Raw genomic sequence first — 72,089 nt, 5'->3', positions numbered from 1 at the left:
ACACTTTGATGTTCTTTGTGATCTTTCTGTGATCATTTCTTAACTTTTACTATTAGATTACTTGAATACCATAATTTGTTCTTGCTTTTGATTATATTATTGTGCTAAGTGGATATGATCGTTCCTAAACTGGATCTGTTAGGTGGTGGATCACTCCCGAGTAACCCAAATAGGGTACCCCCTCGGTGGATTTTGGGCGGGATGTGACAGGTTTGGTTTCAGAATTATCAGCAAGAGAGGTGGCTAGGAGGTGCAATTTAGAGATGGGTTTGGGATGACCCCTTTTGGATTGGGTTTGCACATGGTAAGGTTGAGGTTGAGTTGGTTGGTATTGTGCAAGTGGGTTATGGGCTAGGGTTTTTGGGGCGGTGAGAGGTTGAGATAGAATTTCAGAAATTTCAAAGTTTGAATTTGAATTTGAATTTGAAAAGAGATTATCAACTATAACTATGGTGGGGGTGGAGTGAGAGCAGAAGGGTGGTTGGGAGGTTGAGTTGCAAAGGAAACTGGGTTTCATAAAGAACTATGTGTCTAGAGATGTAGGATCGGCCAAGAGTTGGAACATAACATACATACCCTTTTTGTGAGTTGTTGTATTCAAGAAAAATTCATTGCCTGAAGCAATATTGTAACTTGTTTTTGTTATAAAGCCGTAACAAAGGAAAACATGCACATCCGAAGATTATGAGAAATGAAAGATCTGGATCTTTGTGATATAACACCTGAAATAGAGATTTATTCCCAAGTATCGGTGTTGGCATTCTGTTAATTAAGAAGACGGCCATTTCAAAGGCGGTTGGCCAAAAAATAAGGGGGACTAAAGCACGAGCCATAAGAATGAGGTTTGTTTCTACTAAATATCTATGCTTCCATTCCGCTCTCCCATTCTGTTCAGAAGTGTGGGGGGGGGGGGGCATGAGTACTGATGAGATATACCACTCTCTTTTTTTAAAAAAAAATTATCAAAATATTCATATTCCTTGGCACCATCAGATTGTAAAACTTGAATCTTGGAATTAAAGACTTTGGATACATAATAATAGAACTGTTTGAATACTGAAATTGCATTAAAACGATGTACAAGTGGAAAGAGCCATGTAAATCTATTGTAATTATCCAAGAAAGAAATATAATAATTATAACCTTGTGTAGATGATGATGGAGAGGGCCCCAAAATATCAAAGAGCAATAACTTGAATGGAGATACATCCCTTGAATTATTCAACTTAAAAGGTAATTCATGTGATTTTCCCATCTGGCATGGGACACACAAAAATAGTGAAGTAGATGAAGGTTGGTGCAGGCCAGAATTGCGAAAGTGAGAGTCCAAAGTTCTCTTCGATGGATGCCCTAATTGGTCATGCCACACTTCTTGAGACACATGTTCGTTGAGATGAATGGAGGGAGATGCGGATGGTGGATGGAAGCGACAAAGGTTAGCTTCAATTGATCCTTGAAGTAGAACAATCCCCATTTTGAGATCCTTCACAAAGCAAGAACTTGGATGAAATCCACATAAACATCATTATCACATGTAAATTTCCTCACTAAGAGCAAATTTTTAGTAATAGAAGGAACATGTAGCACTTGAGGCAGAATTACCTCTGTAGCCCTCGGCACCCTATTCCTTCCTAAACCTAACCACAACATTTTAATGTTCTACCCAACCCTAATTTTAAAACTGAATTTAACTTTGACTTAATTGATGGTTTATGGTAAACAAGGTGGCTAATGCAACTTGTTGTTGACATGAAATTGGGTTGAACTAGACCAATTTCCCAAATTCATGTTCAACCTTTAAAGTGTCTAGCTCAACCCAATTTCATGTCAACAACAAGTTGCATTAGCCACCTTGTTTACCATAAATCATCAATTAAGTCAAAGTTAAAAGTCAGTTTTAAAACTAGGGTTGGGTAGAACTAGATTAGATTGTGCCAAGGCTTCAACCATGATCTAGCCCGACTTTGACCTAGGGTTTGCATTTATACCCTAACTCATGCTTATGGTTGAAAAAACCAACCCTATTTGGGTTCAAGGTGGACCAAGTAGATTTCGGTCTTGAGAGCAAAATCAGGAGCAGAGCCAGGATTCAACACTGGGGAGCATAATGACATTTCTATCCATTGCCTTTACCCTTAAATTTTTTTCCAATATGGGAGAGGGCCAAGTGTTGATATTTCATGCTGGATGAGGGCTGAAAGATCAAAACATTCACCAAAAAACTAGGGTTGTAAACAAATCAGATTAGGCTTGGATACACCAGTATCTAAATCCAAATCCGATTAGTAAAACCGTTGTCCATATCCTAATCCAAATCTAGTGGAAATTTAAAGAATGCATCCGAATTCGAATCCAAAATTTTGCCGGATAGCTGATAATAATCCAATCCTATTATTGATTGGTGATTGTAATTTTTTTATTTTTTATTTTTGATTACCAATTACCTGTTTTTTAATCCAACTATTAGCCTTTTTTAAGTGAAAAGAATGTTTAATACTTTACTCTAACTGGATAATTTTCGATTTCTGATTATCCGGTTTCCGAATATGATATTCATCCATTTTTAGATAAAAAAATGTTGAATACTTTACTATATCCGAATAAATTTTTATCTGGATATTATTTGATCTGATAAGCAATTATCCGAATCTGAATTTGGTTGCTTATCGGACAAATACAAATATATTTCGATAAGAACAATTTCAGGATATGGATATCCTTAAATGAATACGAATGCAAATTTGGAGGCGGATTTCGGTTATCCATTTATGGATTAAAAAAATAAAAAATAAAAACCCAAATTTGGCTGCTTATAAAAAATTTTAAAAAAAAAGGGGGAGTCACCCAAGTGAAGCTCTACCTTTAAGCGAAATTTATACCCCTAGGCCTAAACCTTGCTCTTTAGCTCCTTTACATGGATTTATATCATTTGTCATTAATGGGGCATCCTTAGACCTCCTTTGCACGTGACCTAAACCCCTTAAATGACATTATTCGGACTTTTCACTGACTATAGGCCAGCTTCTACATCTGTTATAATACATTTGTTCCTTCTTTGGACCTTCCTAGTTTTGCCTCACAGTGATCTGACAGTATCGATCATGATATGTCTTTTTCCAGGAAACAACAATCTTGTGATTACTTATTTAACCATTGTTATACTCTCAACCATTGCATGAACATGATCAATACTATAGGGTTTTTTTTTTTTTTTTTTTTTTTTGGTTTTGTTTGGAGTTGACGAGTTGATATTATGGGGGTGGGGGATATTACTAACATATATGTGCCGCCGGATGGGTGCAAACCCAAGACCTTCCTATGGGAGTTTGGGTTGTTAACCGCTCAACTTAGGGCTGCAACTGGGCTGGACTAGGCCAGGCTTTCACAATCTCAAGCCCAACCCTATATGTTCTAATCTGAGCCCATTCCCACCCTAACCCTAGTTCAAGGCCAAGGATTATTGTCCCTGGCCCTAAGCCCTACAGGGCCAAGCTAAACCCATTCTTGCCCTAATTGGCCTTAATTGGGTCAGGTCGGGATGGGTTGGCCCTAATTGGCCCTGACCTTGACCCTAACCTTGACCCTGATTGGCCCTAATTGGCCTTGTCCCTAGCCCTGATTGGCCTTGTCCCTAGTCCTAATTGGCCCTGACCCTGATTAGCCTTGTCCCTGGCCCCGATTGATCCTATCTTGGCCCTAACCTTAATTGGTCCTATCCTTGGACCTAAAATATCAAATGTAAATTCATTAAAATAATAATAAAATAAATAATAATAATAATAAAAATAAAAGTATCTGATGAGCACATTTATGTGTGAAATCTTAGGGCATCAAGCATGCATTTTATACACTTAGAGTGGAGTTACCTTGGGTTTTATGTAGTGTTTGCAGATTTTAAGACTTTTCAAGATTTAAGCAAATATTTGGAGTTTTAGGCTTGAATCATGCTATTTTACACATCAAGAAGTCCATTCAAATTCTCAAATGCGAAAATGGGCCTGATCTGGAGCATGATGGGCTAGAGATGTGTGATTATTGGCCAACTCCGAAATATTTAAGAGATAAAGAAGGCAAATTTGATCTATGGCTGCGATTTTAAATCAAATCTATAGAGATATTATTGAGAGAGTCCAAATGGAAAAGAGTCCTTGCATACCTCAATATCTTATCTCCTATCTTGGATTTAATTAAAGAAAGAAAATGAGGAAAAAGAATTGTATTCAGAAAGAAAAAGAGGAAAAATCCCGTTTTTGAATGCCTCTGTCCAGTTTCGATAAAACCCTTCATCGAACGGTCATCCGATGTCCGATCGTGCTGATTTTTGGAGGAGAGCTTCATGACTACTTAAACCTCAAATCCAACGGTGGAATTAGGCATCTGATCTCTCTAAATCAGCGCGATTAGTACGTCAAAACCCTAATTGGCTAAGTCAGATAGAAACCCTGAGTTTTATTCAAATTCAGCCATGCTTCATATCTCATGTAAACTCTATAAAAGGAGAGAATACTCCATCAAAGAAAAACGTGTTCTAGAGCTTAGTAGAAGCATTCTTTCTTCTCTCTTCAGTTTATTTAGGCTTTCTCTTGTTTTCTTTGCTTGCATTTGTGAGATTTAAATTTCTAGATTCAATGTTTAGGTTTAATTTTTTTATGTCATGCAATTCAAATTTAAGTTTCAAGTTTTTAGATTCGTTTTTCTCTAGGTCTAGCAATTGCAGATTTAGATCATTCTAGATCTAGATCTGATTGTTAGGGTTGGTTAAGATTCGAATCATTTGTTCAATTCGCAAGTAAGTAACATTCTTTATTAATCTTCTCTCCTCCCTCCATTCCCGCTTCTATCTACCCCTACATATTCTTAATTTAGGATTTACTTTCAGCATTATTTATTGTTCTCCCTTCCACTGGATCCTTGATCGAAAATGCCTACAGTCGTGCCTCTCTTTGGTTAATGCTTCATTTTCCTTTTATTGCTTTGTTTATTGCTTTGTTATTTACTTTCTGTTATTTACTTTCTGCCTATTCATTCATCATCTCGGACCACATAACCGGAGCAAGCCTACAGGTGTGCCTCTACTTCTGGTGATGGGTGGTGTTGCATCTACATTTTAGCTATGAACTAAATTTTACTGCTTTTAACATACTAATTGGTTTTACTTTTTTTTCCTTTTTATTTTTATTGTTTGCATTTTTTTTCCTATCTTTTATTTATGCATTGATTGTGTTTAATTTATTTTTCGTTTCAATTCGATTGCATTAGATTTATAGATTAGGATCGTTTAGTTTAGTTAATTAGTTAACAAAAATTGAATCATTCCACTCTCGCATTATTATTAAGAAGTTGAATTCTAAGTGGTATATCTCCTTGACATCGACCCGTTAGCTACACGATATCGTGCGCTTAGCGGTTACTTTTAAAATTTCAAAAATAGTATCATAAGTAAACTAAAAATAAAATTCATAGAAATATAAGATGATTCAAGCTCATAAAAAATGATAAAATAGTCAATAAGTTGATAGTGTTGCTTTAAACATAAATAAATTCATACTCCATAATTCTATATTGATATCTGAAAGTCTCTCATTGCTTTAATGATGGAAATTGAAAACCTCTCCCATTACTTTGGTGATGGAAATTGAAAACCCCTCCCATTGATATCCTTATTCAAAAAAATATTAAAATCATATTCAAAACTTTGTTAACAAGTAAATCAACGATAATTTAGTATTGATATTTTTTTCGTAGTTAAAGAAAATTATATTTTAGTTACAAAAATAGCTATCTATCCTTAATAAGTTTTTTTTTTCCTAAAATATCACATTGGAGGCAAAATAAAGATGTCAATATTCATGATGAGAAGTTGGGGTGTATAATTGTTAGATATTAATTCTCTATATATTAGCTTTTATTATTTATGATATATTATCTCGCCTTAGTCCAAAAAAAAAAATCCATGATTTTTTGGAACTATAAATGACTTAGTTCGAAAAATAAAAATTATCTTAAAAATAATATAAAAAGTGAACTCATAGTCTAATATGATCAAAATGACTTAAGGTCAAAGTCGAGACTTATAGTTATATCAATGTTAATGTGAAGATTAGGGTAAAAATCTAATACAAGATCAGGGTCAAATTAACATTAAAACTAGAGCCAAAATTAGGGTCAAGAATCGGGCCAAAATCGGTGAATGCAGATTGGTAATAAAGATATAATTTATTTTTATTAAGTTTTTACAAAAAATGATCATAATTTTAAAATTTGACACGTGTCAAATATTCACCCATGTGGATTATAATTAATTCCTCACGGCCAAAATCATGAGCTTAGATCAAGGCCAAGATTTGGGCCAGAATCAGGGTCAGAATCAGGGCAAAATATGGGCCAAAATCAGGGCCAAGATCAGAGCCAAGATCAGAGTCGAGATGAGGGTCGAAATCAGGGTCAAAATTAGGGCCAAAATTAGGGCTAGAATCAGAGCCAAGATTAAGGCCAAAATCAAGGATGGGCCGGGATGGGCTGGGCAGGCCAGAGAGTAATCCCAAGCTCGCCCTTGACCCTAGTTTAGGGCCAGAATATTTTGGCCCTAACCCGCCTTTAGGGCTAAAATCTTTAGCCCAAGCCCTATTTGAGCTCAGGGCGAGCTTAGGGCGGGTCAAGGCCGCCAAGGCCAAACTTGCACCCCTAGCTCAACTATCCAACCATTGGCGAATATAGTCTTTTTCATTCACACAATCACACTTCAACAACTTTGGCGATGCTTTTTAACCTAATGCTAAAGGGTACCACATCAGCCCCCACTGAAAATCTGAATGCATGAAACGATTCAATGCATGACATCAAATGTATGACTTTTTAATGGAAAATAATCACATAAGTTAAAATATTAAATGTGGTTACATTTACATTAAAATAAGTAATGTCACTGTTTGTTTCTATCCCTCAATTTTTTTTTTCTATTTATGAATGTGTTTGGATTAGTAATTTTCAGTTCTGCACCCACATGACCTTGAGCTCTCTGTGTAGAGAGACAAGCAGAGAAAGAAAGAGAGTGAGCGGGAGAGGGAGGGCAGGCAATGGAGAAGCAAAAGCAAGCTCACACAGGCCATGTGTTAGTGCTTCCATACCCAAGCCAAGGCCACATAAACCCAGCCCTCCAGTTCTCCAAACGTTTAGTCTCAAAAAGTCTGAAAGCCACACTTGCAGTAACCATTTTCATCTCCAAATCCATGAAATTCAAAACCAGTTCAGTTGGTATTGAAACCATATCAGATGGCTTTGATGATGGTGGAGTTAAAGAAGCTGAGAGCATACAAACCTATCTCTCATGTCTAAGAGAAAGGGGTTTACAAACCTTAACTGAGCTCTTAAAGAAACAGACTGAATCGGGTCGTCCTTTCAGTTGCCTTGTTTATGATCCATTCTTGCCATGGGCTTTAGATGTAGCCAAAGATTTTGGTTTGGTTACGGCAGCATTCTTCACTCAGTCTTGTGCTGTTGACAGCATATACTACCATTTGCAAAAGGGACTTCTCACCTTCCCACCACCAGGCTTGAGTGGTACTGTTTCAGTTCCTGGGCTACCACCACTTGAACCACTAGACCTGCCATCTTTTGTTTATGTAGTAGGATCTTATCCTGCTTACATGGAGCTAGTTTTGAATCAATTCTCCAACATAGATAAAGCAGATTGGGTTCTTGTGAATTCCTTCGACAGTTTGGAGGTTGAGGTGAGCATAGAAATTTTTATACTTGTTTCGTTTTACTTGAACTGATTTGCCTCCGAGCAGGAGTTCTTGATGATCCAAGTATAGACTTAGTTTTTGCTGTTAATTAACTGTCATACCTTTGGATTGTCAAAGCCCTTTCTTTGATGTCCATTCATCTCATCCCTCCTCTTACTTTGGCTGTTCTGTCCTCCCTGCTTTTTTGTGTATCCTTCATTATACATTTTTTTTCCTCTTAAGTTATGGTTTCCTAACTTATTTTGTTGCTTATAAGTTTGATCTATTCTTGAACAAGAGGTCTTCTTTTATGTTTAGGTGGTTGAAAGCATTGCGAAAATATTGCGGTGGCGGACAATTGGACCAACTTTACCATCCATGTACCTGGAGAAGGGGATGGAAGATGACAAAGACTATGATCTAGATCTCTTCAATCCTTGTACTGATTTGTGTATGAACTGGTTAAATAATAGGCAAGATGGAACGGTTGTCTATGTGTCGTTTGGGAGCATGGGTGAGATTGGAGTTGAGCAAATGGAAGAACTAGCTTTGGGTCTAAGGAAGAGCAACTGCTACGTCTTGTGGGTAGTGAAGCCATCAGAAAGAGGCAAGCTCAGTTGCGAGTTTATAGATGAAGCATCAAAGAAGTGCTTGGTGATTTCATGGTGCCCTCAATTACGTGTGCTAGCTCACAAGGCAGTAGGATGCTTTATTACACATTGTGGATGGAATTCTACTCTAGAAGGATTAAGCTTAGGAGTTCCAATGGTTGCACTACCACAGTGGTCAGATCAACCTCTGAATGCCAAGTATATTGAGGATATCTGGGGAGTAGGGATTAGAGCTCGAGCAGATGACAAAGGGATTGTAAGAAAAGAAGAGATAGAGTCCTGCATTAGGGAAGTTATGGAGGGATCAAGAGGGGAAGTGATTAAAAAGTATGCCCTAAAATGGAAGAATTTGGCTAAAGAAGCAATGGACAAAGGTGGAAGTTCATCCAATAATATTGATGAGTTTATAGCTCTATTAGTCTCCACCTAATTAATATGTTTTACATTTGTTTTGCCAGAAGCCATATGAGCTAAACTGGTTAATAGGATTTTTTATATTTTATCTTCTCCGCATAGACCATTGACTTCTCTTTACTCAGGAATTGTTCTCATGTTCTTTACTAGCATATGAGTAAGAAACCACAATGTTCAGCTATATAAATATCATAGTTATCACTTACACACAAGGAGGGGCTTTGCTTGGGTGCAGACCTGCAGCCAACGGCTGGATGGGCAGCCGTACACCCATCCAACATCTGAGCTATTGAATTAAATGGACATCATCCAGAACCATCTCAGAACTAGCTACTCATGGTTCTTGCAATACCCAAGATAAAAGCATCTGTTTGTTCCCCCACAAGCGCATATTTCTTTGGCTTATTTGCAAATAGAAAAGCTTGCTAGGACGCCACCAAGAAAAATGTATGTTCTCACACTCCATAATTCCAAGAAGACGTTCATATCAATGCCCCTCAAAAATTTTCTGGTCCTTCCTACTGTTTCTTCACATGGGTAGATCTAATGCTCAATGGAAGAGCATGTTCATATGGCCCTCAGAAAAACTTCTGGTTCTTCCTTCTACTCTTGCTTCATATGGGTGGATCTAATGCTCAATCAAAAGAGCATTTTCATATGGACCCTAGAAAATTTTCCACCCTTGCTTCATATGGGTGAATCTAATACACAAGAGAAGAGCATCTTCATATCTTTGCCCCGAGTAAATTTTCTAGTTCTTCCATCTAGTCTTGCTTCATTTGGCCCGGTGGATCTAATGCTCAATGGCAAAGCATGTTCGATCATAACTTTGCCTCGTGAAATTTTTGTGTTTGCTTGTACTCTTGCTTCATATGGGTGGATCTAATGCTCAACGGATGAACTTGGCTTTCAAATTAGTAATGTAAATTCAGTAATTTCTATAATCTGAGCCATGACAGGTGAAATTCAATTCGTCACAAGGATAAGCTTACCCTCATGGGAGTGTTGGGGGCAGATCTAAAGTTTTCATAGGATGTGGGATCTAACTCTCCGACGCCAAAGATGAAATTTTTGCATCCTTAACAAAATCTAAAACAGTCACGTCAAAAATAGTAGGCCGCCCGGGGCCCCCCCCGCGCGCTCCCTGTTCTCTTCTTTTTCTTCATCACTTTGCCGCGTGGCACTTTTTGCCTCTCCTTGTTTGTCTCCCTGCTTCCTTTTTTGGGTTTTCTTTGTTGTTTCCCTTTCTTTGTTTCTTTTTTGTTTTTGTCTTCTGTGTTTGGTTGCCGCGTTTTTCTTTTTTTCTGGTTTGTTTGCCCTTGTTGTTTCTTCTTCCTTTTCTCCCGTGCCTTTTGTTTGTTTTTGTGTTTGTTTGTGTTTTTTGCTTTGTGTTTCTCTTTGTTGTTTCTTCTTCTTTTTTTTTCTTTTTTTTTTGTTTTTTGTTTTTGGGTTTTGTCTGGTGTTTTGTCCTAAATTGATTTTTCTAGTCGGGGGGGCGTTGTTTTTTGGACTAAATGCATGCCCCTCGGGTCCGTTCCCTAGTAACATGCTTTTCATTTCTCTGGAACGATATTGAATCCTACCTGGCTGCGTGGGTCATGTGAAATTCTTACATTGCACCAATAACTAGAAAATCTATTTTATTGAAATTTTATTAATTTGAAATGCATCATGACTTGGAACGCAAGCAAGTTTCTACCCTACAAAGAAAACTTGCTACGCAAGTAAGCCTTCAGCAATGACATAATCTGTTTTATTCTTTTATGTGATAGCAGTTAATATTATTGTTTTTAACCTATTAAGAAAATAATGGTTAGAAGAGATTTTCGTGGCAGACAAGCAAGCTTTTTTTTTTTCGGTATAAAGCCAAAACTAAGCTTCAGGCAGTGAAATTCGAGCTGAGCCGCACTCCCTTTTGCGGAGACTCATTTTGCATGAGGAAGTTTCACCTACAAAACTAACTGTATATAAGAAGCTATGTACACAACTTATTGCATAGTGAAAAGCATCTAAAACTCTCCTTTGGATGTCGGTTGTATTCAATCAAACCACGTAATCGTTAGACTCTTTCCTACACGCATCTCTCTCTCGTCTCAAACGTCTCTCTCTATTCTCAAGGTTTCTAGCATAATCAAATGATATTATTTCTTATGAAAATGTTAAGCAATATGATTTCCATACAGTACAAAAAATGAAAACTCAATAACATTCGGTCTCTGCAATTTGTCTTCAATCTTTAGGAAGCGTTTGGTTCTGCAATTCCCTGGAATTAGATTCCACAAGGACTAATATTCCGCAATTCTGTGGAATCGGGTTCAGAATCATGTTTCTAGGGAATCATGAGTCTGTGGAATTAGATTCTGTAGAATCATATTCCTAAAAAAAATCGTGTTTGGTTACCCTAATTCTGGTAAGTGAATCTGTCAGAATCAGCATTTGATTACCCTGATTCTGAAAGTGAATCTTCCTGAAATCCTATTTGGTTACCCTGATTATGAAAGTGAATCTGCTTTGTTATTTTATTTGATTAACTAAAGAACATAACAATAATTTACAAAATTCAATACATCAACCATGAAATTATTGAGACACATTTATTGGTCAAGATTAAGTATCACTAATTAAACATGAAATTATTAGAACCCAGTTATAGGTTCCAACTTCCAACTCAGTACAGCTGTTAATGAGTTCATCCTAAGCTTTTTGAACCCATGGTTGTTAGTAAGTTTTGGTGAAAGTGATGTCACTAGGGTTTTAAGGTATTTGATCCTCTAGCATTAAAATGGTTTTTTTCTTAGGTTTTAATTATCAATCACTTATAAATAATCTGTAATAATTCTTATTCTGGGTAAGCTTCTTGAAGGGCTTGTAGAGCTTTCAGAGGAAGAGAAGGGAAATCAACCACATCACTCAATTTGGGACAATCACAGATGTAAGAAGCTCACACACCCATGAAGAGGTTAGCTTTATCTGGGCGGTAAACAATCTATACCAAATATCTGAATGTTCAATAATTTCAAGTTTTCAATTTAAAATTGAACATGATTAAGAGAGTGAAGGTATCCATCTATCCAGGAGTGCTATCTTTCTAAACCAATACAGTTCTCCTTAAAATCATTGAGGAAGCAATATTTAGAAATAGCTTACAATTTGTCAACATAATCCACAAACTTAAGCAAGTAATTCAATCCAATCCATCAATCTCATTAACTTATAATAACTTAATCGATCAACTTAATCAAGTAATTCCTTCCAACTTGCACTAACAACTTATCTGATTGTGTGTGTGAGCATTGCTAAAAGGGGGAAAAAATCATTTAAGACAATTATAAGCGAGAGAGATTAACTCCTCCAACCAGACATAAGTTACACCATTACTAAGGCACAAAGAAACAACCCAGATTGATGCCAATAATGAAACTCATTCTAGAATTTGATGACCATATATCCCTGAATTCTTCAATGAAGGTTTAAGCCTTGGGTAGTTTCGAGGGTGTAGAGCTTGTTTTTTCAATTCAATGTAGCTCTTGTGGGAACACAAATAAGAAAAAGATCAGGGAAATAGAGGTGATTCTTGGGGATAGCAGACATACTTGCCATGTTGACTTCATTGTAAATACCAATGTTCAACATATCAAAAAGAAATCCTAAATTGATTTTGGTATTGAAGCTTGAAATGTTTCTTTGGGTTTTGAGGGTTTCTATAAGTCTTCATACTTTTAACTGACAATTAATGATCAATGATCCTTAGAATTGTTCTATGGAAGAATTTCACAATTTCACTAACTACTCAAATAAGAGAATGAACCAATAGAGAAAGAAAGAAACACATTGTGATTCAGCAATGATCAATGTATTCAACACTGGTATAAAAATAGGTAAGCCGGTTTTAAGAGAAAGAATAGGCATGAAAAGCCTAACATTTAGATAAACAACAATATGTTAGAATACACAGAAATTGTAAAAATGTACATATTTGAAAGCATCACTGAACACAGAATTGTTTACAGATGAGAGACACTATTTATATCTATTTAAACTAGATCACACATTCATAAATTGCATGCATACTCCCATCAACAGTAGGCTAACATCAGTGTAGTATGTATAGACGAGAGGAAGAGGGAGGTAGCAGATGAAGCAGAAAACAAACATAAGCAAATGGATGTTACCATCATTCTAGGAGCAGTTTATAAGCAAGAAAGGACTAGGAGAAAAACAATTTTTAACTATTTACAACTCACCCTGACGAAGGAAAGTATCTATATTCCTACGCTTAATCAATGATTCCATAAAATAAAAATGGTGGGTGTGACTTAACAGTGAGAGGTTGAGCTTGGTTCTAGGTGCGGGGATGGGTATCCGTCCAAACTCGAATTAGACAGTTACCAAATCTGCAAGAAAAAAATGAAGCGATTTAGAGGAAAGAGTAAGAGAAGTAGAGTAGTGATAAACCCTACCTCAAAATAACACATCCATGAAATTAGGGTTTCCATCATCTTAAGAGAAGAGAACAAGTTAACTTCAGAATCAAAGAGAGAGAGAGAGACAAAGCAGCAAAAAAAAAAAAAAAAAAAAAAAGCTTCGTTTCTTCTCAAAAGGATTACCGCCGTTCGTTAATCCACAACATACGAACTCTTGGGAAGATTAGGAAATGAAAAATCCAAAACCAAACGGGAAAGTACCTAAAAACAAAGAGGCTACAATACCTTTTGGGAAGAGTTGCAGAGATTCTAGCAGAGGCTTTGAAGAAGATGAAGATTTGCAGTCGCACGCAGGAAGAAGATTCGAATCTTCCCTCACAAGTTGAGGTTCACAGTCAAGGAGAGATGAAGACATCCATCTTTAGTTGCATTTCCATTGATGAAGTCAATCACCTAGATCAATCGAAGCTTGGTGACGATGGAGAGCTTGGTGATTGCAGAGAGGCAGGTTCGAACAAGCAGAGACAGCTCACGATTTTTGTGATTCTGTAGAATCATCGTTATTCATACGATGGGTTCCTTTTGGTGATTCTAAATGGAAACCACCTCTTGAGGTGGTTTCCAATGGATTCCGAATTTTAGGCTAAAACGTGGATTCCAGCCGATTCATGATTCCCTTGGAATCGGACTCAATTTTTAACCAAACACGTTTTTTTTGTTGGACTCAGGATTCCCTAGAATCTAATTCCAGGGAATTGTGGAACCAAATGCCTCCTAAAGATTGAAGACAAATTGCAGAGACTGAAGGTTATTGAGTTTTCATTTTTTGTACTGTATGGAAATCATACCATTTAACATTTCCATAAGAAATAATATCATTTGATTATGCTAGAAACCTTGAGAATAGAGAGAGACGTTTGAGAGGAGAGAGAGAGAGTGCGTGTGGGAGAGAGTCTAACGATTACGTGGTTTGGTTGAATGCAACCTACGTCCAAGGGAGAATTTTAGATGCTTTCCACTATGCAATAAGTTGTGTACATGGCTTCTTATATATAGTTAGTGTTCTAGGGATCTTTTAGTTGTGATCATCTAGATTCCCTGAATTACACTGTTTGAATTTACATGAAGATAAGTATTTGAGATTACATAAAATGTTAACTAGGGCTTTTATACAAACTATAATCTTCAACAAACTCTTCTTTGGATCAATTAGAGTCCTTGTGGGTACCATTTGTAGAGATCTTCTTGAGTGTAGTAGCTGGAGTTTGACCAAATGTGGAAGTCTTAGAAGCAACCCTAGCTGCATAAGCTTGAAAGGGAGTGGCGGCTACGGTTTTGGGTGGTCTGCCAGAAATATCCCTAATACGCCCCCACAAACTCAAGGGAGGTCAAGTGACCTTGAAGTTGGCCAACAAGGTGGTGAAACATTGAGTAGAGAGCGGCTTTGTGAAAATGTCAGCCAGTTGATCCTTTGTAGATGACAAAAGAACCTAAAGATCCCCATTTGCAACCTTATCACGAACAAAGTGGAAGTCAATCTCCACGTGTTTGGTACGAACATAGAAAACAGGATTTACAGTGAGGTAGGTTGCACCAATACTGTCACACCAAAGGACTAGAGCATCACTCAGAAATACATGGAGTTCGTGGAGGAGAGATTGTACCTAAGTGAGCTCAACAACAGCATTAGCCAGGGCTTGATATTCAAACTCCGTACTGGAGCAAGCAACGGTGGATTGTTTGGGAGAACTTCAGGATACAATGTTGGGTCCCAAGTAAACAACATAACCACTAGTAGACTGACGATCATCAAGAAAACCAGCCTTGTTAGCATCAGAAAAGGCTGTAACGTCATATTGGAGGATTTAGTGATAACAATTCAATGAGATATGGTAGCCTTTATGTAACATAGAATCCTTTTGACTACAGACCAATGGTCAAGAGTTGGACTTTGTATAAACTGACACACTTTGTTGATGGCAAATTAGATGTCATGTCTAGTCATGGAAGCATATTGAAGAGTCCCCACAAGACTTTTGTACAAGATAGGATCAGCCATTAGCTCCCTTGAAAACTTGCTCAACTGTGTGGATGGAGTAAAACAGTTAGTAGCTGTTAAAGAATTAATCAGCGATAGATCAGCCAGAACCATTGCGGCTCGACCAAGTCAAGATTGGACCACAAACGTTTCAAGTAGTTCTTGTCTTACTATACATACTCTTTGATAGCAACTGAATCCCTAGAGATAAGGGATAAGAATCCCAATCAAAGTCAAGGGATCGGATTACTATTGGAGTCTAGGTAGAACTCAACTATCCATACGCAACTAAAATGCTCTCTCAATGGGTCATGTTTAAAAGAAGAGTTTGAATCAAACTCAAGGACAAGATAGCTTAGGTAATCTCCAACTATAAATAACCTTATCTATGCCCATAAGGAGGTACGTTTTTTTTTCTGAGATTGAATCTAGTTAGCTCGTTACAAAACAACTTTCTCTGTTCCAAGGTTGGTTACTCTGCTGACTTAAGCTTTGGAGGTGTTACTCGACCACCTCAGTCGAGCACACTCATGTAGGTCCTTCTGATTGTGTGAACGAACAAGATTCTGCATTAGCAATTGGTGCCATCTGTGGAAACTGATAAAAAAGCCACCATGCATACCAGATCAAGAAGAATAATAGGAGATGATTCGAGTGAGGGTGAGTGGGAATTAACAAAGAGGATGCATTGTGGAGGAGGAGGATTTGGCTAGGGGTGGGGATGGCGGTTGTGGAGGTAGGGTAGGGTTAGGTAACACAGGAGGATCAAGGAGAGAGGCAAAGGTGGTTGACATTGATGGGTAACCTCAGTGGGTGATTGATGTTGAAAGGGAAACTTCTTTTATCAAAAATATGGCAGGAAATTAAGTGATTATCTATCTAAGGATTAAAGCAACGATAGCCACAATTAAGAGGACTGTGCCCAAAAATGACTTGCATGCTAGATCAAAACTCTAGTTTATGTTTGTTAAAAGGGTGAAGGCTAGTATAGCAAGTACAACCAACTCATAAAGAGGCATAATCAGGATGAACTTTGAAGAGTTTGTAGTGGGGTGAAACATTTCCCAAAATAGTGGTAGGAATCCTATTAATAAGAAATATTTCAGTTTCAAAAGCATAATTCCAAAATTTTATAAGGCAAGAAAGTAGGCCAATAGAGTAAGTCCAATTTCAACAATATGTCAATGACGGCACTCGACAACCCCGTTTTACTCATGCGTGTGGCGACAAGGAAGGTGATGGTCAATCCTACAAGATGTGAGAAAAGTACAAACAGTTCGATATTTTCCACCACAATCACTTTGAAATCATTCAATCCATCAAGAAAATAAATTTTAACAAGCAACTTAAACCTTTCAAGAATCCCAACAACCACAGTTTTCAAATGCATAGGATAAAGCCATGTATGCTTAATAAAATCATCCACAAAAATTACATAATACCGAAAACCATCAATAGAAGTAATTGGGGAAGGCCCCCACACATCCAAATATATCAAATCCAAAGGTCTTGCAAAAACAAATTAAGAAGGGGGAGTTTATGACTCTTTCCCTTCTAACAAGCATCACACAAAAATTGAACTCTCTCAAAAGTAACTAGTGATTTAAATCTCAAAACAACGCTATGAACTAATTTAAAAGCAAGATGTCCAAGTCTGGAGTGCCATTGGGAGACTGAAGCTCGTTCACCAATGAAAGCCTATGGAGAAAAATCGCCCCAGTGCATCTAGTAAAGCCCATTCCTAATGGTTCCCGAGAGAAGACAATTCCCTGTTGCTTGATAACGACATTGTTATCAAGAGTAAACTGGAAAACTGATATTAAGTTCTTCTAAATGATAGGGACTTGAAGAACTTTATTTATAAAAAATTAAAGATGCTTTGTAGGAATAGAAAATTTACCAGTGTGAGTGATTGGCAAGCCTGCACCATTACCAACTAACACCTAATCCGAACTAGTGTAAGGGTGAGCAATGTGAAGATTGTCTAGAGCATTGGCGATGTGATGTGTAGCCTCAGAGTTAGGAGAACAAGTCTCATCTACAATAGAGCCACCAAAAATTTCAGAAACATTCATAGAAGGGAGAGCATTGGTCATACCTTGAATAGCATGATTGTAACATTGATAGCAATCATGAGCTTCCACTATGCAATATGTTGTGTACATGGCTTCTATTGGGAAATGCCACGTCAGCATTGCCACATCATCCTCCATTAATTTTGATGAGAATAAACACGAATTACTAATGTCCATATTAAGTTGTGATTGTCCAGCTCATTTCCAAAGCAACTGGACCAAACCCAACTCATTGGACTAAACTCATCGGATGCTCAAGCCCAAGTCAAAATTAAGTAAACTTGGACAAGGAACCAAAGTCAAGATGAGCAACAAGATCAAAGCACAAAAAGATGCGAAAATCAAGTCAAGTTCAAGACTTAGATAAATTCAAGACTTAGGACACCTCCACATGCACTCATATGTAATTGCACTAAATTATATGCATATCATGTTACTAGACTAACCTAGGACATTTTGGGAGAATGTATGAGGCTTAGGGTTGGCTAGATATACCAAAAACCCAATCAAGCCCTTGTTTGCAACTAACTATGCACTCTATGCTTCAAACGGACGTCCATCTGGTCATAGAGAGCCAGAACAAATTTCCGTCTGGCTACAGCAAGCCAAACAGACGTCCATCTAGTTCTGACTTAAGCCTAAAGACTATTTTTTAAACGGCCATTTTTTAAACTGAGCTCCGTCTGATTCAAAGAGATGTCCGTTTGGATTGAAAACTGGGAGAAAAATTCATCCATTTTCTATCTGTTGGGGGTTGGGCTAAGGCACTCAAAGGCCATCTATAAAAGCCCAATTCACCCCATTTGACCGTGAACCTTGACAATTGATCAACTACTCCCCAAGTACTCTCAAGCTCTCAAATTATAGGAAATCAATTGGGTTTTGCCTCTCATCCTCATTCAACCTAGAAGAACATATCACAGTATTAAGGAAGCTTATGGAAATCATGCTTGAGGTGATGGAAGGCGTTGGTGTGCATTCATTTCCATTTGAGCATACACTCTCATTGCATCACACTAACACAAGAGGTAAGGTATCACACCTCTTGTTAGGTAACATCCTTCTCTTGTATATTGTTTGTCTTCAATTCTAAGTCTAGGTAGACTAGAATTGGTTTTGAGTGCTCTTGCCCATGAACCAAGATTGTTTGGGTGCTCTTGCTCGTGAACAAAGATTGAAGAGGATACTCTTGCCTATGAATGAAAATTGAAGAGGGTGTTCTTGCCCTAGGATAAACAAAGATTGTAAAAGGTGCTCTTGCCCTATTTAGAACAAAGATTGTAAAGGGTGTTCTTGTCCTATAGAACATAGATTGTAAGGGTTTGATCTCTACCCATTGTATTGAAAGAGAATCACAAGTGGAAATCTCTCTTGAGGCCAAGAGAGGAGTGGACATAGACTTTTTAGGTTGAACCACTATAAAATATTTGTCTTGTGACTGATTGCACTATCTTATTACATTAAAATTTACAATTTATCTTATCTTTGCTATTAAACTAAAAAAATTAGGCAAATTCACTAGTTGCAACCTATTCAACCCCCCTCTAGGTTGCACGAATAGTTTCTTATATATAGTTAGAGTCCTTGTTCATTAGTATTCTAGGACTTTTGTAGTTGTGATCATCTAGATTCCCTGAGTTACGTTGCTTGGATTTACATGAAGATAAGTGTTTGAGATTACATTAAATATTAACCAGGGGTTTTATATAAACTGTAATCTTTGTCAAACTCTTCTTTGGATCGGTTAGAGTCCTTGTGAGTACCATTTGTAGAGCCTTCTTGAGTGTCGTAGCTTGAGTTTGATCAAATGTGGAAGTCTTACAAGCAACCCTAGCCGCATAAGCTTGAGAGGGAGTGGCAGCTAGCGTTTTGGGTGGTTTGCCAGAAATATCCCTAATAGATTCAATCTAAGCCTTTCTCAAGCTGTTGTTAATAATTTATTGATGATAGTGAGTAGAAGCTTTACCAAAAGATGATAGTGAGTGGAATATATTGACTATATATGTGTGTTTGGAATTGGGAGCTTTAGTTTGATTTTATCATTTATAGTTTATAGTTTATGTCAAAGGGTGGCAGTAATTTTGAATCTTCATCACTATAGCCACTGAAAGGGAGTTGTTGCCCCAATCTAATGGCATTGGAGCGTTTTGTGAAGAGCAAGAGGATGGGCTCCCATACTGTTGGTGCAGTCTAATTGGACCAACTTTATCATCCATGCATGTACATGGAGAAAGGGACAGAAGATTACAAAAATTAGATCTAAATCCCTTTAGTCCTTGTACTAATTTGTGTATGAATTGGTTAAATAATAGGCAAAATGAAATGGTTGTCTACATGTTGTTTGTGAGTTTGGGTGAGGTTGGAGTTGAGCAAATGGAGGACCTAGCTTTTGAGTCTGAGGAAGAGCAACTCCTACGTCTAGAGAATTGTGAAGCCATCAGAGAGAGGCAAGGTCAGCAATGCATTTCTGGATGAAACATCAGAGAAATGTTTGGTGATTTCATGCTGCCCTCAATTAGGTGTGCTAGCCCACAAGGTGGTAGGACGTTTAATTACAAGTTGTGGATAGAATTCTACTCTTGAAGGACTAAGATTAGGTGTTCTAGCTAGTGGTTGCACTACCACAATGGTCAATCAACCCAAGAATGCCAAGTATGTTGAGGATATCTAGGAAGTAGGGAATTACAGCTCGAATGGATGACAAAGGGATCGTAAGACAAGAAAAGATACAGTTCTACATAAGGGAAGTTATGGAGGGAACAATAGGGGAAGTGATTAAAAAGAATGCCTTAAAATGGAAGAATTTACCTAAAGAAGCAATGGGCAAAGGTGGAAGTTCATCAAATAATATTGATAAGTTTAGAGCTCTGTTAGATTCAACCTACTGTGAATTTACGTTTGTTTGCCAAAAGATATATGAGCTAAATTGGTTACTATAAATTTCCATGTGTAATGTTATTGTTATAGGCCATTGACTTCTCCTTACTCAAGAATTGTTCTCTTTGTTCCCCCCTCCCCAAAAAAATTAAGGGCAGCACATTAGCAGGGAACTGCATGTTCAGCTAAATAACTTTGATCTATGATTATCACTCACACATCGACCTCACCCGGAACCATCTCAGAACTAACTAGCCAAGTTCTCATGACAAAAGCAACATGTTTGTTCACCATATGTACATCTAACCTAGCTTTTCCGTAAAAAGAAAAGCTTGCAAGGATCACCAAGAAACTCGTATGTCCTTACACTCCATAATTCTAAGAAGATGTTAATATCATTTCCCCTAGAAAAATTTATAGTCCTTCCTTCTACTCTTGCTTCATATGGGTTGATCTAATTTTCAATGAATGCACTTATTGTCAATTCAGTAATTACTATATCTAAGCCATGGGAAACAAAATTCAGTTCATTACATGGATATGCTTATCCTCATGGTAGTGAATTAGGGGACAAATCTAATTTCATATGAGATGCGGGATCTACCTCTCGGATGCCACAGATGAAACTTATCCACCTCTACCAAAAATCTAAAACAGTCCCTACAAAACTAGTAACAGTAACCTTTTCATTTCTAGGAAATTGGATCTTACCTGGCTGCGTGTGTCGCATCCCACCCAGACGGATCCTGTCACATCCCCCCAGCCAGTACCCTATCTGGAATACTCGGAGGTGTGATCCACTGCTCGAAGATCAAGTTCATGGCGATCATATACCCACATAGCATAATAATGTATTCAAAAGCAAGAACAAATCATTGTACTAAAGTAAATTAAGAAACAATTAAGTATGGATCTCAAAAGGATCACAAAAGAATATCGAGTGCCAGAATAAAACAAAATTAGAGTATAGAGTATAGTGGAAATAGACTCTATAAAACTAATGCGAAAGGTAGATTGAATCTCTAAAGTATTACAACTGAAAGAAATAAAGGAACAAAAAATCATTCTAAAACTAAACATAATGAGTATCTATGTCCAGCAAATGATGTCTAGGCTCAAATGTCTTCGTCACCAGCACGGGACACTCTAGCTCCAAGATCCAGTTAATCCTAGTACGCTCTGTCATCACACGGGTATACTTCACTGTGATGTTCATAGTCGCCAGTATCTTGAAAACCATACAAGTCACACGCCATGGTCTCGTAGTTCAGGATCTCGCAATCATTTGTTCCTATAACACAATCTAAAGAAAACATGCTCCCCAAAGGATGAACTCAGCAAGCAGTTCAAACACAATTAACAATTATAACATCCACAATCTCAAGAACATGAACAAGGCATTAATGCAAATGATATGAAACAGTATGCAAGTATGGTTCTAATTTTATACATGCTGGTCTCTATTTGCAGACACACATTAAGATAAATCATCATACTCCTCTAGGTAGTCTCAGTCACTCTCCTTCAACAATCTCTGTCTCTTGGGTTCCTTCTCTGACTTTCCATGGCTGGGGTTTAGGTCATCACTATCTCACTCTACCATTGCTATGAGTATTGGAGCGTGTCAGGGTTATACCTAGCCCAATGCATGTCATCTACTGAGTCACATCTACTTTAGAGTTGGATATGTCCATTCCTCGTTTCTCGCAATTATTTCCTGTACCTTTCCCCCTAGAATCATCGTCTCCTTCTTGGCTACATAGACTCTTAACCCTATTGGTCATCTACATATAATAAACGGGAAGCTCTCATGTCCCCTCATGCTACTTTCACTCTTGGGCACCCACGAGCCCCAGTTTATTATGTGCAACCCTACCAATGAATGACCCCCATAAAGTAATTTGTGTCCTCTCACGGGTTAGCTACTGGTCTTGAACGCCCACAAATCCCTATTGTTGCCACAAGTCACTCGGCCTCAATAATTGTTTTGATAGGGTCAGATGTGACAGGGTTTCCTAATCAAGCACTTCTAGACAAAACTTAGGTATATCAATCAGTAGTTAAGGAAAGCGCCAAGGGGCACTATAGGAATGCATCCCTTACCACCTCCACCGGTATCCAATGACAGAAACATCAAAAAGGCATTCCCCATTCCACAACCACAACCTACACAATTATCATATCAAGGTCCATTCACAATCCCATCATTGGCATGCAATATAAGCATGTAAATCACATCATGAATAGTATAGTATACTGTAATTACAGAAGTATAACAGTAATGATTAAGTCCTAAACAGTAGTTAAATCATTCATACAAGTTCCATCAAAATACTGAATATAATTATGTTAATTGTGAGTGAACATACTCACCTTATATTTGATTCGTAAACTCCGAAGAAAGAGATCAGAGGGTAAGTCCAAAATCACCAAAATAACCCTAAACAAACAAGTGTAGAACATAAGGATCAAACCCTAATGATTGAAAACGAAATGGAGACAAAATAGAGAAAAGTTGTTGTCACATACCTCTTTGGTTGCTTGGCAAGCCACCAAGCCTGCTGTGTATAGACAACAAACTCTAATTTTGATCGGAAACTCTTTGTTCGAGTTTGGAACACTCCAAAATTAATAGGAAAAATTCTAAAATAGGATAATAAGACTATCTAGCATGATCTAAGCATCTAACATGGTCATTGGAATAGAAATATATTGGATCACATAATAGGTTTAATCCAAAATCAATCCATATATTTCACAAATAGACTAGAATGAATGGAGATTCATTCTAAAGATAAGAAAAGTAGATCATGGTAAAAAAAACTCACTTAAGAATAGATCTAGCATTTTGTAGAGGTCAAACAACACAAGTAGAATTAAGATCATGAAGATCACACTAGGTTTAACACTGAAATCATATTGTGTTGTCCACTGGAAGAATAGAGTGAACGGGGATTTACTCTAAGACTATGAGGATCAGAGATCAGGTCATCACAGTAGTATAAGACCTTCCTCACAATCACAATAATGGATTGAAACAGTAAAGAGAGTAGACCTAGAGAGAATGGATGCGAATACTAACCTTGTAGAAGAGGATTCGACGAAGAAACTCCTATGGATGCTTGGGGATCTTCCTTGGCTTTGAAGAGAGAACTCTAGGGTTCTTCTCATATTCTCCAACAATTTAGGCGAAGTGGTACGAATTAGATTGATGTTTGTATATATAGGGCTCCAAAAACCCTAATTTTTTCAAAAGTGACAATTTTGCCTTGGAGAAAACCTTGGTTGCTTGGCTTGGTCGCTTGGGGCGATCAAGGAAATCGACCAAGCAATGCCAGAGGGTAAAAATCAGATTTTTGGTCTCCGAAAGTCTCAAGCTTCACCTGGGTCCTTCACCAACTTAAGAAAGGGGTCTTACTTGGTTTTATAGGACCTTCTAAGGGTATCATCACTGTCTCCATGGTCCACCTTCATTCCAACATCTTTCCAATTACATCTTCTTCCAAAGTGAAACAAGGTTTCCAAAAAGGGGATCTTCACTAAGGATTTCCATATTAGGGTTTTGCATGATTTCATAGATCCGGTCTCACCCTAATACCTGTGCGAGTATTACACTACAAAATCTAGGTTTACGGCCAATCTATAACCATATAGCATAATATAGCATAATCCGAGAGCAAAGGAAATAAATGTATCAAATATCAATGTTATTACAATCATCCTCAAAGTATTAATCAAATTTAATAAAAATAATAGTCATAAATCAAAGGAAAGTTAGTGTTTAACAGCGGAAGTCTGTAACGTATCAAGGAATGTATAGAATATTCAATGACATTGCCAAACCACATGACAAAGGATGTACAATAATAAAATCAAGACAACAATATCTCCATAAACTCTTGCTAGAGTCTCAACTATAGCTAGACTCCATATGAGTAGTCCAAGCAGGGGCATGACTCTCCATGCGCCTTCGTGTCCTCTCCTGTCGGTCCTTTGTAGGACTTCACCGATGGTGAACTCTCCAAGTACATCAAAACTTGCATTAGAATCTAAGAAGTATTTTTGAGGAAACAAAACTCAATGAGGTCAACTTAATCACATATCGCGCATCCAACACACATATCATATGCAATATATATCAAACATCAATGATAGCATTCATCAAGGTTTACTAGCTAATGCATCTATCTCCTTCTAACTATGCACCTAGTAAGTCTAAGTGGATGTGTGAAATCCCCCAAAATCCTAACCGAAAATCCATATTGTAGGTCCAAAAACCCGGAGTGCAGGTAGAAGGCAACTGTGGACCATCCAAGTAAAGACCATTGGATTGGTTTTCGAACCAATGAAAGTAGATGGAGATGATGCTAAGTTGGGAGTTTTGTCAGAATTTGGAAGAAGATCTAATTCGGACGTTGACAGATTTGGTAGATGGATCAAGAATACGATTATGACACATGTAGAATGTCCCAAAAACTCAAGTAAGACTATTCTATAGCATAGAAAATGACCTAAGGGCTAGGGCATTCAACGCCTTAACTTTTCTCCTGAAACAAAAGTACTTGGGGCTGGTTGCCTGCTTTAGTCGCCCCAGGCGACCAGCCTAGTTTCGGGAAAAAGGGCCTTTTGGGAGCCCTATTGAATAATTTTTCGTTCTAAAACACGTCATTATGTTCTAAGGCCATCAGAGAATGTCAAAGCTCCTCAAGAGAACCCTCCCCAAGGTGAAAGAAAGTGTGGAGGGCATCCGTCAAGGTTTTCGAACACCGATTTGCTTTCTTAAAGGTTAGTATTCATCTTTTTCATTCTAGTTCTCTTCTATGATTGATTCCTCCTACAGCCAATACCTACTTGAGGCTTCTACTTGTTGTATCAACCTAATTCTTCTATCTTCTTTACTCTAGAGTGAATCCCCACTCACTCTGGTTCATTGGTGAATCTTGCATTTAGATCTTGGAGAAGACCTAATATAAGATTCGTTAGGTTTCATTCTTTTTGCTTTGTTTGATCTCTAAACTATGATAAATCATGTTCTAGTATGATTTCATAATTTTCTAAGTATATTCGGACTAGTTTAGAACCCAAACAAGAAGCTTTCTGTCAATTTGAGCCAAATCTATCCGTACATAGAAGGCTGATTGCATGGCCGGGTTGCCTTGAGCAACCCACCCATTGACCAGCCCATGCTCTGGTAGGTTGCATGTCTAGGTTGATTGCCTTGGTTGCCCTAAGCAACCACCACACCTTGTTGTATTGGTTGTTTGTTTTTCTTTTCATTGTCATACCTTTAGGGTTATTTATAACTTTGAACCAACATGTTGATAGGACTTTTTGGGAAGCCTAAACATACTCTTTGACCTATTTTTACAAGGTTACAATCGATAGCAAGGTGAGGACGTTCACTTGCACATAACCATTGTTACATTCTTGATTGTTATGAAACTTGCTTACATAATTACATGTTGTTTTAGGGTTTATGAATGATTATTATGACTCTAAAAATTTAAGTATACATGTGATTAATAATGTTTATGATATATGGATTAACATGTGACTGTATGGACTTAGATTGACATGTTTATCGAGAATGTGATTGAATCCATCTTGTAATGTGAATGTAAGTTGTTCATTGTGAATTAGGGAATACCATTTGGGTGTTTCTGTCTTGGGAGATTAGTGGAGGTGGTGTGAGACATAATCCTACGATGCCCCTTGGCACTTTTCATAATTATTGGATGTTCTAACTAGGAAGTTTAGTTGAGTTAGTTAAAAACCCTGTCATATCACACCCTATCACCATAGGTATTGATGCTGAGTGACCCGTGGCAGAGTGTGGGGGCGTGGGCGCCCAAGACAGGTAACCAACCCGTGGGAGGACACAACCACATTGTGGTGGGCCATTCATTGGTAGGTTGCATATAATAGACTTGGGATCATGGGCACTTAAGACCGGTAGCCAACCCGTGAGAGGACATTAGAGCTTCCCATCCATTATATTTGGATGACCAATAGGGTTAAGAGAATGCATAGTCTGAGCTAGTAGGTGCCATAGGATACGTTGACTCTAGAAGGGGAGGATACTAAACCAAGATTGTGAGATGCATGAGGAGAAGTATCTGAACCTAAGTTGATGTGACTAAGTAGTTGAGTTGCACTGGGCTAGGTATACCTCTGAAATGCACCAATACTCATACTAATGGTGGTGAGAGCCAGCCATGGTGATAATTCAAAAGGATGCCTTAACCCCTTACCCGGGATCTCAATACTGGTAACCAACTCGTGAGAGATCAAAGTGACAAAACCTACCCAAAGGAGGTTGGTGTTCTATCTTAAGGCGTGTCTGCCATTAGAGACTAGCATCATTAGAGTATAGTTGCATATTTTCATTTTGCCTCATGTCAAATTGCACCATGTGATGTATTGATTTGGATTGTGATATTAATTATTTGTGAACTACTCACTGAGTTCTTTTAAGCTCACCCTTCGGGGAAATTGTTGTTTTAGATGATTATACAGGTGAAAAAGAGATCTCGAGCTCCGGTTCGGAAACACTTCCCTTATATTATTCAGCTAACGAAACAACGGGAGTTAACTGTAGCTTGTGGTACGATCCCTAAACCGGTATGAAGCACTATTATGGCCCCGTCAACAATGATAGGAGACGCCTCATTTGCCAGTGGGACTATGAGCTAGAAATTGATCATAAGTTGCAAGTGTACAAGCAATCAAAGAACAAGGCGAAACACTAGAACACTTAGAAAATTTTGACTTTCTTTATTCTTTCTAGTTGTTTACGTTAGATTTGACATCACTTCCGCAGTTTGATTTTTTTTTTTTTGAGATCCTTAATACTTGATTTAATTCTTTATTAATATTATAACATTGATTTATTCTTGCTCATGATTGGACTATTGTGTGGAATGGTTGGTGATTGTCTAAGACCTAATATGTAGATCACACCCCCGGGTATTCGGGTAAATGGATATTCGGCGATGCATAGGCACCAGGGGTAATGGGTGGACCTACAACCCCAAGTTGGTGTGTATATACACACAGATAATACCATACCACCCAACTTCACCACACATCACATTCTCAAACATCATTTGAATAAATTGAATGGCAACATAAGCATAAAACATCATATTACTATATATCCATGCAAAGTCTCACATCAATTCATATGAATACAATATGCGACATTTACAATCACAAGAAGTAGAACCAAATCAAATACACAAATATATGATAATGTATACTTCATCCGTCAATGACAAAATAGTCTCCAAGAGTCTAAGAAATCCACCATCAAGGATGCTAACAAGATACAAGAACCCTAGAAAACATAAAGATTAAATTAGGTTTAAGTCGGGAATCAAAGTAGGCATCAAACAAACCCAACTTGCACACCCGAATAGGGGGCGGCAAGTCAAGCTCACCAAGGCCAGTCGACGGTCCCTCCTTGGCTACAACAAAAAAACTACATTTGCAAACTTGTTTCGAAATTAAATGATTTGGGGGGGGGGGTTTGGGACTTCAATGGAACAATAGTATTGTCCCAAAAACTCCTTCCAAACATTCCAACTAGTATCAAACCAAAAAGCCCCAATTTGGTCTTAAAGTCTTGCCCGCGGGAGTCTCTAAGAGGATGAACCGGTCTCGAATGGAAAGGATAGCATGATTCATCACTCAAAGGGGTTGGAAAACATAATGGGGAGAAAGAATGAACATTAATTTTATACCAACTTCCACCACTCCCATCATTATTGCAAATAACCACGGTAAATACCAGAAGGAACAGTTGAAATAAGGATTTTAGGGTCTCTTACCTTCACTTGTGATTAGCCTTGCAATTTGCATTTTAGCGCCATCACACGTGTAAGAATCTCAGCAAGCTCCAAGCTATTCTCCTCTCCCAAGCTCTCAACCTCCAAATAGCATAAACAATTCGTTTATGAGATTAGAAAGCAATAAAATATGGTTTCTTGACTTAAAATCCCAAAATTGCCCCTTTTTTGAGTAGGGGACGGTCAGTCAAACTAATATGTTACCCCCAATCAACCACCCCCATAACTTTCACATGTAAAATCGGTTTTCGACAGCTTTGAAGGGTAGGAGCTTCTAAACTTTCTTGACTTAACGATATACTTTACCTCGGCATTGGGATCCTCCTGCATTGGTTTCTGTGTGTGCCAAATCTCAAAATCTCCTTTTTAAACCCTCTAGGCTAACTTTCTCTCTCCTCTTGAAATTAGTCAAGGTGATCAAGTCATCTCCTAGTTCTTCCAAGTCCATAGATTTAACTTCCAGACTCTCCGTCTCAACTCGAATGGTCCAAAGTTGCTTTCTATTAGCACTTCGAGTTCACGGACATAAGATGATGGGTTATCGAGTTAGGATTTTAGGGGATTGTACAACACGGTTCATGTGAAATTATTACATTGCACCTCCAACGACTAAATATTCTATTTTGTTCATCTCTTGCATGTTCTATCATTTGCTCAATGTCGTAGTGTAGGGGCTATGTAACTAGGTAGTGGTCCCACTAAAATAGCGAGCAAGCACAACTGTCCTTAGTTATGGTGGGTGGAGCATTTGTTTCATGATTATTGTTATGTTGTGACCTGAATTTTTATACCCGACTTCAAAGATAGACCTGCACCGGCATATTTTGGCAACCCATGACCTATTTTTGAAGATTTGTAGCAGAAGTAGAGGGCTTGGACCAATAGGCGACTCGATGGATTGACCCGTTTACCTGATTGGACTCTCTCTCTCTCTCTCTCTCTATATATATATATATATAAATATGTATGTACCTTATTTTGGTCTACAAGGTCATTGACAGATTTGGATTTTCGTTTAGGGTTTTGGGTGAGAGTTTTTGTAATGTCATTCTGGTAATTGGTTGTGGATCTCCATTTTGTTCTTCTTATACATAGTGGAAAGTTCTTCTTCATCTATGGACGTAGCCCACATTGGTGTGTGAACTACATTAAATCTCTATGGCTTCGTTTTTGTTTTTGTTCCAATTCGGAATTTCTTGGTGCTCATTTTAACAGCTACAATATGAGATTAAAGCCTCAAGGTTGATTAATTGTGGCAGCTTAAAGAGTAATGGAACATTTCTACTTGATTCCCTATTAAGCGCAACTAGACTTGAAGGAAACTTATTTCTATAGCTTCCATCCACGGTTGTATATGTATACAATTGTATTTTCAAACATTAAATAAGCATGATAATATGCTACTTGTCATCCCCCCATTCAATGGTTGAAAATTCTTTTTTTGGTAAAAGTAACTTCATTCATTGAAATTTAAAGAGATAAAAGTATGAAAACACAAGGTTAAAATATGGACACGAAACCAGGAGGGGAATATGACCAAACTGTAATACATGCATTAGATATGGTCATCCAAGCTAAGGTAATGATTAAAGCCAAAAAAACCCTAGGACTAGTTTTGTAAATAAAACACGCATACACCATATGATGAGTAAACACTCGAACAAACCTAACCCAGTGATACACCAGACCACCAGCCGACAACATCTCAAATCCCCACACTTCAACTTGCAGGCTTGGCTGAAGTGTCTTGGTAACAAGTAAACACCAAGGGCCACTGTAGAGATCATCAACACCCCCAACATGGCACGAGAGAAACAAATTCAGCTAATGTGAAGTGTCAGCAAAACCATCTGTTGCCAAGGCATAAAATATTGTAGCAGCCGCACTGTTGAGCAGCAATCAACTAAGAAGCATATCAGTCCATTGATTAATCAACCAAGTAGGCAAACCCAAAATTGTATGTGCCAAGGCAAAGCATGATGGCTCACACACAAATCCATCCGCGCAAGCCAAGGTTGCAAAAAATAACTTAAGGCATAAATGCGGCTGAACGGCTGTGTAAATAAATCCTACAATTAAATGTATTGAATTAAATCTCAACCATTTATGATAGACGATTCAGATTGAATCCCACCAAATTTACTCGTAGGATTTTTAGAACCGCTCAGCCAAGCAATTTGCACAGCCGTTCAGCCGCCACCTTCCCATAACTTAATCTTTCTTTTTCAATCCTAGGTCTGCCTCCCTTCTTTTGATTCTCGAGTTTATTGTCATCCACAACCTTTGCAGTGCAGATGCAATCTGAGGTGCCTTTTAGCTCTACTAGATACACCTACCCAATATCACTACTCCCTAACTTCTGAACAAATTGCAAACCAAGACCAAGGACACCGGAAGGAGATCCCATCTGACGCGTTGAATGCCACCCAGCAGGGATCACCAGATGTGGCCTGGGGCTTTGTGGGAATGGAGAAAACCCTAGATGCAGTCCAGATGGTTTCGAAGCCAATTTGTCTGAAGAACTAGTGGCTGATGTGGTCAAAATCACTAGGCTCACATGCAGTAGCCATGAGGTAAACAAGAAAAAGTGGAATACAAATGTTGTAACCCCAGAAACAAGAGAAGGGAAAGAAATGAAAAACACCGCTATGGCAGAGATTGACATGCTACTGCAGCGGAAAAGAATCAGGCCATAGGGGCGGAGATGCCACAACTTGAAAATGAAGTCGACTAAGGTAGAAAACCTTCTTTATAAAAGTTGTAGAGAGGCAGGGCGGTGAAAAGGACTGAAAACCCTATCCTCCTCTCATCACAAAAGGCATTTACCTAATGAACTTAATGGTTGAAATTCAAGGATGCACCAAACATGGCTGTGTATATAATAAAAAGAATAAAATTAAAACTTTTGTCTACACTTTTTACCAAGAAACACTGCATTCCTAGTCACTCTTGAAAATCTGAGATACAAAAGAATGGAATCAAAGCACGATGGGAAATATATGATTTTTGAATAGAAAAATAGTTAGATGATAATTAAAAATACCAAATTAGTTAACATATCAAGATAAGTTATATCACTGCCCTTTTGATCTTTTTTCAGTAAAAAGTGTCCGGGACTAAAAATTTCTTTTGATTATGGTTCACAGGTCGAGCATCTGCAATAGAATAATTTTCAATTCTGTGCTCACCTAAATAACGGAATGATGGTTTCTGATCTTCTTCTGCCTTAGCCCTCTACGTATATATAGATAGATAGTTATACCACAGAGGGAGACACACACACACTGAGTGAGAGAGAGAGAGAGAGAGGGAGAAGAAAGAGCACAGAGGCCATGTACTACTGGTGCCATTCCCAGCCCAAGGCCACATAAACCCAATCCTTCAATTCTCTAAACGTCTAGTTTCCGAAGGCCTGAAAGCCACACTGGCTGTGACCATTTTCATCTCCAAGTCCATGAGATTCGAATCAAGTTCAGTTGGAATTGAGACCATCTCTGATGGGTTCGATGAAGGTGGTGTAGCTGAAGCAGACAGTGTCCAGACCCACCACTCAAGTTTTAAAGAAAGAGGTTCACAAACCTTATCTGAGCTCATAAAGAAACAATATGATTCAGGTTACCCTTTCCATTGCCTTGTGTATGATCCATTCTTGCCATGGGCTTTAGATGTAGCCGAAGAATTTGGTTTGGTTGCAGCTGCATTCTTCACTCAGTCTTGTGCTGTTGATTACATATACTACCAAGTGCACAGGGGACTTATCAGTTATCACATCCCCACCATCTGCAGGCATGTGTAGAACTGTTTCAGTTCCTGGGCGGCCACCACTTGAACCACAAGAGTTGCCATCTATTGTTTATTTGGTAGAATCTTGCCCTGTTTACCTGCAAGTAGTTATGAATCAATTCTCCAATATAGAAAAAGCAGATTAGGTTCTTGTTAATTCCTTCGACAAATTGGAGGCTGAGGTGAGTATCGAAACATTTTGTCTTGTTTTGTTAACATTTCCTCTTTTTTTTTTTTCTTTTTTTCTTTAATTTGTTACTTTTTTGGGTTCCATAGGATCAAATTAACTTAGTGATATTTTTATGTGATGTTCATTGGATCTTCTAGCAAAGAGTTCTTGTGAGACTTCTTAGGAATTGACATTTCTATTATTCATGGGAATGGTGCAATCATTTTATCAACCCCTCTGTATTTAAGTGTGGATTTTAAAATATTTCCCATTTTCTATGAGATTCTTATAATCTTAGTGCTTCTAAGTTTGATCTACTCTTGAGTTACGGGTATCTATTCTATTTAGGTAATTGAAGGGATGACGAAAATAGGAAAAGTGGATCAGTTATCTATGTGTCGTTTGGAAGCATGCTTGAGCTTGGAGTTGAGCAGATGGAAGAACTAGCTATGGGTTTGAGGAGTTGCAACAACTATATTTTATGGGTAGTGAGGGCACCAGACAGAGACAAGCTTAGCAACCAGTTTACTCCCCCCCCCGATGATAACATCATTAGTATCTTTGAGTACACACATTCCAATATAATAAACCAGCTTCTCAAACTTTAAGGTAAGCAATTTCTTAGTATATAAATCTACCAAATTATCACTTGAACAAATTTAATGAACATCGATTTACCATTTTAATGAAGTGAACAAATTTAATGAACATCGATTTACCATTTTAATGAAGATAATGAGTGAAGAAAAATTTCAGTAAAATATGTTTCGTTCTATCTCCTTTGATGTATCATCCCTTCAATTGAGCTATGCATGTAGCATTATCTTCTTATAATATTATTGAAACATCTTTTCTAATAGAATACCGCATGCTTCCTAAATGTATTGTAACATTAATCTTAACCAAATATATTGTCAACTTACGTCATAAATCAGTATTTTCTCTGCATGATTTGAAGAAGTTATAGTTATAATTTGTTTTGTTGAAGCTAACCTTCATTTGTGAATACATAGAATATTTGAGATCTAGTTTTATGCAAATCATATAAATATCATGCATCTGTATAATATGTAAGTTGATATCCACATTCATAAAATGACATCATGTCAATAATTCCTCAAAGATACTGAAATATATGTCTAACAACATTACAAGGTCTTCACATTGGAAAATAGATAAATCTTGCTAATATACTTATAGAAAATGATATATTCGATTATGTATTATTAGCAAGATACATTAATGCCCCAATTGCATTGAAATATGGTATTTCAGGATCAAGAAATTCTTCATTGTTTTATTGGGATCTAAATGAATCTTTTTTTATGTCGAGTGATTTTATAACCATCAGAGTATTCAATAGATGTACTTTATTCATGTAAAATCGCTTAAAAATCTTCTCTATAGAAGTTGATTGATGAACGAATATTCTACTTTGTCAAATGATCAATTTGCTAGCTAAAACAATACTTTGTCTCTCCAAGATCTTTCATTTCAAGTTCTTTCTCAAATAGCCTACTGCTTTTGGAAGTTCTTTTGGAAGCTCTTTAAGAGTTCCAATGATATTTAAGTCATCAACATATACACTTATTATAACAAAATTAGATTCATATCCTTTAATATATGCACAATAATAAATTGGATCATATTTATACTCTTCATTTAGTAAATATCCACTAAGAAGATTATACCATATATGTCATGATCACTTTGAAGCCTTATTGAACAAATTTCTTAAGAATTTTTATGTTCTTTAGGTATTTTGAATCCTTCAGGGTTTTTCATATAAATTTTCAACTCAAGTGAGCTACATAAATAGGTTGTAATAATATCCATTAGACGCATATCAAAATTTTTATATACTGCCAAATTAATAAGATATTTGAAGGTGATTGCATTCACCATAAAAGAACATGTTTCCATATAATCAATGATAGGCCTTTGTGAAAATTCTTGTGTCATAGTTCATGCTTTATATATTACGATTTCATTCTTTTTCTCATTTCATTTTTGAATGAAAACTCATTTCACCCACACTAATTTTGTACCTTCAAATGTTTGAACTACAGGTCCAAAAACTTTACTTTTGTGAATGAATTCAATTCTGTTTGGATTACGTCATTACATTTTGGCCAATCATTTCTTCATTTACATTCATTAACAAATTTATTTTCAAGATTCTTGTCTTGTTGTATTATTTCAACAATAACATAACATGCAAAAATGTTGTTGATCACTTTATCTTTTCGGTTCCATCTTCTTCCTGCAATGACATAACTAATCGAGATCTCTTTATTATTATTAGGTACCTAAACCTCTTCTAGGGTTTTATAGAAAGTTGTCTTCAGGATTTTTATAATCAATTATTTTCATATTATGATCATTTTGATCATTTGCTCATTTCCTTTCTCTAAGATTTTATCATTGGTATTTTACGTTTTAAACGTGGTTTAATTTCAGTTGCATTGATAGATTGTCCTGCCAGAACATTAACCCAAATTAGTTGCAGCTGAAATATAAAATTTAGTAACTCTTAGCAATTCAACAAATTTGGCAGTTGATTTATACTACTTTGTAAATACATTATCTTTTGAACTTCAGGTTCACATTGCTCAGTGCAATGATCTAAATGAGATAATGATAATGCATTTCAATCAATCTTTTTTTCCAACTATTTATTCTCTCCCCCCTAATGTTGGAAAAACTAATTCATCAAATTGATAATCAGCAAGTCTTACTTTAAATAAATCTACAATCATTGGCAAGATATTGAATTATATAAGAAAATACATATCAAACATATATTCCCAACTTTATTTGGGTATTCATCTTTGTGCATTGTAGTGGAGCAATTGAAAGATAAACCACACATCCAAAAATTGTAAGACGAGAAATATTTGGCTTCTAACCTTAAGCCAATTATAATAGGGAGAATTAATAATAACTTGTTGACTTGATGCATACAAGTAATGCTACATATAAAATAGCATATCCGCATGCTGACATGAGATTTTGTTCTCATAATGGTTTAGCTATTAATTTGAGACATTTAATAAATGATTTTGCCAAACCATTCTGGACATAAAATGAGCAACAATAATCTCAGTTGTTATACATGAATTATAAAGCTTGAGATGTAAATTCACCAACATTATCAAGATAAATTGTTTTTATCTTATAATATATAAATTGTGCTCTTAATTTAATTATTTGAGCAAGCAATCTCGCAAATACCAAATTGTGAGTTCATAATGAATATACATATGATCATTTTATAGTTGCATCTACTACAATTATATATTCTCTAAATGGTCCACATGATGGGTGAATCTGTCCATATATTTCACCCTGTACACTTTTCAAAAACACAAAATATTCAATATCAACTTTAGCTCATGAATATCTAATAATAGATTTCCCTTGAAAACAAGCAACATAAAAAATTCACTTAATTAAAGATAACAAATGAATTTTCAATAACTTTTTCACATCATACTTGATCCGGGATTATCCGATAGGTCATGCCAAATAATAAAACTATCAGAATCAATGTTCTTTTGATTTACCCAAATATGTGTTTCAACTATGCAAATATTCGTGTAGTACAAATCGGGAGAAAAAATTTAACATTTTTGTAGTAATGTATAGATATTCACTTTTACCATCATTGGAGTCTCAATCTGATAATCATTTTGGCAAATACCTTTGAAACTTAATAAGTTTATTGAAAATTACTACAAAATAATGCATTATTTATAGCCAATTTGATCTCCCAGGTAATAATAGATTAGCTCTTCTAAAACTATCAATCAATGTTGTACTATCAATTATTGTATGAACATTGGTTTTCATGTCATCAAATGAGATAAATATTTTTTTCTCTCAGTATAATATGCGTTGTAGCACATTAGAGAATGTTCATATTCTTCATCAAAATAAAATAAAATACATCAAAAAATATATAGAAAGTCAATTTAAAAAAATTAGAAGGAAAAAATATTAAATTTAAGATAAACTAACATATAAGATAAGATCTTATGGGAAAATAATTACAAACTAACATAATATCAATTTTATTTTTATTTGAACTCCAGTAATACAAACAAATCTTCAATTTTTATTTTCAAAGGAGTTTACAGCATCTAGATATGTAATATCTGTGAGGTCATCAAAATCATCATTTTTACAGACAAAATTTGCTTCAGTATCATTATTTTAGAAAGTCAAATTTATCTCCACATTATTTTCATTCATTTAATTAAAGCTTGACAAAGCTTAACGAAATATTATAGAGTACGATAAATACATGCCTAATGATATTTTATATCACATCAATGATAAATATTATATTTACTTCTAGACCATTTAAATTGAGAATCATTATTATTTTCTTATTTATTTCTATCATAATTACGGTAATTATTCCATCTTTTGCCTTCTTTCAGGCTTATCATGAATTGTTACTACATTCACTTCAAAGAATGGAGCAGACCCAATAGAACAAGCTTCATGATTTTTCATTTATAATCCATTATTTTACTCAGTCACAAAAAAAATGATATCATTCAGAGTATTTTTTTTAAAACTCTTTTTCATGATATTGCTATTGTAATAGCACATTTAAAACATGAAAAGTCGAAAAATATTTTTCTTTCCAGTAAGTCCTCATCAATAATATTTTCTCCACATAATTTCAATTGAGAACTAGTTTTAAAAAGTGTAATACTGGTACTCATTTACGTTTTAAATCTTGCAACTTCATGTGTACCTGCAGAACTATATTCATTTACAGTTTCAAATCTTGCAGCTTCAGGTACATCCAACAGTATTTATGGTGCAAAGCTAATAACCACTATATACAATAAATAAAACCATCATGTTGAGATTGATTAATGACAAACCACATCTGTCAAGGCAACCTAATATCTTATTCTTTGTTTGACTCTTAGATTCAATAAAATATATATCTTAATCATGATGCACTTACATTACAAGATGAAGAAGACAAACTTCATTGTTACAAAAATGCGCGGGGAGGTTGATCATCCTTTTTATCTTCGAATAGAAAGCATAATGGTATATAGTATGCTGTCTTTCTTCTCAAAATGCAATTACTTTGAGCGGAGTCATTCTGATAAAGTGTTATAAAATAAAGAAAATATATTAAATACAAAGAAAAAAATTAGGACAAGATAAATTCAACTCTTCTATTGAGTTATTCATTACATATTTATAATGGAACTAATCTTCTCTAATATGGAAATATCAAAGTCTATATACAATAAGATAATCTTGATATGGAATGATGGATTGTTAAGATCTTCGATTAATATGGGAATGCGGATCACCAAGATCGTACGTTAAGATGGCTGAAATCTTCATTTTAAAGTTACATATTTTGGTATGATCTCTTTGGGGGTAAGCCCTGTCATCAAACTAACAATTTGGGCCGAAAGCTATCAAAGGAAACCCAATTAACTTTAGGTTCCCAATCTGCAATTAGGGTAGTGGCATACACATGTCTGCTATTAGGAGATGGCGGTGGTGTTTTTCTACACCTCCCTCTCTCTCTCTCTCTTTTTTTTTTTTTTTTTTTTTTTTTTGAACTCAATCCCTGCAATTGTGTGTGTACGAACCACGACGGAATGGCGAGTGAGGTTCCCGACAACTTGTTCCTTGGTGAAGTGAAAATCGCTAGCAGAAAACACAGCTTTGAAGACTTCAACAAGCAAATTCTTCGGGCTTTCTTAGAATCTCCACTCTAACCAGTTGATCCACACAGCTTCCTCCTCAACTCACTTCAGTGGAAATGATGGCTGCTTGCACATATTCTTTCTCTCTCAATTTTTTTTCTTCGGTTGGGGTCTAAAAGGAGAGCATCTGCTATCTTACTAGGAATATAGACGCCATTCATGATTCTTTTTACCGAAAACCCCAAACCGAGCACTGTAGTGTAATTTGAACCGCGAGCATCCTCACCACTTGAACCCGTCTTCCTCCGAGACTAGAGGTGGGCAGAGGGTATCCTGTCACAGAATCCGGGTGACCAGTAGGGAGAGGCATCTCCAGATTACTGTTAGTGAAAGGAATTCCGCCACCGGAATCCAACACTATGGACAGAATCTTAGGGATTAGACTTGGTGCCGGGCTCGGTGAACTCTTTTGATGTTGATGGTGAAGAAACGGCCACCGGAATGCCGGAGTTGATGGGAGAATCCCACTAGAGATTGGGGATGGCGTAGCTTCTGGTGGAAGTTCTGGTGACAAAGCCCCCTCGTTCGTCACCTTTGGTGAAGTAACCTTAACTGCCAGTTTCTTTACATCGTTACAGGCCTTGAGAGAACCATTGTTGAAGCTGTAAGAGAAATAACACAAACCAGACCGATTTGGGTTCCACTTGAAAGAGGTTGTGTTAGGGATTTGTATGCTGATAAGCACATTTATGTGTGAAATCTTAGGGCATAAAGCATGCATTTTATACACTTAGAGTGGAGTTACCTTGGGTTTTATGTTGTTTTTGCAGATTTTAGGACTTTTCAAGATTTAAGCAAATATTTGGAGTTTTGGGCTTGAATCATGCTATTTTACACGTCAAGAAGTTCATTCAAATTCTCAAATGCAAAAATGGGCCTGATCTGGAGCATGATGGGCTAGAGATGTGTGATTATGGGCCAACTCCGAAATATTGAAGAGATAAAGAAGGCAAATCTAATCTACGGCTGAGATTTTAAATCAAATCTACAGAGATATTATTGAGAGAGTCCAAATGGAAAAGAGTCCTTGCATACCTCAATATCTTATTTCCTATCTTGGATTTAATTAAAGAAAGAAAAAGAGGAAAAAGAATTATATTCAGAAAGAATAATCCCGTTTTTGAATGCCTCTGTCCAATTTCGATCAAACCCTTCATCGAACGGTCATCTGATGTCCGATCGTGCTGATTTTTGGAGGAGAGCTTCACGAGTACTTAAACCTCAAATCCAACGGTGGAATTATGCATCTGATCCTTCTAAGTTGGCGCGATTACTACGTCAAAACCCTAATTGGCTGAGTCAGATAGAAACCCTGAGTTTTATTCAAATTCAGCCGTGCTTCATATCTCATGTAAACTCTATAAAAGGAGATCATATTCCATCAAAAGAGAACATGTTCTAGAGTTTAGTAGAAGCATTGTTTCTTCTCTCTTCAGTTTATTTAGGCTTTCTCTAGTTTTCTTTGCTTGCAGTTGTGAGATTTTAAATTTCTAGATTCAATGTTTAGATTTAATTTTTATGTAATTTAATTCACGTTCAAGTTTCAAGTTCAAGTTTCAAGTTTTTAGATTCGTTTTTCTCTGGGTCTAGCAATTGCAGATTTAGATCATTCTAGATCTAGATCTGGTTGTTAGGGTTGGTTGAGATTCGAATCATTTGTTCAATTCGCAAGTAAGTAATTTTTTTTATTAATCTTCTCTCCTCCCTCCATTCCCGCTTCTATCTACCCCTCCATATTCTTAATTTAGGATTTACTTTCAGCATTATTTATTGTTCTCCCTTCCCCTGGATCCTTGATCAGAGATGCCTACAGTCATGCCTCTCTTTGGTTAAGGCTTCCTTTTCCTTTAATTGCTTTGTTTATTGCTTTGTTATTTACTTTCTGCCTATTCATTCATCATCTCGGACCACATAACCGGAGCAAGCCTACAGTCGTGCCTCTGCTTCTGGTGACGGGTGGTGTTACATCTGCATTTTAGCTATTTCCTTTTCCTTTTATTGCTTTGTTTATTTCTTTGTTTATTGCTTTGTTTATTGCTTTGTTATTGTTCGCATTTTTTTTCCTGTCTTTTATTTATGCATTGATTGTGTTTAATTTATTTTTCGTTTCAATTCGATTGCATTAGACATATAGATTAGGATCGTTTAGTTTGGTTAATTAGTTAACAAAAAATTGAATCATTCTACTCTCGCATTACTATTAAGAAGTTCAATTCTAAGTGGCATATTAGCTACACGATACCGTGCGCTTGCGGTTACTTTTAAATTTCATAGACAAGTTTTTGGCGCCGTTGCCGGGGAGGTATTAATCCACTTTGTTTTTCTCATTCTTAGGTAAATCAAAGTGATTTAAAAATTAAAAAAATAAAATTCAAAGATATTACTCTTAACTTGAGTAGAAACAAAAACGTATAGTAGTCCCCACTCTACTGCAGAATCCCTAGGATTCGATTGTTGGTGGCTCTGAAGACTATACGGATTCCCTTGCTGTCAAACCTATAAGCGCTCAGCTATACGGCAACCTTACAGCTTTGGAATCATTGTTTCAATCTTTGTGGTGGGAAATTCACTACTGTCCCTTCATTTTTGTTATTTTCTTTTCTTTTATTCTTTAGTTACTTTATTTATTTTATTTCATAAGAGTCATTAATTGCATTAAGTGGTTAGTGCATGTGTGTCTGGACTCGTGATTCTACAAATAGAATTGTCCGAGTGTCTAACTTGACCATGGAAGGTCTACCTCCACCACCTCCACCTAAGAGTCTTAGGGATAGATTTTATCCAACCTGATCTGCACAACCTTCCTGTATACATTTACCTGAAGTGAGGGGTAATAATTTTGAGCTCAAATCTCATTATCTATCTATGTTACCCCAATTTCATGGGCTACCTGATCAAGATGCATATTTGTTCCTTAGGGAGTTTGAGGAGATTTGTGTCCTTATGAAGGTACAACAACTTACTGATGATGCCGTAAGACTACGGTTTATTACCTTTGCATTAAAAGACCAAGCAAAAAAGTGGCTTTATAGCTTACCTAGGGATAGCATTATCACATGGGAACAATTTACTGTGCTCTTCTTGAAAAAATTCTTTCCTTTCTCTAAGACGAATAAAATAAGAAATGATGTTCTTCAATTTCGTCAGAAACCCAGTGAGTCTTTTGCTAAGGTAATGGAGAGGTTTCAAAGCCTTCTCCAAGAATGCCCTCACCATGGTATAGAATTATGGCATTTATGCCAAATAATTTATGAGGGTATCGATTACCAAACAAAGCAACTTTTGGAATCAATGTGCCCCACAGGATTTACATCATTCACTGATGATTTCGAAGCTTGGAATTTTCTTTTAGACCTAGCTGATAGAACTAGAGAATGGGAGTCAACCCAAGAGTCTGAAAGGACTAGTAGGGGATATTTTATTGATAGCCAAGTTCATAAGGAAGTACAAATAGATAACATTTTGAAAAAGTTAGAGACTTTGGTAGTTAAAGCTGCACCACCAAGTCAAGCACATTTTATTGACAAATCTATTGCTATGTGTGCATGGTGTCAGTCTCCTACACATGTAATTGAGGTATGTCCTAGCTATTCTGGAGGCCAACATGAGAATGTCAGTGCGATGTTTCCAAACCCGTACAGTAACACGTACAATCCTGGATGGAAGAATCATCCTAACTTTTCATGGTCTCAAGGGCAAAACCAAAATGGATTAAGCAATTATTCCACACAAAATCAAATTGGTGCCCCTCAAAAGCAAAATGCCCAATTTTCTCATTATCCAAATGTCCAGTTCCCTCAAGCCCCAAATTTCCAGAATGCCAATTTAGCTAGACCTATCAATCCACCTATTATGCCTCATATGCCTCACATTGCACAAAATCAATCATCACCTGGTTTCAACAGAGGTAACAATCCAAAGTTTTCTCGTCTCTCTTCCTTAAAGAAGAATATAGAAGTACTTTCCAGCACCTTCATGACTTCTATACATAATATGGAAAAACAAATTTCCACTCTTGCAAGTGCTTTATCTGAGCGAGAAAAAGGTAAAATGCCTAGCCAACCTGAGTTAAATCCTAGGATTCAGATTCAACAAAGACCACAAAATCAAGTCAACCAAGTTGAATCCTCCCATTCTTCTTTAGCTTCAATTAATTATGTGTCTGCATTGAGAAGTGGGAAAGGGTATTTAACAGGTGAGTCACATATTAATGAAAAGAGCGAGATTAGTGACCACTGTGATGAGGAGAATGTTCAAGTATCTCCTAATGAGGGTTTGTCTGAGAAACCCATAGAAGTTGAGGATGAGCCAGTTGCTTTAGCAGTACCTAAGTTTGGTGAACCACTATCAGAAACTATAAGAAAAGAGCAAATTTCAAATGAGAGTCCTTATGTTCCTAAGGCTCCTTATCCTAGTTGTCTAGTGAATAAGAAGAAGACTGCAACTATGGAGAAAATTTTTGATGTCTTCAAAAAGGTAGAAGTGAATATCCCTCTTTTGGATGTCATATCTCAGATCCCCGCCTATGCAAAAGTGTTGAAAGATTTATGTACTCATAAAAGAATCACTAGCATTCCCAAAAAGGCGTTCTTGGCAGGTAACATTAGTTCCATAATTACTCAACCTGTAGCAGCCAAGTATAAGGATCCAGGGAGCCCCACCATAGCTTGTGTCATAGGCAATACACACATTGAACATGCTTTACTTGATCTTGGTGCAAGTGTAAATCTGTTGCCTTACCATGTTTATAAGCAACTAGGATTGGGAGAATTGAAAGCAACTAGAACTACTCTTCAGTTGGCAGATAGGTCAGTTAAGATTCCTAAAGGGATGGTTGAAGATGTTTTACTGAAAGTGGGAGAATTTATTTTTCCAGTTGATTTCATTGTGCTAGATACTAAACCTTTTTCAATCAAGGATGAAATCCCAATAATTTTAGGAAGACCACTTTTGGCTACTAGTAATGCATTAATCAATTGTCGAAATGGCCTCTTACGATTATCTTTTGGAAATCAAACTGTAGAGTTTAATATGTTCAGGATAGGGAAACAATCACAAATAGAAGAAGAGATCAATATGCTTGAGGAATCTTTTGATTTTCCTAATGATGTGATTACCAACTTTGAGATTGATTTTGATTCTAAATTTCAAGAATGTATGGATATGTTGGATGATGATAGTGAAACTTTCTTTTCCAAAGTCTTAAATTTTCACACACCTTTGGAGCCTATTAATCCTCTATCCATCTCCATCTCCATTCCCAAGCCCTCAATAATTGAACCCCCCAAGCTAGAATTGAAAGAGTTGCCTTCTAATTTAAAGTATGCTTTCCTGAGACAAGATAATCATCTTCCTGTTATTGTTGTCTCTGATTTAACTTCTGACAAAGCAGAAGAGTTGATCACACTGTTGAATGATAATAGAGAAGCATTGGGTTGGTTTGTCACTCATATCAAAGGTCTAAGCTCTACCATTGAACAACATCATATTCATCTTATAAAAGATGCAAAACCTTCTAGAGAACCTCAACGTATGATGAGAATTTTTTTTTAACATTTTGAATGTTTTTCTTGAGATCTTTAGAGATGATTTTTCGATTCACGGTTTTTCTTATTTGGAGTGTCTTCCCCATCATACATTGATATTAAAGATAAGACTAAAGCTTCCCATGATAAGCACATCTTGACTGAAAGGTATACCCCTCATTTGTCTTCTTTGTTTAGCATACATCCATTGAGGACATTGCATTACTTAAGTGTGGGAGGGTATAGCTGCATTGTAGATTTTAACTTTGACTTTTGGTTATTATACATATTATTTCAATTGCTATGATGTGTGAAATGAGAGTGATTTTGGTACCCATCATGAACACATAAAAACCCTGTTGAGAGGAAGGTAACTTGTATATATGTTGAGATGAGACTTTCCTTAGAAAAATAAAAGGCCCTTAACTTAAGGCGTCGAACCATCTTTCCTGAGTAGGGCATGACAAAAGAAGAAAAAAGAAGAAGAAGAAAAAAAGAGTAGAAAGTAAAAGTTGAATTCCTTGGAACTAGACAGGGCACTCTGACTCAGGAATCGAGGTGACTTGATTGAAACTCTTAGGAAGGAGATTATTGAAAAGAACTCTCGCATCACTGTGTATGTGGGCATATGCAAAGCAAAGCTACAAAGTAACTTGGGTTTCTGGTGTCTGCTCCACCATGTCATTCAAGCCAACCGTAGTGGAGTAATGTAGAGTTCACTACTCAAAAGAAATAAAAAAGAGAAATAAATACAAGTGTCATCAATGCCTTGGTAAAATTGTTTGGTCAAAAATACTTCAAAACCTTAGTCCTTGGTCCCCTTACTTTATGAGTGGTTTTGCTTAAAGGAGAGGTGTACTTGAAAGATATAAGGTGAGTCCTTGATTGAGATATATGCTAAGTCTCAAAAATCAATATGGGGTAATAAAGTTCAAGTGTGGGTGATCTTAAATCAATGGTGAGAAAAATTGTCATAGCTATTGATCTTGTATGAGTACTTACCAATTGTTAGAGTTGGAATTTGCAATGTTTTATTTTGAGCTAAAAATTGGAATTTTGGATGTACATTCACTGCAAACATCCACGAGACAAAACTCGTCCTCTAGAGGTAACCTAGTGGTTTAAAGGCCTGTTGCACATTCTAAGTGTAACCGTGATTCCTACGAAAGAGAATTAGGATTTATTTTGTTGCACTAGTTTCTTACTTGCATTTGAATTCTCTTTAATTTTTGCTTGAGGACAAGCTTAGTCTAAGTGTGGGGGAATCTGATAAGCACATTTATGTGTGAAATCTTAGGGCATAAAGCATGCATTTTATAGAGTGGAGTTACCTTGGGTTTTATGTTGTTTTTGCAGATTTTAGGACTTTTCAAGATTTAAGCAAATATTTGGAGTTTTGGGCTTGAATCATGCTATTTTACACGTCAAGAAGTTCATTCAAATTCTCAAATGCAAAAATGGGCCTGATCTGGAGCATGATGGGCTAGAGATGTGTGATTATGGGCCAACTCCGAAATATTGAAGAGATAAAGAAGGCAAATCTAATCTACGGCTGAGATTTTAAATCAAATCTACAGAGATATTATTGAGAGAGTCCAAATGGAAAAGAGTCCTTGCATACCTCAATATCTTATTTCCTATCTTGGATTTAATTAAAGAAAGAAAAAGAGGAAAAAGAATTATATTCAGAAAGAATAATCCCGTTTTTGAATGCCTCTGTCCAGTTTCGATCAAACCCTTCATCGAACGGTCATCTGATGTCCAATCGTGCTGATTTTTGGAGGAGAGCTTCACGAGTACTTAAACCTCAAATCCAACGGTGGAATTATGCATCTGATCTCTCTAAGTTGGCGCGATTACTACGTCAAAACCCTAATTGGCTGAGTCAGATAGAAACCCTGAGTTTTATTCAAATTCAGCCGTGCTTCATATCTCATGTAAACTCTATAAAAGGAGATCATATTCCATCAAAAGAGAACATGTTCTAGAGTTTAGTAGAAGCATTGTTTCTTCTCTCTTCAGTTTATTTAGGCTTTCTTTAGTTTTCTTTGCTTGCAATTGTGAGATTTTAAATTTCTAGATTCAATGTTTAGATTTAATTTTTATGTAATGCAATTCACGTTCAAGTTTCAAGTTCAAGTTTCAAGTTTTTAGATTCGTTTTCTCTGGGTCTAGCAATTGCAGATTTAGATCATTCTAGATCTAGATCTGGTTGTTAGGGTTGGTTGAGATTCGAATCATTTGTTCAATTCGCAAATAAGTAATTTTTTTTTATTAATCTTCTCTCCTCCCTCCATTCCCGCTTCTATCTACCCCTCCATATTCTTAATTTAGGATTTACTTTCAGCATTATTTATTGTTCTCCCTTCCCCTGGATCCTTGATCAGAGATACCTACAGTTGTGCCTCTCTTTGGTTAAGGCTTCCTTTTCCTTTAATTGCTTTGTTATTTACTTTCTGCCTATTCATTCATCATCTCGGACCACATAACTGGAGCAAGCCTACAGTCGTGCCTCTTCTTCTAGTGACGGGTGGTGTTGCATATGCATTTTAGCTATTTCCTTTTCCTTTTATTGCTTTGTTTATTTCTTTGTTTATTGCTTTGTTATTGTTCGCATTTTTTTTCCTGTCTTTTATTTATGCATTGATTGTGTTTAATTTATTTTTCGTTTCAATTCGATTGCATTAGACATATAGATTAGGATCGTTTAGTTTAGTAAATTAGTTAACAAAAGATTGAATCATTCCACTCTCGCATTACTATTAAGAAGTTCAATTCTAAGTGGCATATCTCCCTGAGATCGACCCGTTAGCTACACGATACCGTGCGCTTGCGGTTACCTTTTAATTTCACAGACATATGCCGATTAGGGATTTGTATTCTACAATGAGAACAACGACGAAAGCAGACCCGTCGATGCTGCCCGGTTGGAGCCTTTGCGGCATGTGCAACCTGCTTTGAATTTTGTTTTTCCGCTGTCAAAATTATACAAGAGCCTGCACTGCATGGACACTGAAGATTAGGATATGAAGAGTTTGATGGTCGAATTTGGGCTCCACCAGAAAATGTGGTTCTTGAGGAATTATCACACCACTCAAAGAAACATAGCCTCCATTTTCCTGTCGTATGGGACATCTGTCAAACTTGCGACCAAGATTTTTGTCGGTGTTAGCAGTAAGAACCAAACAAGTGCCAGACCCGTTCACGCTTGTGTGACAGAGCATCTTCCTTTGCTACTTCCAATAGATACAAGAACGTACCATCATTGTCGTCCACTAACGCTTGGTCTCTCCCACCGTTCATCCCTGAATCTCTCATGAGACTTCTTTTGTTCTTCCCTCCTTCGCCAGATTTCTAGGCTAGGGTTGTAGAATCTGAGCATCGACGAGGTTCAGAGAATGGAATGGACAGAACTTGAAGATGAGATTGATTGTTGGATCAAGGCTGCCAATGTTGTTCTTCGAATTCTTTTCCCAATGAATGGAGACCTCGTGATCGGGTCTTCTTTGGCCTCTGATCTTTCTTTCTCAGACGTAACCAGAGAATGCACTATTCAACTTTTGAATCTTGTTAACGCCAGGGACCTGATGCCCGAATTTGATGCGATGTTCTCCAATCAGCTCTGAACTGAAGTGATGATGACTTGGAAAAGGCTTGGTGAATCAATCAGAGGGATATTCCTGGATTTGAAAATTCCGTTAACGCTCGAATGCTTTCCCTCTGAGATCATCAATGATCTCCACAAACTCACCAAGAGAATGGTAGCTCACAAGGTGGTGGCCAAAGAGGCCGAAGGTTCCATGAATGGCTGTGAATCTGGGTATCTGTTCGTTCCCAACTGCTTCCTCTTATTGTCTGAAAAAGAAGAGCTTTCATTTTCACCGCCACCTCACATGTCTCGCAGAAACCACCGCGGCCTCCGCCAGCAGCTTGATAACGATGTCTCTCACATCTCTAGCGCTGGTTGTGGAGGCGTCGGCGCTAGAGCTGGTGGTGGTTCTTGTGCAAGACAGTGGTAGCATGACCAGCACTAAATTCCATGTGACTTGTCATCTCCTCTCTCAACTCTGGAGAGAGTGAACTAATAGTGGGGATGAGAGTGTCGGCAACCACCATTGGGGCCCACCACATGTTATTGAAATGCAGTTGACCTAGCGGCGTCAAATGTCGCTGAGAGAGTTTGTGATGAGCAATACCCTTGTAATCCAAATCCAACACCGTAGGAGATTGGTGCAATGGACCATGAAGCTCATTGAAGAGAGGAAGATCATGCTCTTCAAGAGTTAGAAAGCAAGGGAGTGGTGGCTGGAGTGTTCAGAGCTTACCTAGTCCAAGCTTGGTGATGGGTTATATATTTGATCCATACCTCAAGAGATAGTATGCTTTACAGCCCTTGGATGTTGATTTGATGAGATGGAGGGTGGAGATGGCTTCTAGGAGTGGCTTGTTCAACAAGCTAGGTTGTGTGACCAGCTGGAGACTTTGTTGGAGAGTTGAGATGTCAACATTAGATTTGGCTTTGATGTGACACATGCCCATAGTTGGGGGGACAAGAAGATAGATGCAATGTCCAAGGCAAGCTTGGGCCACGTGAAGAGCTCCTTTGTCAACAATAGCATTTAATGCCTCTTGGGACCTTCAATGCTAAGTTGAGAGCTTTGTCAGGCCATTTAATGTTGAGTGGACAGCTTTGGACAAAGATATGCTGAGTATCATATTTTTCCTATTCTCTGCTGAGAAGTCATATAAAGCCAGCTGTATGTCTTAGAAGTGCCCAGTTCGAGAAGTGCCAAAATGACCATAACAAATCTCTACGGTTTAGGATGCTTGTGCAGCCCCATGAAAATGACCTTGGTTTGACTACCACCAATAACGAACAAGAAGGAAAATATTTTTCCTTGAATACCTGTCCCCAAAGACTATCAAGATTTTCCAAGAGCCTCCAACATTGCCTTGCCGGTAGTGCTTGATTGAATCCATTAAAGTCTACGAATTCCATTCCTTGTTGTGTCTTGCTCATGCACATCATCTTGGACCAAGCAAACACCTTTTCTATCATTGAGTTTGTTGCATATCTATCAAAAACATAAACACTGACATTGCATATGTCAACATTGTGAAATCCCCTAGGATAACCCGAAAACCATCTTCTAGGTCTAAGAACCAGAAATGTGAATAGAAGATAGTTGTGGCCCATCCAAGTAGAAACCATTGAATCGGAATCAGAACCAGAACAAATGTACATGGATGGTGAAGACGAAGAATCTGGCGTTTTACTAAGTTTTGGAAGAAGATCTGACACGAACACCGATGAACTAAGAAGATGGACTAAGAGCTCACTAATGATACAGTTGGAAGGTCCCAAGTTCAAGGAAGACCCCGTAGTAATGCTTGCAAAGTGCTAAGCCACAAAACACCCACCCTAAGAAACCCCTCTTGGAGAAATGTGAGGGTGGGGTCAATTGGGTGGGATTTCCCCGGGCATCCACCCCTGGTGTCCGTGGGTGGAAAATGGAAAATTTGGGTTTCTGAGTTTGTGGACCTACTATTCGAAGCTATTTTCACCCTAAAATGTATTATTTTATTGCCCATTCGTTAGAGAATCCAATACGTGTCACATAAACCGTTTTAGTGAAGGAGGAAGTTGTGTAACTGATCTAGCAAGTGATCCGAGTTTTATTCCATGAAATTGAAGGTAAGTTACTCTTCCAACTACTTGAATCATCAATTTGATATTATTGACAAAAGAAATCAATTAGGGAAGATTGATTCAATTAAGAAAACCTTAACCTTGATTAGATCTAGCGATATAAGTGATTCCCTAATCCCTCTAAGTTGCTAAATTTTTCTTTACGGAAAGATTTCTGAGAACTCTTAGATTAAGGTCTATTTAATTCATTATTAGATTTGAGATCTAGATTTTTTTTTTTAGGTTAAACTAAAGGTGCCAATTGTGTACCGAAACCATACCATACCGTAACGTACCAAACTGCGATGTTTCAAATAGCACCGTACCACTACGTTTTCAAATTTGGTATGGTATGTACCAAATAGATTTTTGGAATTTGGTATGATATGGTTTCGATTTCAAGCACTTCCGTCGGTATGTACCGAATACCGTACCGATTTACCATATACCATATACCATTTACTATATTGTGTCTAAAGGTCATTTTTGTACTTTAAACTTAAGTTCCTAAATCTTCATTTTAGACTTCTACTGTTTTAGAATTCTAAGTTCCTTGGAAAAAGGTGGGAGTGGGACACCGCTAAGGGTGAAAATTCTTGAAAATGTGTAAATTTTTACTTTTCCTTTAAATCCCGAAATGGTAGAGTGTTTGGTTGCTTGGGGGGGAAGGGAGTCCGGCTGTTGGGCCTTTCCCCCATCTATTTTAACCCCTTTGTGGGATTTGTGGGTTGGGAAGGTGGCCCCCTTTTAACCCTTTTTTCTCCTCCCCTACGTGGGACCCATGTTTTTTTCCCCCTTGCAGGCCCTCTTTTTAGAATTCTAAGTTCCTTCAAGTTCGAGAGTTTGACTCCTTTGCTTCAAGTTTGATCAGTCCACGAAGAAAGGAGATTACTTTAGCTTTGAAAATTTAATTGAAGATTTAGACTCTTCTTCTTCTCCTCCTTCGTCGTCTTATTAGTCTTGTTTGATTATCCATCAAATCCAACAATCATTAGAAACAGGTGATGTCAATGCTACCCTTGAGCTTCTTCGTTTGCATGCTCCATTCATTCTCGATGTTCATCAACTTCTCTTCCGTTTAAAGAAATAGGTACTTATGATGCAATTTATGGCACTGGAAGCTGGTTCTGCACTTTTTCCCCTTTTATCTAACTTCGACGATCTCATTTGCTCCTACCCCTCACAGTAAGACTCCACCAGTCATTCTTGATTCACAAAATTTAGATCATGTTGTGCGTTCTCTTTTCTGCTGAGCGCACTTTGAGTTTTCAGTTCAATGTTTGTGTCCATCATCTTTATGTTTTATTTCGGATGATTAGAATATTCCGCAACTAATTGTTGATCTGAGGTAAATCATCTTTTAGTTCTGTTCACAGTGATTGGAAATTTCTATTCTTCATTGATTGAATTGTTGTTCTGAAATTCATCATGAATCTCTTAATTTATGGTTGAAAATTACTAAACGCACAATTGTTGCTTTTGTGGGGTCTCTTTTTTGTGTTAAATGTTCTCGAGAATCATTTTAGAGTCTAAATTGCTTAGTCAAATATGTTGAAGAAATATTGTTATGATGATCTTAAAAGTTACATTCTAGATAATACAGGTTGCAATATCATGTGAAATGAAGATTCCAGAACTGTTGAGTAGCCTATTGCAGAAGTTATTAGCTCAATTGATGGGTTTGATGGAGGATCCCATTGTAATAAGAGGAGCATTTCTCTTTTGTTAGTGTTGCATTGTGTTCTTCGATATTAAAGGTTGCATAGAACAGAAAGCTGCTCAAAAGTACTAAACCTGAACAAACAATCAATTGAGTCCAGACCCTACTTAATAGGATCCGTTACTGACGTCTAATTTTGACAACCAAAAAGAACTTATATTTTCTGGCATAGACCTTTTATTACTTAATTTGTATATAATTGATATTTGATCTTACATCGTAATGTTCTTGGCGATCTCATTAAGAAATGGGTAAACGAATGTTAGTTGTTTCCCATCTATATTCTATTACTGTAAGGTAGTTAACAATTTTTTTCTGTTTCTATTCCATATTGTTGATTTTAGACTGGAGCAAACATTCTGAATTCTTGATTGGTGGCCTCTTGAAGTGGCAACAAAGATCCTCAGTATTCCCCTTCAACTGATCCCAACAGTAGATCAGCTCATTTGGAAGCTTCATTCGACAAGTATGTTTACAATTAGTTCAACATATCGACTGGCATCAGCTCCTCCTAATACCTCTACCCGATCATCCACTTTCAACTAGCTACAGTTGTGGCATCTCCCCCTCCCACCTCGAATCCTCTTTTTCTTATGGAAGGCCGCTATCCATCGCAAACTACCCACAACAGATCTTCTACTATCTCGAGGTTGCCAAGTACTCTCCCAATTCACCATCTATGGTCACCACAATGCTTCCGCACAACATCTCTTCACATCTTGTCCTTTTACCCTTCACTTATGGCATACCTACATCTTCATCATGGAGACACATCACAATAACCCTTCAATCCTCAACTTTAGGCCCTTGTCTCCAACTCTACCCCATCATCCCCAACCAACCAACAAGCCATTCACACCCTCATAGCATATATGGACTCTCTGGGGTTACTACAATTGTATCACTTACTCGCCTCAAACACCACAGTCACAGGATGCACTACAGAGGCTCCGACAAGCTCTATTGAATTCTCCACATCCTTCTCTCAAAAATCACTCTGAGAAGTGCAACGCCACATACGATGGGAACCCCCGATGCTAGGTCAGATCAAATTTAATGTGGACAGATCCTCTTTCTCAGAACCAACTCGATCAGGATTTGGCGAGATAGCATGCGACCATAACCATCAAGTGGTCTTTGCTTTTAGCCATGGAACAGGATGTCAAGACTCTCTTATCTCAAAGCACAAGCCATTCAGCGTGGACTCTCCCTTGCATGTGATTATTAGCTCTTGAATGTCCATGTGGAAAGCGATAATCAAGTGCTTGTGCTCTCTATTCTCCATCCAACATCCCAACGCAGCTGGAAAATCGACCACTTAATCAATGACATCATCAAGTTAGCTGAATCGCTCATTACATGTACCTTCTCTCATGTTCCCCGAGAGGCAAACTTTGCTGCGAACGAGCTTGCCAAATCTGTAGCATTAACCTAGGATTGGTTTGTGTAACGACACTCCCCACCCCCTTCTTAACTTGGATCCTACTCTTTGATTCCCTTATGTGTAGGCTTCATTGAGGTTTCCTTCTCAATCAATAAAGTACTTATCATTACCAAAAAAAAAAACATTCTGAAATTTAAAATTTCTTTTCTTAATTCTTTGGAATAAATAGAAATTTCTTGACCTCCCAGGGAAAGGCACACCAAAAGACTGTGATTCTGCTATTGATTGCTTGTGGACATCTCTTGCTTCTTGCGCTGTTGACGCCTACCCCGTAGTTACCACTTTGGCATCAACATATTACTGTGATTTGTTTGGTATTGTTATTTGCTTGGTCTTGTATGTGTGTACTCTTTTTTTTTTTTTATTTTTTTTTCTCCCTTGAATTCTTTAGTGGGTCCTAATTTTATGAATTCCTTAGTATTGTTTCGGTTTAAGTCGAATTGATTTGAGGACTAGTGACTCAAGAACAATTATCTTCACTTTTTTTTTTTCTACCCCACACCCAAAAAAAAATTAAAATCCCCCCCCCCCCCCCCCCCCCCCCCCCCCCCCCCCCCCCTTCTCTTTTTTTTTTTTTTTTTATACCAAAAAAAAAAATAAGTTGTTTTTTGTTTTTTTTTTTTTTTTTTTTTTGTTGTTTTTATTAAAAAATAATTTATAACCCGAGGACCCCCCCCCCCCCCCCCCCCCCCCCCCCCCCCCCCCAGAAGAAAAAAGGGCCGCCCGCGCCCCCCGCCCCATCTAAAGAAGGGGGGGGGGCCCCCCACCAAAAAAAAAAGAAATTTTGCCGGGAAACCAAAAATTTTATCAATTTTATTTTGAAGGCTTGGAAAAAATAATGTTTAATGGTGTTACAAAAGCTAACATTTTAAATTTTAGTCTATGAGGGAGTTTTTTTATTTCTTATTCCCTAAGAACTCATAATCTTTACATTTTTCCTCTCACAACTGCTAAAATACTACATGCATCCTTGCTGAATATTTCACATAAACTTTTACATCTTTCCTCTCATAACTCTTGTAATCCTATTCAGTTTCGTTTCTCTGAGTCTGACCCACAGGGGTCTTCTAAGGAGCAGGGACTTGAATGTGAGAATTGAAGGAAACTAAACTATCTTTCTATGTCTGCTTGATCATGGTTTGGTTTCCTCCAATGCCTCACATTCAAGTGTCTCAGTGACATGTTCATCATAGTCCGAGAAGACCAAGTTGTTTGCATAACAGATTCTGGTTCTAACCTCTTCACCTCAGCTGATTTACTACAAGAATGTAATTACACAGGTATTGAACAAGACAATTGAAGGAGATAGAAAAATCTCTTTTATAGTTGTACCAACTACGTTGGAAGTGGTCTATTGTAGCAGCGTAGTCTTTAACCCAACCAAGGTCTCTTATTGATCTTCATATTCAAGTCAATACTTTGGCTTATTGTGGTTACATTACAAATTAGAAGATTATAAGAATGAGATTTTTTATACAAAAATTTAGAAGAGAGATACTGATTGCTCAATTTATTGTCCTTGACCTATCCGATAGTAAAATGGGCAGATGACTCAAACGAACAACTATTGGGGTAAATGGGAAAATATTATACTCGTTTTCCTTTCTTTTCTTCTTTAGAGTTCTTTTGCTGTTCCTTGATTTATCTTGTCCTGGTGAATATAATCGGAATGAAAATGCATAAAAATAAACAATTTTTTTCTTATATTAAGAGTTTTCATCTAATTTCAGTTATGGGCTTGATTTTGTAAATTTAAATTTAAGTAACACTTCAATGTAGAAAGAGATACTATAATTGCAATGCTAAGAAAGCAAGAAAAAATTTAATTTTTTTATCCCCCAACCCATAAGACATTTAAGTCGCTAATGACTGATGTCCAAAACTTAATTTTCCATTCATAAGTGTAACATTTATTAATGAATAGCATTAATTGGAATGTATTAATTACTACTAATTGATTATATCATACTACTATTATAAAAGCATGAACTCAAAAGTCATGGCTAAATTTTGCTTCCCAAAATAGCCTCCTTTCCTAAGTACATTGATATAGTTAATTGTATCTAAAATTGTAAATTCTCATTTTATACTTCAAATAATATTTTACATGTTCAATGCAATTTGTGATGTCCGACACATAAAATTCAAAAATCCGTTTGAAAAAAAAATTAACCATTAAAATTTCCAACACATAAAATTCTCCAGTTTGAAACTCAATCGATTTTAAACATTTTTCAACACCTAAAATTTTTAAACCTTTGAGAAAATCCATTACTCTCTCCACTATCTCATTAAATTTTCTATTTCCCCCTTTATTTCCTAACTACCCATCTTCCAATCAATATAGTTACAAATTTAACCATTTTTCAATTCAAAAATTTAACCATTTTTCAATTCAAAAATTTAACCATTAAAATTTCAAACACATAAAAATTCTCCAGTTTGAAACTCAAGCAGCTTATTACCCAAAAAAAAAAAACTCAATCGTTTTAACCATTTTCCAATACCTAAAATTTTTAAACGTTTGAAAAAATCCATTACTCTCTCCACTATCTCATTCAATTTTCTATTTCCCCCTTTATTTCCTAAGTGCCCATTTTCCAATTAATATAGTTACAAATTTAACCATTTTTCAATGCATAAAAAATATTTTGGTTAGTTACTGTGATGAATTAACTATTTAAAATCTCAATAACAACATTAACTATTTCATCATAGGATCGACGTTCCTATTGAAATCCAAAATCGAAAAAAAAAGGTCGTGAATTTGTGCCCTGAATGTGCTCTTGAATTCGTCTTTATAACTAATCCCCAAAGGCCAAACCGTATTTCTTTCGAATGGTTTTGTGCCTCTTCACCATTCTCCAATGTACATGGATTCATTGGTCTATCAGTATTTGCCATGGTCATATTTACCAAGAAAAAGAAAAGAAGTATTTGCCATGGCCATCAGGAATTCTTTATTGCGTGGTACACCTCTCCAGAGGCGCCATCACCTCCATCATTGGCCTACTGACATTGTTGCCGTGGAAAAGCTCGTTGCTCGCCTTCTAACAGCCAATTGTGATTTCCTAACAAATGTTTAATTCCTAGGCTTTTATCATGACACCGCCTTCTTTGCTCATTCTTTCTTATGGCTTGGTCTGTTAAAATCAAAATCAAAATCTTGTACACATATAGTTTGTTCATCGACTACTCAATGGAAGTCCTGAATGAGTCTGATGGTCAGAGCTAGACATTGTAACAAGAACAAATTGTTTGGACTTTAAGAAAATCTTCTATTTCCAGTGCAAGATCTCATGGCATGTGGGTTTCAAACGTAATGAGACAACTATTAAGAAATTAAAATGATATCCTATTCGGTGACATTGTCGCAAGGAACAAGAAGATGAAATATACAAAGGGTTACTTTGTGTGATCTTCCCTTGGATCTTTGTGTTTAATTACAATCATGTACCAAGGGTGTCCAATTGCATAATAGACTCCTTAGATAGGAAGGTCCGACCTATTTCGTGTATGACTATTGAGCAACATTCAGCTCCCTGGCTGTCCTCCCCCCCCCCCCCTCTCCTGCAAAAAAGGGCTTCGGGCCTTGCCTTTAATAAAGAACTATTGATCTCAAAATAATCTTCCAAATCCACAAAGTTGAGATATTGTTACTTTGCTATCTTAGGGGAGTCACACAATCTCTCGTTTGTCCAAACTTAAGGGTGACATGTCTAATCATAGTAGTAAAGCATCCTTTACAGTCTCTCCGCCACCATCACCATGATTAGGCATCACAAATATACAAGTTTTAAATTAAACTCAACTCAAAGAAGAAGATAAAAATTAAATTACACAAAAATAAAAAATTATGCTAGAGAACATTTCATACGTGCATATGCATGTGCATCATTACTAGTTACTTTAAAAACACTCAAATAATTACAATGAGGAAAATTTTAATACTCATATTTATTATTGTTGGGAAATGCCATATCAGTATTGCCACATCAACCTCCATTAGTTTTGATGATAAGAAACACAAATTACTAATGTCTACACTAAGCTATATTTGTCCAGCTCATGACTAAAGTGGACCAATTCTAACTCATTGGACCAAACTTACCAGATGCTCAAGCCCAAGTCAAGATCAAGCAATCTTGGACAAAGAATCAAAGTCAAAGTGAGTATCAAATTCAAAGCACAAGAATATGTGCAAATCAAGTCATGATCAAAACTTAGATGAATTTAGAACTTAGGACACATTCACATACACTCATATGTAATCACATTAATTATACGCATACCATGTCACTAGACTAACTTGGGACATATTAGGAAAATGTATGAGGCTTAGGGTTGACCAACAAAACCAAAAACCCAGCCAAAGTTCAAGTTCCAAACTTGACTGGACCACTATGCTGCAAACGAACTATAGTCTGATCCAGACGGATGTAGGCCAGATGGAATTTCCGTCTGGTCTTGACATAAGCCTAATGGCTATATTTTAACGGATAAAATTTGAGACAGAGCTCCGTCTGATCAGACGGTCGTCCGTCTGGAGTAAAATTTCACTGAAATTTTATATCCGTTAGGAGTTGGGCCAATCAATTGAATGACTTCTTTATAAGCCCAACCAACCCCATTTAAAAGTTTCTACCTTGTCTACTGAGCTATTACTACCTCACAACCCTCAAAGCTATCATTTGGTGAACTAGCATTGATTACATGGCTTCCAACTCCATCCAACTTGGAAGGACATCCAAAGTTGTCAAGCAAGCTCATTGGAGTCAAGCTTGGAGTTATTGAAGGCCATTGGGACTTCTTAGTGGTGCATCTCATACATTGAGCATTCATTCTTCATTGCATCACATTCACACAAAGGATAAAGTGTCACTCCCCTTGTTAGGTAATATCATTTACTCATAAATTGTATTAATTGTTCAATTCTAGTCTAGGTTTATTAGAATTGGTAGAGGGTGTTCTTGCCCTACTTAGAACAAAGATTGTAGAGGGTGCTCTTGCCCTATTTAAAACAAAGATTGCATGTAGAGGGTGCTCTTGCCCTACTTAGAATAAAGACTGTAAAGGGTGCTCTTGCCCTAAGATAAACAAATATTGTAAATGATGCACTTACCCCGTAACAAAGATTGCAAGGGTTTGATTCTTTACCCACCATATTAAAAGAGAATCACTAGTGGAAATCTCTCTTGAGGCCAAGAGAGGAGTGGACATAGACTTATAAAGTCAAACCATTATAAATTCTTGTGTTGTGGTTATATGTTATTGTTTAATTTCATTTAAATTTTAAATTTATCTTGAAATTGCAATTAAACCGAAAAATTGTGACAATCCACTACTTGTAGCCTAATCACACACCCCCCCCCCCCCCCACAGTTTGTGATAAATCTATAATTGGACCAATTTGTACTGTGGATCAGCTACAAAATCACTAAAACGGTCTACCTCCCTTACATAATTAGTTAGACATACTGTGGACCTGGGCATTTGGTCTAGTGGTATGATTCTCGCTTTGGGTGCGAGAGGTCCCGAGTTCGATTCTCGGAATGCCCCAAATTGACTTGTTATAACACTAGTTGATTTTTAGTCAGTGCTGTGAAGGCCCAAGGTAACCGGGGCCCGGGTGCCCCTCCCGCGCCTTTTCCCCACTCGCCTTTCCCGCCTTGGCGAACCATTGAACCATCCTATGCTCTCTAATAACATAATCTATTGCCGATCGTCAACTTCTTTTCCAATGTATTAGAAGACAAATACTTTGTCCTTCAACCAAATGTATGATTCTTTCTCAATCGTTTTACTATTTTGTTTTGATGGTGTGTTACACTTATGAGATCATTTCCTATTTTTTCTTCTTTTTTTCTCTGACTGTCTGTTTGTATTGTCCATCTCAATCCAATATGCTATTCATTCTATCGTATTTTTTTTCCTGCTGGTTGTGTCTTAGCATTGCCAATCCATTTTACCATTATCTTTTCAAGGATCTGTTTTATCATCAGTTTATTATGGTTCTCATGTTAAAAAAAAAAATTCCAATCTTTGTTGACCTAATTTTATCTCAAATCGAATTAATATCTTGCATTATTTTTATGTTCATGCCATTTGGTTATATTCTAGAGTAACCATCTAAAAGAGAGCAAAGAGAATGCAATTTTCGTTGCTTCACTGCGTAGGAAGGGAAGGATGATTCATTACTAAGATTTACAAAAACAAGAAAAAGGAACCTAACACTACCCGGAAAAAAAAGGATTTTAGGCAACAATTTTCCCCGACGGTTCAAAAAACCGTTGCAAAAAACCAAATTAACCAACGCTTTTTAATAAGTTGTTTGGGAAAATAGAAATATGGCGACATCTGTGCAAAGTGTGAGAGAATATACACATTCAATGACAGTTTGAAAAAAGCATGGGGAAATGTGGGAATTTTCAGCGACGATTTCTTAAAACTGTTGGTGAAAATGATATTTGACGACATTTATGAAAAGCGTGGAGAAATACCATGTAAGCGTCATGCGAAATACCGGTATTTTTTGCTACATTTTATGAGAAGTGTCGCAAAAAATATGGATATTTGGTGACATTTATGAAACGTGTGGCAAAATACTATTTTTGGCGACGGTTTATAAGATGCATCACCAAATATTGGTGTTTTAAGTTTTAACCCCAAAAAACACGAAACCTCTCCCGCTCTAAAATTATCCCACTATGATTTTCCTTAATGGGCGAAACCCCATTAAGAAAGTACTTACAAGAAAGGGATTCTTGGTGAAACACAAAAATCTCACTCACCTTGCACGTTGTTTCTCCCTCTTGCTCACGATTGCTCGCCTCTGTTTCTCTGGCTAAAAAATGAGGTTAGATCTGTATTCCCAATGAAAAGGGTTGTTCATTGGCCTTGGAAAGAGAGCTTTAGGGTTCTTCTCACGCTCTCCACAAGCTTAGAGGAAAAGTGGATGGAATTAGATCGAAGTTTAAATATATAGGGCTTCGAAAACCTAATTTCCAAAAATACCAAATCTACCTCGAGGGATGGTTTGGTCGCTTGGGGCGACCAAGGCAATTGACCAACCAATGCCTTTGGGTCAAGATCTGATTTTTGGTCTCCAAAAGCCACAAGCTCCACTTGGGGTCCTTTTCCAACTTAAGAAAGAGTTTTACCAAGTTCTATAGGATCTTCCACTTGTGTCAACACTACACTCATGGTCCATCTTCCAAGTCCATCATCATTTGAATTGCATCTTCTTCCAAATTCACTCAAGGTTTCCATAATAGGATCTTCATAATCAACCTCCATTGGTTCTAAATCAAATCCAATGGGTTCCAATGGAATAGCCCATAGTTGTTTTCTTATTTGACTTCAGGTTTTCAGACCTACAACATAGATTTCTGGGTTAGGGTTTGTGAGGGATTTTACAACTATGGCAAAGGAAGAGCTCGAGGTTACTCTAATCGTGGTCAACATGCAACGTAATTTCCACCACTTATCCTTACCCCTAGGGTTGTTTGTCATATTTGCAACAAACTAATCATACAATGGTGCAATGTTATCTTTGCGATGCACTAGGTGCCAATGCCTCCAGGCTGAATTCTTCCCCAGAAGCTTTCTTGGCAGCACCCACGACTTCATTTGATCCTTCTTGGTACTCTAATTCAGGTGCCACTCATTATGTTACATCCAATGTAACCCACATGGATACATCAATGCCTTACCATGGTACTTCTCAACTTCACATTGGTAATGGCTCAGGTTTTGCATATAAAAAAATATTAGAAGTGCTACATGTTCCTTCTATTACTAAAAATTTGCTCTCAATGAGTAAATTTACACGTGATAATGATGTTTATGTGAAATTTCATCCAAGTTCTTGCTTTGTGAAAGACCTCAAAACGAGGATTATTCTAATTCAAGGATCAATTGAAGCTGACCTCTATCACTTCCATCCACCATCCGTATCTCCCTCTATTCATCACAATGAACATGTGTCTCAAGAAGTGTGGCATGACCGATTAGGACATCCATCAAAGAGAACTTTGGACTCTCTCTTTCGTAATTTTGGCCTGCACCAACCTTCATCTATTTCACTATTTTTGTGTGTCCCATGCCAGATGGGAAAATCGCATGAATTACCTTTCAAGTTGAATAAATCAAGTGATGGATCTCCATTCAAGTTGTTGCACTCTGATATTTGGGGCCCCTCTCCGTCACCATCTACACAAAGTTATAGTTATTATATTTCTTTAATTACAGCATATTTACATGACTCTTTCCACTTGTACGTTGTTCTAATGCAATTTCAGTATTCAAGCAGTTCTATTATTATGTAGCCAATGTCTAATTCCAAGATTCAAGTTTTTCAATCTGATGGTGCCAAGGAATATGAATATTTTGATCATTTTTTTTAAAAGAGAGTGGTTTATCTCATCAGTACTCATGTCCACATACTTCTGAACAGAATGGGAGAGCGAAATGGAAGCATAGATATTTAGTAGAAATAGGCCTCACTCTTATGGCTCATGCTTCAGTCCCCCTTATTTTTTGGCCAGCCGCCTTTGAAATGGTCGTCTTCTTAATTAACAAAATGCCAACACCGATACTTGGGAATAAATCTCCATTTCATGTGTTATATCACAAAGATTCAGATCTTTTATTTCTCAGAATCTTTGGATGTGCATGTTTTCCTTGGTTACGGCCTTATAACAAAAACAAGCTACAATATTACTCCAGACAATGTATTTTTCTTGGATATAACAACCCACACAAGGGGTATGTATGTTATGTTCCAACTCTTGGCCAATCCTTCGTCTCTAGACATGTAGTTTTTATGAAACCAAGTTTCCCTTCGCAACTCAACCTCCCAACCACCCTTCTGCTCTCACTCCACCCCCACCATAGCTATAGTTGATAATCTCTTTTCAAATTCAAATTCAAATTTTGAAATTTCTAAAACTCTATCTCAACCTCTCACAGCACCCAAAATCCTAGCCCATAACTCACCCAAAAACCTAGCCCATAACCCAATTGCACCATACCAACCAACTCAACCTCAACCTTATCATGTGCAAACCCAATCCAAAACGGGTCATCAAAACCATCTCTAAATTGAACCTCCTAGCCACCTCTCTTGTTGTTAATCCTGAAACCAAACCCACCTCACTGCCAGTAAAGACCCCAAATGGAGGCTTGTTATGAGCAACAAATTTGATGCTCTCTTACGTAATGGTACTTGGAGTCTAGTTCCTCATCAACCCCACATGTATTTAAGGCTGGAAATTAATGGGTTTACAGAATCAAATGAAATAGTGGTGGCTCTGTTTCACGATTTAAGGCTCGTTTGGTTGCCAAGGGATCTCATCAACGTGAAAGAATTGATTATTTTAACACTTTTAGTGTCATTGTCAAACCGACTACCATACACTTGATTCTATCACTATTTGTCACATCCACCCAGCCGGTACCCTAGCTGGCATACCCGAGTGTGTGATCCACAGCCCCGAAGATCAGTATCGAGGAAATCAACCTCCCACATTCGCAATAATACAATCAAGAACAAGATTAAATCAATATTACAATATTAATTAAGAGATCAGAACAATATAGCGAAATAACATTAGAGTGCGGAAATGATACCAATATAATAAATCAAAATGTATAGTGAGGCAAAATATCACTCCACAGTTATAGCGGAAATGTAGATCGAAGGTCAAAAAGAAGATTACAACCAATTCCAAAAGAAAGAAATAAATAAACTAACTAAACTAGAGTTTCTTCTACTTTATAAAGAATGTCTTCATAAACATAAACTTTGAAACTAAGCACGGCCGACTTCCACTCCAAGACAGGGCTAATCCTGGTGCGCAGCATGATCACACAAGGGATCATCACCGTAATCTTCGTAACTGCTAGCACCTTGAGTGAAGTATGCTTCATCGGTTTGCACTTCTTCGTATTGGCCATCATGGTGTTTGCACGAAAGGAGTGAGTTCAAGAGAACTCAGCAAAGCAAGTTATTCCATAACAACATAAATAACGTGATAGCAGAACATAGTATGATGTAATATGATATGAGACAGACAATGTATGTATGAATCTAACTCTATGTATGCTAGTCTCTATTAGCAGACAAGCTTTAAGTCATAACACCATACTTCTTTGGGAATGCCTCAAATCACTCACTACCAATGGGTCCTGCATCCCTCTCAGACATTCCATGGCTGGGGTTTAGGTCACCACTCTCTCACATCACTATTTGGTCTAAGTATTGGCACATGTCAAGGTAAAGCCTAGCCAAATGCAAGTCATCTACTTAGTTATATCAACTCAGATCCAAATACGTCCATTCCTCCCCTCTCGAAATCCTTTCCGGTATCCTTCTCACTAGAGTCAGTATATCCCTCTCAGACTACGGACTCACTAACCCTATTGGTCATCTACAAATAGCAAACGGGAAGCTCTCATGTCCTCTCACGGATTAAACTCACCAGTCTCGAGCGCCCATGAGCCCAAGTCTACTATTTGTAACCCTACCAATGAATGGTCCCCATAATGTGATTCATGTCCTCTCATAGATATAACTCACCGGTCTCGAATGCCCATGAATTCCCATTGCTACCACGGGTTACTCGATCTCAATACCCTTCTGAATTGGGTTTGATATAACAGGGACATCCTAGCCAAACACTGCTAGACAAGCCCAAGGTATGACAACCAATAATCCGGGAAAGCGTCAAAGGCACCATCGGAAATATCTCATACTATTCCCACTGATGTCCAATGACAAAAATGTCAAAAGGACATTCCCCATCCCAAATCATACCTAAACAATCACATTCCAATTCAATCATAACATACACAACTGATATCTCATCATATAGAAAGATACATATAAACATGATCAATTGCATATGTAAATGACAAGGAAAAGTAATCATTCATGATTCAAGTAATAAAGAAATACATGAATAAGATACTACTGTACTTGAAGTACTTACAGCAGTAGCATCATATTAAGAAACTATAATAATAGTAGCAAATCAATGAGTTTTCGAAATTAGAAACTAAGATTCACGCAATCTATATTTATATGGAAATAACCGCCCTTACCTTAATTAACTTCGAAGATATTCCGGGTGAACAAGAGAATGGATCCAAAGTTAGCAAACAAACCCGAAACAAGCATTATACAGTCATTAGGAAACAATCCTAAAAGAATAGACATCAAACAGATCAAGACGGACGAAGAAATTCCTTGCTGTTATATTAGGAAGATTGGCTGGGTTGAGTGGTCCAATCAACCTTGGCAGTCTACCCAGTGAATAGTGCGCAACAGAAATCTGATTTTTTATTCGAAACTCATTTTACATGATTCAAAACACTACGAAACTTGGAGGGAACCTCTAAAACAGTAATCTAAGACTAACTAGCATAGATTAGACACCAAACACTGACCAAAACCAATACTTACTAATTTGGAAACATGACTTTCTAATTTGATAGAAATAATAGTTTTCAATGAAAACAAGCTATGAACTCAAGAGAAGAACTAGAGATGATAAGATCTCATTCTAGTAGATTAAAATAGTAGATCAGAGATAAGAATATTCATGAAGATGTATCCATCATTCTAGAGAAATCAAATCAAGCGTATGATGATAGTTTCATAAAGAAATCACAAGAATCATGGTTAAGATCAATATGAAGATCATAGCACCAAAAAAATGAACAGAGATTGTAGAAAAGATAATTGCAAGGATGCAGCATCTTCTTCATAATCTCAGTATAGAGAATAGATCATAGTAATAGTAGATCAACATCAAGTAAGAGAGATTACTAACCTTTGATTGAAGGAACAAGAGAGGAAACTTGAGAATTTGCAAGAGTTCTTCACCAACACCAAGGAGAGGCTTTGAGAGGAGTTATTCACGTTCTCTAGGGGTTTTAGAAACAAAGGAGGCTAAGAAATACGAAGTTCTATTATATAGAGCATCAAAAACCTAAACAGAGAATCTTAGACAGATTATGTCTCTGTGGGTCGATTGGCCCAGTCGACTCAGGCTGATAGTAAGCCCAAGTCAGGGAAATGAAGGTCCAACTCTTATCAAAATCAAATGGGCTTCTCACAACTCACCTAGCATAGATGAATGCCTTCAAATCATGTCCAACCATGCTCTAAGATCATCAATCATGCTTCTCTTCATCAAGGTGTAGTCTCTTTTCCAATTCCATCAAAGTCTCCAAGTATGAGACACCATCATCAATCTTCATGGGTTCTGGGTCAAATACCATGTCTTCCACTGATATGACCCATAGTTGACTTCCACTTCTACTTCGGGTTTTCGGACCTACAAACAATAGAGTTTCCGGGTTAAGGTTAGGGCCGAGTTTCACATTATCAGTTGCCCAATGATGGACTCTTCGCAAATTGGATGTTCAAAATGCGTTTTTAAATGGTGAATTATTTGAAAAGGTTTACATGGTTCAACCATAGGGTTTCATTGATCTAGAGAAACCTAGTTATGTATGTCACCTCCAAAAAAATTTATATGGTTTAAAACAGGCTCCTAGGGCATGGTCTCATCGGCTTGGTAGTTATTTACTAACTCTAGGATTCTCACAGTCCTCATCTGACACATCACTGTATTTTCGTACTTCAGCATATCAAACAATCTATCTTCTTGTATATGTGGATGACATTGTCCTAATTGGATCTAGTTCTTCCGAGGTTAATTCTATTATTACAGCCATTGGCAAGGAATTTGTCATCAAAGATCTCTGTGACTTAAACTACTTTTTAGGGGTCGAGGTCACTCACTCATCTCACAGTTTACATCTCTACGAGTCAAAATATTCTTCAGATCTTTTTGCGAAGGACCAATATGCATGAAGCCAAATCAGTAGCAACCCCGACCTCCATCACCAAAGCAACCTTTGAGGAACCTCCCCTCTATGATGATCCCTCCCAATATAGAAGTATAGTGGGTGCCCTTAAGTATTTGACTCTCACATGCTCTAATATAGCTTTTGTTGTCAATAGGGTTTGTCAATATATGCGTCGCCCGACAATTGATGATTGGGTTGCTTATTCGTTATTTAAAAGAGACCCCATCCCATGGGATTCTATTTTGACCCACAACTAATCTTTTTCTTAGTGCCTTTAGTGGCACGAAATGGGCCGATTCAACTGCTAATTGATGATCTACAAGTGGCTACTGTGTCTACTTGGGCCCTAACTTGATCTCTTGGAGTTCCAAGAAACAACCCATTGTCAGCCGCTCCTTTACAGAATTTGAGTACAAAGGGGTTGCTAATGCTTCCGCTAAGTTAATATGGTTATATCAGCTACTTACCATGCATGAATCAAACACATCGAGATTGAATATCATTTTGTTCGCGAACAAGTCGCCACAAAAAATCTTACAATCAGATTCGTTTCCACAGGAGACCAAATCGTAGACATTCTCACCAATGGCTTATCTGCTTTGAGATTCAAATTTTTAAAACCCAAGCTCATTGTCTGTTCCCAACCAATGACCTTGCAGGGGAGTGTAAAGGATAAGCCTCTGAATTCAAATTCATAATCAATTCCATTGTAACTAACTCTATCCTCGATTGATCTTATCTCCAACCGATTAAGAAGAGTTTGAGTTATAGTTAAAGTGTCAACAAGTTGTAGAGTTTGATTGTAAACAAGTTGTAATTCAAATTATAATTCAAATAATATTAATATACATCTCACACTCACTAATATTAGTGTGGAAGAATTCTCTCTCAATTGAGTTCTCTCTCAAACGAAACTCTAACTAGTCTGACTAATATATTGGGTAACTCAAGGGATGACATTAATTTTAGTTGGAAACTCAAGAGGTGGCGCTGAAAAATTCCCTCATTGTTTAGCTTAGGATTCCTTTGAGTTTGGATCCTCTCCCCCCCCCCCCCCAACAAGTTGAAGATTGTGCTTCCCTCACACTCCTTCTCCATATTTTTAAGAGAGGGGCCCACCTTTGCTTGCTTACAGTTCACTTTATTAATGCTCAAAGGTTGGTCTCCCTCATAAATATGTGGTGGGGGTGATGTGAGGGAAGCACAATCCTTTACCCATCGATCCCAACTTGCTTCCTTTGAGGCTCAAAATTCTACTAAGCTAGTAAAAATTTTTAACTTGGGTTAAAAAATCTACGAAAAACATGCATTTTCTTGATTGAGATGAGTGTCTGTTTACTTATCTTTCAAGTTTAATGAGAGAGCAATCAGATAGCCTGCAAATGGGAATGGTAAGGGAATTTTGGTGGAAGAATAACAAGCAGAAAGGTATGAATTCGGTGAAATGGAAGAAAATGTACATGAATAAACATCAAGGTGGAATGGATTTAGGGACGTTCACGTCTTTTAACCAAGCTCTTGTGGCACGCCAGTTTTGGAGACTATTAAAGCAACCAGTTTGTGTGGAGGCGACTTTTGAAAGCGAAGTATTTCCCAACTTGCTCTTCGCTAATGCCGTGACAGAGAAACTAAGGTCCAGGACTCACACAATGAGAGGAGCAGAGATCCATCCTCTCATTTCCAATGATCGCTAAGCACACATAGTATGATATATGTGCTATGGTGGAGCATTCTATATACAATAGAACGTATGTCCATCTCAACACCATACAGGTCTTAGTCTAGTCGCAACCTCTTGCGCCTAACCCGAGTTTCTTTATTGTCGCCACCTTAGCGCCACATAAAGTACTCGCACCTGGCTCTTATAGGCAACATGAATAGTGGGAACATTCATGTCGATTCTCTTCACAATAGAGAAACTCATCTTGATTCCAAATCAAGGAGACATCATGATTATGAATTGACCTACACAAAGTCATTCACAATCCGTCTCATCTCTGCTCGCCTCCAAGGTGCCAGAGGCGAATGCTCGTGTGAGTGAGCCATTCTCTTGCCTATTGACATATCTTGTTTTATGCTAGAAGAAACACAATCACACAGAAAGTGAATAAGAATAAATGCTGGAATGAACTCATATTACTCATTAATAAGAAAGTCTCAGTATAAAAATAAGTCACAATCTATGCAAGCCCAAGGATTTTACATGAGAAATAAAAACATCCTTGGCTATAGGTTTGGTAAGAGGGTCAGCTACCATCTGACTAGTAGATATGTGCTTAAGTACAACTTTCTTCCTTGATGTAATGTCTCTAACAAAGTGATATCTCAACTGTATATGTTTGGCCTTCCCATGATACTTGGGGTCCTTGACATAGCTAAGAGCTACCGTACTATCACAGTAGACAAGGGCAACCTCTTTGGATGTCATCACAATCCCAGTATGTCGAAGGAATCTCCTTAACCAAACAGCCTCTTGAACCGCAGCTGAGCATGCCACATACTCTGCTTCCATGGTCGAGAGGGATATACAAGCCTGCTTCTTGCTACACCACGAAATGGCCCCGCCATTCAGCAAGAAAGCATATCCAGAGGTTGATTTGCGCTCATCGATGTCTCCAACCCAGTCGGCATCACTATAGCCAACTAACCGCAAATCCGATCCTTGGTAACACAACATGTAGTTACTCGTTCCTCTGAGATATCTCAATATCCTCTTGACTGCTTTCCAGTGCTCTATGCCTGGGTTTGATTGGTACCGACTAACCAAACCCACTGCATAACAAATATCCGGCCTAGTACACATCATAGCGTACATAAGGCTACCCACTGCACTGGAATATGGAACTCTTTCCATCTTGGTTTTCTCCTCTAGAGTCTTAGGACCCATATCAAGGCTCAAATGCAAACCCTTCTCCACTGGAGTATCAATTGGTTTGCAGTTGTGCATCTGGTATCTCGTTAAGACATTGTCAATATAGGTCTCTTGAGATAAACCCAATAATCTCTTTTGCCTATTTCTGACAATCTTGACACCAAGCACATAGCTTGCTTCACCCATGTCCTTCATATCAAATACGGAGGACAACCATTTCTTAATGGTTTCCAATAGCTCCTTGCTATTGCTAGCCATAAGTATGTCATCTACGTACAGTGTCAGAATGACATAATTATTATTAGATCTCTTGGTGTAAACACAGTGGTCTTCCTCAAGCATGAAAAAACCATTTTCCATCATAGCTTGGTGGAAGCGCACATTCCACTGTCCAGATGCTTGCTTTAAGCCATATATGGACTTCTTAAGCTTGCACACTTTGCGCTCAAGTCCATGTGTTTCAAAGCCTTGAGGTTGATCCATATAGATCTCTTCCTCAAGTTCTCCATTGAGAAAAGCAGTTTTTACATCCATCTGATAAAGCTCCAAGTCGAACTGAGCAACAATGGCTAGTATGAGGCGAATTGAGGCAAACCTAACCACAGGGGAAAAAGTTTCCTCATAATCAATGCCCTCTCGTTGGATGTAGCCCTTAGCCACTAAACGAGCCTTGAATCTCTCAATAGATCCATCCGCCTTTCTTTTGATCTTGAGAACCCACTTGTTCCCAATTGCCTTTTGGCTTGGCGGCAAGTCAACCAAATCCCAGACATGATTAACTTTCATCGACTCCAACTCTTCCTTTATTGCTTTTAACCATTCCTTTGAGCTTGACCCCGCAAGAGCTTCCTGCACGCTCTTTGGTTCATGCTCATCGACTGAAATCATCTCACAGTCGATCTCTTCAGGAGTTACCATGTAGGCTTCATCCTCTATGTCGAAACGTCGACGAGGAACTAGCCCGCGCCCACTACGGCGCAAGTGCATGTCAGATTGCTCACCGTCTAAGGTAGCTATCACATCTGCACTCCCACTCCCACTAGGATCTTCTGGATGAACCCCAGGTTCATTATCCAGAATCTGAATCCCTGGAGTGACAAGACCACTATCTTGTATCTCAAAGAATTCCGATGATTCTTTGTTAACTCCTGAAAGAGATGGAAAATCATTCTCCAAGAATGTTGCATCCCTAGACTCAAGTTCCGTTCTCCTCTCACTCTCATCTAGTCCAATGAAGACATGGCCCTTTGAGGGTTCAGAATATCTCACAAAGATACACTTTCTTCCTCTGGGTCCAAGCTTTCCATATTGGTGAGAAGTAGAGTGAACATATGCTGCACATCCCCATGCGCACAAGTAACTCAAATCTGGCTTCCTTCCGGTCCACAACTCATATGGTGTGGAAGGAACCGATTTGGTTGGAACTCTGTTGAGGATATAGGCCGCAGTCAGCAAAGCATCTCCCCAATAAGAGATGGGTAGATTTGCTCGCGCCATCATGGATCTCACCATGTCTAGCAAGGTTCTATTCCTCCTCTCAGCAACCCCATTTTGTTGTGGAGTCCCCGGAATAGTAAGTTGTCTAGATATCCCCTTTTCATCACATAACCCTTTGAACATATCGGAGAGATACTCTCTACCTCTATCCGTTCTAAGAGTTTTAATCCTTTTATCTAACTGATTCTCAACCAAGCTCATGAATTTCTTAAAACATTCCAGAGCTTTTGACTTATGAGAAATTAGATAAATGTGACCATACCTTGTATAGTCATCTATGAATGTGATGAAATATGACTGTCCTTTTCTAGTATGCACATTCATGGGTCCACACACATCTGAATGGATAAGTTCTAAAGGAAGAGAGGCTCTCAAAGCCTTTTTAAATGGTTTTCTAGTTGCTTTTCCTGCTAGACATGACTCACAGATTGGCAAATCAGATAGTGAACCTTGGCCTAAGAGACCTTCTCTTGCCAACCTGTTCATCCTATCTAAGCCAATATGTCTTAGTCTAGCATGCCACAAATTAGAAACAATACACACAGTATCTTGGCAAACAAAAGCACTACTAGAATTAAATGAATAATCAATTGTATCCAATACAATGAAACCATTCAGAAGAAAACCATAACCAAAAACTGTATCACCCAGATACAAAACCAAAGAATTGTTTTCAAATACAACTCTAAAACCATGTCTCATAAACCACTCTTGTTTCTGTTCCCACCTCTGTTACTTTGCCTAGACCACTGAGGTTGAGCTCTCTCCTTCTTGCGCTTGAAGCCTGCACCCTTACTAGTGCTTGCTTCAGCAGCAACTACTTCAGTGTGAGGGACATCGGCCAACATCTGATCCTCATCAAACTCAAGGTGCTTGGCAGCTTGATCGAAAGTCTTGACCTCATCAGCATGAGTCAAGAAGATCTTCATATGCTCCCAAGTCTTTGGCAATGACCTGATGACTGCGGAGACTTGCTCCTCATCGTCTCTTCGGCGCCCACATGCGCTCAACTCACTAATCATGTTAGACATGATGGTTATATGCTGCCTCATGGTGTGACCCTGGCGCATCTTATAACCGTCAAAGGTGAGTCCGAGCTGGCGGCCTCTTGTGGTGGAAGTCCCTCCATACTGGAATTCACAGCCTCCCACAAAGACTTTGCAGTCCTATACTTCTCATAACGAAGCATCAGGTCATCCCTCATGGAGCTCAGGATTGTAAATCCTGGCTACCCGGTCTTTCCTCTTCCAAGCATTGTATGTATCAAGGTCCCTGCGATGCTATGTGCAATGGTACCTTCCTCAGGTGGGTTCATGGTCTGGTTTATGGTCTCCAAGCATATCCTGCTCTTCCAGGAGATATTGCACCTTTCGGTGCCAGAGGTCATAATTCCTCTCATTCAGCTTATCTCCTTTAGTGAGGTCAGCAACAATGCTCTTGGTAGCAGCCATTTTTTCTAGAGATATTACATACAAGAATGAGTTCAATAAATCTAGCATAAAACACAACTCATGCAACAACAAATCACACTAGCATAGTCAACCTATGGGATAAGCACTTAAACCAAAAGAGATGCTAAAAAACATTCAATCAAATTCTCATGCAAACCCACATAGACTTATACACTAGCTTTATTCTGTGCAAGAAACATGATTGATAGACCCATAAATAAAAAATAGTTTTATTAAAATAAAACATGCAATCATGTTCAAGCTATGAGGTGGTTCACACAGAACACTTCTACCTCATTAGCTCCCACTAGGCCCCATTAGGCCCTCAATGCCCAAACACCACACAGATTGTCGGGCCATTGGTGTCCAGTAAGTTAGAAACACATTCTGAACTGGACAGACCAATATGCAAAAAAATCCATCTCCCAGACGGACTGCCATCTGCCCAGACGGAATTCCGTCTGCCTTTTATGCCCAGACGGATGACCGTCTGGCATTCTGTGCCCAAACGGATGACCGTCTCCCAGACGGAAATTCCGTCTGGGTCACTGTGACTAGTCTGATAATAGACGGACGACCGTCTAGTCAGACGGTCGTCCGTCTGGTCCACAGTGACCAAAAAACGGCGATTTTTCAATTTTTTCTTGAACGAATTTTTTTTCAAAAAAAACGGAAAACACGTTTTTTTCACCCAAAAAAATCATCCAAAAAAATACATGAAAAAATCCAGCATTAATTATTAAACAAAAATAATTATCATCATGGATTATCAATTCATGCAAATCTTCATTAGGGAAATTCATAAGGATCCTCCCACTCGGATCCGAATCAAAATTAAGGGTTTCCAAAAACCCTATCAATTCTCCCATGGGTTTCGTATTAAACCCTTGATCCTCCCATTGGATCCATACAATTAAAATAAAAAATGGGGAGGAACAAAGAACCGTGGGAACCTATGGCTCTGATGCCAATGTTGGTAATACTTCAAAAGTAATTCAATTCAATTAATTGATGGGGGAAAGACTCCTTACCTGGATTCGCTTTCCCTTACTTGAAGTATTCGCAGGGGAAGTCTAGATCCACGTTCTCATTCCACCACCAAAGCTTTACCGGGGAGATTCCACAATCACTGGGAAAGGGAATAATATCCACAACCCAAATGCCGTGGATTAATGGAATGAAGATCAAAAACTAGGAAAGAAAAAAATTCCAAGCCTGCGATTCTAAGAGAGAGGGAGAGAGAGATGGAGCCGCCGTTTCTCAGAGATAAATCTCGTGCGAATGAATCACTCAGTTA

The 72,089-nt window shown here is 37.6% G+C and overlaps 2 protein-coding genes, 1 non-coding gene and 1 pseudogene across 3 annotated transcripts; 3 read left to right on the top strand and 1 right to left on the bottom strand.

Annotated features, from left to right (window-relative positions):
- Positions 1 to 7,004: 7,004 nt before the first annotated feature.
- On the top strand, positions 7,005 to 8,951 carry LOC149015923 (flavonol 7-O-beta-glucosyltransferase UGT74F1-like). Its single transcript, XM_089155850.1, has 2 exons — positions 7,005 to 7,730; positions 8,043 to 8,951. The coding sequence occupies exons 1-2, from the start codon at positions 7,077 to 7,079 to the stop codon at positions 8,763 to 8,765; spliced, it is 1,377 nt and encodes a 458-aa protein (XP_089011976.1). The 5' UTR covers positions 7,005 to 7,076; the 3' UTR covers positions 8,766 to 8,951.
- A 10,657-nt stretch (positions 8,952 to 19,608) lies between these two features.
- Positions 19,609 to 32,409, top strand: LOC149015922 (UDP-glycosyltransferase 74F2 pseudogene; annotated as a pseudogene).
- Positions 32,410 to 37,884: 5,475 nt separating this feature from the next.
- LOC149015921 (uncharacterized) lies at positions 37,885 to 38,436 on the bottom strand. Its single transcript, XM_089156636.1, has one exon. The coding sequence runs from the start codon at positions 38,434 to 38,436 to the stop codon at positions 37,885 to 37,887; it is 552 nt and encodes a 183-aa protein (XP_089012762.1).
- A 19,144-nt stretch (positions 38,437 to 57,580) lies between these two features.
- Positions 57,581 to 57,652, top strand: TRNAP-UGG (transfer RNA proline (anticodon UGG)). The gene has a single exon. It is a non-coding gene; the product is annotated as a tRNA-Pro (tRNA).
- Positions 57,653 to 72,089: the final 14,437 nt, after the last annotated feature.

This window comes from Hakea prostrata, chromosome 5, assembly GCF_041222555.1.
Source record: "Hakea prostrata isolate BN-2017 chromosome 5, UWA_Hpros_2, whole genome shotgun sequence".
NCBI classification, from domain to species: Eukaryota; Viridiplantae; Streptophyta; class Magnoliopsida; order Proteales; family Proteaceae; genus Hakea; species Hakea prostrata.
This window is presented reverse-complemented; position numbering and strand designations above follow the sequence as displayed.

Bases quoted from the DNA above. Each gene is read 5' to 3' on its own strand.
- LOC149015921 (XM_089156636.1), bottom strand. From the start codon at position 38,436: ATGCATGCTTTATGCCCTAAGATTTCACACATAAATGTGCTTATCAGC.
- LOC149015923 (XM_089155850.1), top strand. From the start codon at position 7,077: ATGGAGAAGCAAAAGCAAGCTCACACAGGCCATGTGTTAGTGCTTCCA. The intron at 7,731-8,042 runs GTGAGCATAGAA...TTTTATGTTTAG, and splicing joins TCGACAGTTTGGAGGTTGAG to GTGGTTGAAAGCATTGCGAA.